This window comes from Papaver somniferum, chromosome 10, assembly GCF_003573695.1.
Source record: "Papaver somniferum cultivar HN1 chromosome 10, ASM357369v1, whole genome shotgun sequence".
Taxonomy (NCBI): Eukaryota; Viridiplantae; Streptophyta; class Magnoliopsida; order Ranunculales; family Papaveraceae; genus Papaver; species Papaver somniferum.
The window spans coordinates 37,234,307-37,306,395 of record NC_039367.1 but is presented as its reverse complement, the minus strand read 5'-3'; positions in this window follow the sequence as shown (position 1 = coordinate 37,306,395).

Here is a 72,089-nt window from a genome sequence, read left to right as displayed (position 1 = left end):
TGTGTGTCACCTATCGACTATGAAGGGGGAAGACATTCTACAACCAAAACAAAAGGACAACTTCAAAATATGTGCAAGTTTGGTTGTTATCCTTCACAAGTAGAACCAGGAAATTTTGATAAAACTCTGAACGATCCCCTTTGGGTAAATGCAATGCATGAAGAGTTAAATCAAATTCAAAGACAAGACGTGTGGGATCTTGTACCATGTCTTTCCAATATCATTATTGGTTTTAAATGGGTATTCAAGAATAAGTCTGATGAATTAGGCACGACTGTCAGAAACAAAGTTAAACTTGTCACTCAAGGATTTTCACGGGTCGAAGAATTTGAGTTTGACAAAACCCTTGTTCCTATGGGATGTCCTGAGTCCATGCAACTTTCGTTAGCCCATGCTTGTTTTCTTAAGGACAAGATGTTTCGAATGAATAATCATCGTAGATCCTATGAGACGAGTATTTCCAGATTCAAAAGGAGGTGGATTTCCGCTCACACAACAAACCTTGAAAATTCACGATGTGATCAACAAGGAGAGCTTTTGTCTCACAACTTCTCTATCTAACTCCATAGACGTTCGCATCCTCATCTTTTAACTTGAGAAAATAAGGTTTTTGCGTCTTTTTGGCTCAAATAGTATTTTCTTGATTAAAAAGTTTTTTTAAAAAAAAAAACAAAAAAAAAAAACTACATAAATAATATCTTGTTGTCCAGGGTTTTAGTCATTCGTAAACTGTTTTTTTTCTTTTCCAAAAAAATACTGTTTCATGGCTCCCGTAACTAGAGGCAGCACAAGCAGAGATGCAGTTGCAGCAGCTAACGTACGTCGGTGTATAGGAATTTCCTCCACAAGGGCGAAGAAAGTGAAGACTGCAATTAATGGTAAAGTTTCTTCATCAAACTGGTTCCTGTCTTTTTATCAAAGTGATGATAACTTCAGGAACCTGGTAAAAGAATTCGTCAGCAAAAGAAACGATTTAAAATCTCAAATCGCCTCATTTGTGGAAGAACTAATTCACTATGAACGGATGTTGTCTCTAACAACGAACATCGTACGAAAATTGAAAAGAGAACTTAGTAAGTTAACAGTTATTCCCAAAGAGTTGAAGAAATTGAACGATCCCATAATCAATGGGTTTTTCAATAATGAGAAGGAGTTTTCTGTAGATGCTCTGAGAAAGATCTACATTTCCTAGTATGTCTTCTTTTTGGTTTAGTTGGAAGAATAACCAGTGCTGGAATAGCAATGATTGTGACTACACATAGCTATTATTTTTCATCTTCTTGTTTTTTTTTAGGTTTTGGTTTAAAAAATTCTAAAAATATTTGGAGGATGATGTTTTTGCAGTATTTAATCTTTATGATTTGTTATATTGCAACTTGTTATGGGATATTGGTGTTTATGTCCGTGAACTATGTTAGTTCCATACCTTATCAAAAGTACATTCGTTTGTGATCGATATTCATGTATTGGTTAAAGAATTAATGGACTTTTGACAATTACAAAAGTTAAGCCTATATTGCCAATCTTTGATGGAAGATAGATTAAAATCTTTTGTTTGCAAGGATTATGTCTATTGAAAGATAGAATGAATCCTTGTGTATTCCACAGTATTGATATTCACTGATCCATATTTTATGTAATACTGTGAGGCTCCGTAATGTGTTTTATGTTGAGCACTAAACAACCAAGTTGATTATTTTTTATTGGCTTTGTTGTTGCTCCGTGAGGTACTATATGTCGAGCATTACAAACTAAATTAATCATCTTGTTTGGTTATTTAGTTATTACTCCATAAGTTTTCTTGTGTTGAGTATATGAACGGTTAAGCTAATCATTCCTTATGGTTAAACTTAGTCGTAGCTCCATAAGTTTACTTATGTTGAGCATAATCAATTAAATTGATCACTTTTTGTGTTTAATTTGGTTGCGTATTCCGATTAAATTATTCATGGGTTTACTTGTGATTAATTTGATTGACTTTTTGGATATAAAAATCATTCTTATGGTTTTAGTGTCCAATAAAAATCCTTCTTTTCTTTTGAAATTAAGGTCGCTCGTTGTTGTTCTCTCGGGAATGACATCAAATGGGGGAGAGTTCTTTTGAACTTGTGCTTAATGGTCATATCTTGAGGGGTGTGCGGCTGTGGAATTTTAGAGGGGTTATCTTGTATTTTTAAACTCCTTGATGAATGCATTTATCTTCGGCTTTATGATTGCATCTAAATTAGTTGGTATGTATATTTTCTTTTAGTCATGAAATGTCTCTTACGGAAATTTCATTATGATCTCGTTCTTGTACCTTTGCCAATTTTATTGACAAAAAGGGGGAGAATTAATATGTAGGTCACACTACAAATATATATGGTTTTCGGATCTTTGTGTAAGGGGGGGTGGTTTCCATGTGAGATGGAGTATTGACTAGGGGGAGTGATACATATCACCATAGTATTATTGTTGAAGTTGTGATACAATTGAACTTTGACACTGTATAACAATTGAACTCGGACTAGGATAGAAAGTGTAGTTGAGCTCAAGGACTTCATGGCGATTCATCATACAAGAAGAAAAACTACTCAAGGAACCGGTGGAACTTCTCGACAAAAAGGTATGTGGAGACTTGAACTTATCTATCACTCAAAAGTCTATCTATTCCATCTCCTACTTCTTGAGACAAAAGGTTGTATACTATATATAGACTTTGATTATACACAGTTGGTATTTCGAGCCGAGTATACCTCGCCTATCTATATCTCGAAATATGTGTTGGTAAGCTTTTCGCTTCGACCAAGTTTATCTTTACCTAGTGACGAAAGTCATGATATGTTTCAATCATTTTGAAAATTGCTTTGACGAAGAATGTTTCAATGATTGGAATGAGAGTTTAGATTACATAATCAATGTGGACATAAGCATTGTTGTGGAAACACATTTATGTATAAGTCCTATTCCTTGAACCAAAGTTTGCGAACTTTGTTGATCAAGAAAACCGGAAGAATGACGTGATCCAAGTCCGCGAACTGCCAAACTTCTCAAACCCAAGAATTTCTGCTAGAGTTGACAAACTAGTGCGTGAAGCTAAGTCCGCGAACCCAGTCCGCGAACCGGCGAATTTCTCATCCCGAGAATTTCTGCTGGAGTTTGTAAATTCTATCCGGTAACTTAAGTCCGCGAACCAAGTCTGCGAACTTAAGAAGGTTATATATCTGAAGATGATTTCTGAACTTAAACTTAAAAAGACTAAGGAATGCAGTTTGCAAACCATGGCTATAAAAGTTCATGAACCGATTCGAGTGAATCAAATCATCTATGCTTCAATTGTGTCTTGTGTAGTTACATAAGAATTCTTTGCAATTGAACAACTCTCTAACTAGTTCATTTGAGTCATGTGAACTAGTTATGGTGAAGAAGAACATGGTTGATATGAAATGATCATACGGCTAACATTTTGGTTAATTATTATTGAACCAACAAGTGCATACGTTTGGGTACGGTTAACAAACTTAGAAGCGTGCATTTTAATTGTGTGTAACAAGTTAAGTTTTCGACCTAACGGTTGAGAAATATTAGCTTGAATCTAAATCAGATTTTCATCTAACGGTGGATATTGATTGCTTTGTTACCAAGGTAACTTAATGGAAAACCCTGATTTGAAAGACTATATAAGGGGACATCTGGCATCAATGCAAAACTAATCCCCACACCTTACGTGTGATACTAGTTTGTGTGCTAGAGTCGTTTCTCCTTTAACCTTTGGTTTTCTTCTTCTAAAACCAGGTTAACGACTTAAAGACTTCATTGGGCCAGACCGATACTACTTTATTGTAGTTGTGTGATCTGATCTTGCATCTTCTATCGTACGAGTACAATCATATTGATTGGCTTGAGATTGATATCTCTGATAGGCAAGATATAAAAAGTAATCACAAACATCTTCGTCTCATCGTTTGTGATTCCGCAACATCTTGTTTCTCTACCATACGATTAAGATTGTTGTGAGGTGATTGATAACTCTAGGCTGTTCTTCAAGAATATAAGACCGGATTATTAATTGGTTCCTGTTCACCTTGATTACTATCAAAAGACGGAACAAAACCTTTTAGGGTTTATCTGTGGGGGGCAGATTAATCCTTCGATAGACTTGTCTATGTGAGACAGATTTGTTTGTCATCAAGTATTCGACTTTGGGTCATAGAAACTCTTAGTTGTGGGTGAGATCAGCTAAGGAAATCAAGTGCGCAGTATCCTGCTGGGATCAGAGGCGTAAGGAGTACACCAGTACCTTGGATCAGTGGGAGACTGATTGGGGTTCAACTACAGTCCAGTCCGAAGTTAGCTTGGGGTAGGCTAGTGTATGTAGCGGCTTAATACAGTGTGTGTTCAATCTGGACTAGGTCCCGGGGTTTTTCTGCATTTGCGGTTTCCTCGGTAACAAAATTTCTGGTGTCTGTGTTATTTCAATTTTCGCATTATATTGTTTTATCTTTATAATTGAAATAATACAGGTTGTGCATTAGATCATCAATTAGAGTAATCCAACCTTTGGTTGTTGATTGTCATTGATTGATCCTCGGATATTTGTCTTTGGTACCATCCGAGTTATACCTTGTATTTGATTAAGATTTACTGATTTCTATTAGCTTGAGTAAATCAAAACAAGAGAGAGATATTAACTCCTTGGGATACTTTTACCTTGATTGAGTCTGACTGTCTAGTTGATTCTCTAAAAAGTATTTCTTAGTTAGTCCATACAGATTGCTAAGTTAAATATTGGGTGGTGTTGTTAGAACCCCGCTTTTTCACAAATAACTTAGAATTTAAATAAATAAATCTAAAAACATTGCAAGATGAAAATCGTTGGAAATGGCTATGTGTAATCACAGTCTTTGTTATACCAAACCCTAGTTATCCTTCTTAAACATAAGAATAATTCTCATAAGAAGTTTCCTAGACAAAATTAAACCCTAAGAATAAACTGAGAAATCAGACATAGTCAGCAATTAGGGATCGAACAAGAGCAACATTATCAGTTGATTTCTTCAGTTCAGTCTTTAGAAAATCAAGGTTCTTTGTTGCAATGGCAAGTTGATCACGTACAACTGTAAAATTTCGGAGAAAATCTCCAACCAAATCAGATGACATCTGAACAGGTCTATTGTTTTCATAATCGCAAGCATAGTAACAGGTTATGATGATAGGATTCTCATGAAACTCAATAACCTTGCCATCTTCAATTTTGTCTTCCTTTTTGCTTCCATTCATTGTGCAGTTCATGATATCACAAGAAGGTTTCTTGAGGTTATGGAACGTACATATATCTAAGATATATATATATATATATATATATATATATATATATATATATATATATATATATATATATATGTGTGTGTGTGTGTGTGTTTTTCCTAGGAATAAAAACTCTAGGGTCACATATGGTTCTTTCCAAGCACGTTGGTATTGGAACCATACGTCCGATCATGGACCTAGTACATTGGTCGTTCGTGGACATGAATAAAAATATTCAGTACAAATGAGCCAAAAAAGCCTAAACCAGAAACATTTTTTTGAAAGAATTATCAATAACAAGTTTTTATCCTTAGACAGAACATCTTAGCTCAATAAATAAATTTAGATCACAAGAGTTTTGTTGATAGACACAACAGGTCAACTGTTCATAGAGAAAACTGTTCGAAGAAAGACTTATTGAAGCTTCTTATTGCACCAAAGAATATTATCTTAAAAAGTTATTGACTATTCACATAACAAATGTAAATATTAACTGGAGCAATGCTCAACAGTAAGATGATCATTTTCTTTATTAATAAACAGAAAATAACATACGTACAACGAAGACCACTTTGTCAAGAAGAAGAAAAAAAAACTTCTTGAGAGTATTGTGCATCCTCACATGGTCTCAAAAGAGGAGGCACAAACAAAAGTAGTCAGGTTGTATGTAAATGAGCAAGTTTCCCATCACTAGTGTTGACTTTCTTTCCCTTACATTCTTGAGAACCAAGAGACACATTAATAAGGTTAATCTCAAAAGAATTAATGGGAAAAAGACAAGAATTACCTGATGATGTCGTCTTCTTTGCCTTAATAATGTGTTTGAGTTTGTTGATCCTGGTCTTGAGTTCTGACACATGGTTGTTGATGTGAATGTGATTAGGAAGAATTGATTCTTTCTTTCTAAAGTTTTCTCCAGACTTAGAAGAAGACTTGGAATGACTATCTTTTTGCAGATTAGGTTTTCTTCTTTTTGGAACTTCTGAACAACTTTTTGTCCTTACAACATTATCCTTTTCACAATTGTTGCAATTGTGAAAAGGTTTTGTATTACTTTTAAGAACAAGGGTTGGCTAATCACAACACTTTCTTTGTCCAAAAATTGGACAATCATAACCAGTAGAGTGTAATACAGGATTGATCACTTCTTTAGACACCCAAACAAGGATGTTATGAAGTTTCTCATTTCGTAAACGAAAACGACATCTTCTTTCAAGGTGACCTTTGTTTCCACAATAGTAGCAATTCAATGAACGAAATTACCTGAACGAAATTACCTGTATTCATGTGAGCTGGTTTTGGAGGTTGACGAAGCTTGTTCTTTTGAACTTCAACTACTGGTGGTAGAATTTCACATATGTCATTAGTGATGAGATTCCTCTGTTGGAAATTGCCATTAGATTTAACAAAACTAATGTTACTAATGGTCGGAGCGTTTATTCCTTTACATCAAAATCCTCGCATATCACGATGATTTTTACATGCTCATTCATAGTAGATAATTTTGTGGAGCTGGTACTAAAATTTTTCAAGTTTTCTTCCAACAGTTTGACCTTATCACAAGCAGCAGTTAAGTCAGTCTCTAGTTGTTTTTATCGAACCAAAAAATTGCTTTCTATGTCTTTGAAGCAACTTCGTTGAGAGTCACATCTTGCATCAGATTCTGCAAGTTTTTCTTTTAACACAAAGAGATTTCGACGAAGATCTTCACATTCAGAATTTTTTTAACGCGCGTCTTCTTCTCGATCTTTAAGAAGATATTTTAAAAGATTACATCCACAATCATAACCCTTAAAGAGTTTTCTCATCTTCTTGTTTTCTTGACAGAGAGGAGTTAGAAAATCAATCATACATGACGTTGACTTATTTTTCTTTATAAGATAGTCAAATAGCTTGATATATTGTGAGACCTCCTCATCAACCTTTTTATCAACATCTGAATCACTTTCATATGAAAGTTCATCCAATTGTTCTTCCAGGCGTGATTCCCAGTTAATTACAGTTTCAGGCAATGGTAAAGAAGTGAGAGTTTTCTCAAGAAAATCCAAGCTATGAGACAAATTTGAATGATTCTGGACTGGTGATGTGACGTTTGAGATAACACTTATGTTCATAGAGTCATATTGCTACAAACACTGACTTATGAGGTTTTAGCGTGTTTGACTTCTCTGATATCAATTGAAAACGCGGGGGTATAACAACCACACCCAATATTTCGTTCGGCAATCTGTATGGACTAAACTCCAATATAGTTCCAAGAGCACCAACTTAAAAGTGAGACTCAATCAAGAAATATATCAATGCGCTTTATCTTTTTCTCAATACAATCAGCAAATCGAACAAATCGAAATCCGTGAGCCTGATTGTCGTGAGAATAACTTGGACGATACCAATAACCAATGCCCAAGTATCAATCAAGTTTTATCCAACAAACAATGTCGGATTTATCAACTGTGATTGAACTACGCCCAACATGTGATATTTCAATTATATAAACAAATATAATCGGAAAAGAAATTACATAGACACCATAAATTTTGTTAACGAGGAAACCGAAAATGTGGAAAAACCTCGGGACCTAGTCCATCTTTGAACACCACACTATATTAAGCCGCTACAGACTCTAGCATACTACAAGTTAACTTCAGACTGAAATGTACTTGAGCCCTGACCAAGTCTCACACAGGTTAAGGTACAGTCGTGTTCCTTACGCCTCTTGAATGCCAACAGGATTTTGCACACGTGATTCCTTAGTTGATCTCACCCATAACTCACAACTAAGAGTTGCTACGACCCAAAGTCGGAGACTTTGTTAGAGCATTGCTCGGTCGAACTCGCATGCGTTGCTATCTCAAGCATGTTTGTCAATGTTAGTGATCAAAACTATAAGTCTTGATTTCTAGTCTATTATAGCTAGGTCTCAGACTAAGATAAAAAGTGTATTTGAGCTCAAGGACTTCATGGAGATTCATCATACAAGTAGAAGAACTACTCAATGAACCGGTGGAACTTCTCGAAAAAAAGGTATGTGAAGACTTGAACTTATTTGTCACTCAAAAGTCTATCTACTCTATCTCCTACTTCTTGAGACAAAAAGTCGTATGCTATATATATAAACTTAGATTATACACATTTGGTATTTTGAGCTGAGTATACTTCGGCTATCTATATCTCGAAATATGTGTTGGTAAGCTTTTCGCTTCGACCAAGTTTATCTTTACCTAGTGACGAATGTCATGATATGTTTCAATCATCTTGAAAATTGCTTTGACGAGAAATTGTGTAACAACTATATAACGTCCTCTAAGAATGTTTCAATGATTGAAATGAGAGTTTAGATTACATAACTAATGATGGACATAAGCATTGTTGTGGAAACACATTTATGTATAAGTCCCATTCCTTGAACCAAAGTTTGCGAACTTTGTTGATCAAGAGAAACCGGAAGAATGGCTTGTTGCCAAGTCCGCGATCTCAGTCCGCGAACTGCCGAACTTCTTATCTCGAGAAATTCTACTGGAGTTGACAAACTAGTTGCATGAGTACCAGTCCGTGAACCGGCGGAAGGTCTCTTGCCGAGATTTTCTGATGGAGTTTGTAAACTCTGTCGGTTGCTTAAGTACGCGAACCTACTGTGCGAACTTAAGAAGGTTATATATCTGAAGATGATTTCTGAACTTAAACTTTAAAAAGACTAAGGAATGCAGTTTGCAAACCGTGGATATAAAAGTTCATGAACCGATTCAAGTGAATCGAATCATCTTTGCTTCAATTGTGTCTTGTGTAGTTACATAAGATTTCCTTGCAATTAAAAAACACTCTATCTAGTTCATTTGAGTCATTTGAACTAGTTATGGTGAAGAAGAACATGGTTGATATGAAATGTTCATATGCTAACCTTTTGGTTAACTATTGTTGAACCAACAATGTACACGTTTGGGTACGGTTAACAAACCTAAAGCGTGGAGTTCGTTTGTATGTAACAAGCTAAGTTTTCGATCTTACGGTTGAGAAATATTAGCTTGAATCTAAATCATATTTTCATCTAATGGTGAATATTGATTGCTTTGTTACCAAGGAAAAACCCTGATTTGAAAGACTATATAAAGGAGACATCTAGTATTGTGCAAAACTAATCCCCACACCTTACGTGTGGTACTAGTTTGCGTACTAGAGTCGATTCTCCTTTAACCTTTGGTTTTCTTCTTCTAAAACCAGGTTAACGACTTAAAGACTTCATTGGGATTGTGAAGCCGGACCGATACTAATTTTATCGTAGTTGTGTGATATGATCTTGCATCTTCTATTGTACGAGTACAATCAGATTGATTGGCTTGAGATTTGATATCTCCGATATGCAAGATATAAAAAGTAATCACAAAAATATTCGTCTAATTGTTTGTGATTCCGCAACATCTTGTTTAGCTACCATACGATTAAGATTGTTGTGAGGTGATTGATTAATCTAGGTTGTTCTTCGGGAATATAAGACCGGATTATCAATTGGTTCTTGTTCACCTTGATTATTATCAAAAGACGGAACAAAAACTTTAGGGTTTTTCTGTCGGAGACAGATTGATCCTTTGATAGACTTGTATGTGTGAGACATATTTGTTTATTGTCAAAGCCTCTGATTTTGGGTCGTAACAAATTTTAGTTGTGGGTGAGATCACCTAAGGGAATCAAGTGCGCAGTATCCTGCTGGGATCAGAGGCGTAGGGAGTACAACTGTACCTTGGATCAGTGGGAGACTGATTGGGGTTCAACTACAGTCCAGTCCGAAGTTAGCTTGGAGTAGGCTAGTGTCTGTAGCGGCTTAATACAGTGTGTGTTCAATCTGGACTAGGTCCCATGGTTTTTATGCATTTGCGGTTTCCTCGTTGACAAAATTTCTGGTGTCTGTGTTATTTCAATTTCCGCATTGTATTGTTTTATCTTTATAATTGAAATAATACAGGTTGTGCATTAGATCAATCAATTGGAGAATCCGACCTAACGGTTGTTGATTGATATTGATTGACACTTGGATATTGGTCTCTGGTACCATTCAAGTTATTCCTTATATTTGATTAGTACTCGCAGTTTCTGTTTGAGGAAATCAAATCAAGAGAGAGATATAAACTCGTTGATATACTTTTAATTTATTGAATCTTGTTGATTCTCTTAAAATTATATTCGAGTTTGTCCATACAGATTGCTAAGCGAAATATTGGGTGGTGTTGTTAGACCCCTGCTTTTTCAATTGGTATCAGAGCAGGCAAACACGTTTAAGACCTTACAAGTATGTGTTTGTAGCGATCTGACTCTATGTACAAAGGTGCTATCTCTATTAACGTACCACCAGTCTTCGATGGATCTAATTACTTATGGTGGAAAATTGCTATGCGAGCTTTTCTTCAAGCGCGTGATTTTCAATCATGGGTACGTGTTGTTGAGGGCTATGATCCTCCGGTAAATACAGAAGGAGATGTATCTCTATCTAAGGATGTTGGTTGTTACAGTCCTGAAGAATCTCTTGCTCCAATGCAAAACTCTAACGGATTGAATGCTATCAGACAAGCCATTATCCTAGATCTTCAACACTATGTGTCTACCTGCACTAAGTCTAAAGATGCCTGGGATATCTTAGAGACTGTATTTGAAGACAATAGATACGTCTCTAGGAAGCATGCCATCGATGGAGGAAATAACCTCAACACCCTCTCCAAAAATGCTTCTTCCGAAAAAGTAAAATTTCTTGATCAAATTTCTACTCAAACCATTTCCTTCAATGCCGTTTCCAACATAAGTGAAACCTCTAACTTGTCTTGGGCTGATGAATGTTGCTCAAATGGTGAATGGTTCGATAAACCATTATTAACAGAAAGGATCAATGAATTTGTAAAAAGGAGCATTAGATGTGATAAACATCCACTTTCAGTTTTTACTGCTAATGGTTCTAAGAGAGAAAAATCCTCATGTGCCAGCGTTCTGAATACGTCTAAAGGATGTGATGAACCCTCAGCTCATGCAACAGAAACATCATCATACTCAAGTTCCGATCCAGAATCTGAGTCTGACACAAAGATTTTTGAATTCTTGAATAGAGAGGTTCTTCAAGAAAATCTTCAATTAAAAACTTCATTGAAGAAACTAGAATCATTAATCCGGGTGAAAACTCTTGAGATAGACTGTCTCAATGATGAACTCACCAGAACCATTGCTCTAAAGGAAAAAGAGATTAACACTCTTAAGGATGATCTACAAAGATTATCTGGAAGCTCTGACAAAATTTCAGCAATGTTATTTGGTCAGAAGTCCTTTGGAAACACAAATGGTCTAGGATTTAAAGGCAAAACTGCTGGCCTTGTCAACCTAGGTGTCTCTATTAATCATGGAATAAAGGGTGACGGATGTGATAAACAGAAGGCATCTCGACAAGACAAAGGATCCTTGATTTTTTCGTTTTGTGGAAATGCAAATCATGATCAAAGCACGTGTTGGAGATTCAAGAGGAACAACAAAAGAATTTCCAGAATGCAAAGGAACATGCAAAAGATGAATCTGGATAGTCAACATGGGTCTCAGAAAACCAATGCTTCCAGAATCAGAAGAGGTAGGAAATCTGTTTATACAACAAACCTTGGAAAACCACTATGTGGCAAACAAGGGGAGCGGTTGGCTCACAACGTCTCTATCTAATACTAGAGACGTTCGCATCCTCATCTTTAACTTTAGAAAATGGGGTTTTGCGTCTTTATGACTCAAGTACCGTATTTATTGTTGTTAAGAAAGTCTTCCTCTAACACTATAAATAATGGATCTTTAAACCACAGAAGACTTGTTTTTCTAGGGTTTTAGTCGTTCACGAGATGTGTATTTGTTATAGTCTTTTCATTCCCTAAGAAGATACAGGGTCATGGCGCCAGTGACTAGAGGCACAACAAGCAGGGATGCAGTTGAAGCAGCTAACGTATATCGGTGTAAAGGAATTTCTACCACAAGGATGAAGAAAGTGAATGCTTCAAATAATGGTAAAGGTTCTTCCTCAACCTAGTTCTTTTCCTTTTTCAAAGAGATGATAACTTCAGAAGCCTGGTAAAAGATTTTATCAGCAAAAAAAACGAGTTAAAATCTCGAATCACTTCATCCTTGGAAAAGTTAATTTACTATGAACGAATGTTATCTCTTACAACAAACTCCATACTAGAACTAAAAAGAGAACTTAGTGAATTAACAAGTATTTCTGGAGAGTTGAAGGAACTGAACGATCCTGTTGTTAATGGGTTCTTCAACGGTAAAAAGGAATTCTCTGAAGAGGCTTTGATGAAACTAATTTTTGCCTAGTATGTTTTCTTTTTGGTTTAGTTGGAAGAATAACTAGTGCTTTGAATAGCAATGATTGTGACTACACATAGGTATTATGTTTCATCTTCTTGTGTTATTTTTTTAGGTTTATTGGTTTTAAATTCTAAAAATATTTGGAGGATGATGTTTTTGCAGTATTAATCTTTATGATTTGTCATATTGCAACTTGTTATGGGATATGTATGTTTGCTTCCGTGAACTTGAAGGTTCCATACTTTGTCAAAAGTAAATTCGTTTGTGTTCGGTATTCACGTACTGGTAAAAGGATGAATGGACTTTTTGACAAATATAAAAGTTAAGCCTATATTGTCAATTATGTTGATGAAAGATAGGTTAAAATATTTTGTTTTCAAGGATTATGTCTATTATTGTTGTTATGCAAATAATGATTGAAGATAAAATGAATCCTTGTGTATTCCGCAGTATTGATCATCCCTGATCCATATTCGTATGTATTACTGTGAGGCTTTGTAATGTGTCTTATGTTGAGCACGATACAACCAAGTTGATTATTTTTTATTAGCTTTGTTGGTTGTTCCATAAGGTACTTTATGATGAGCATTATGAACTAAATTAATCATCTTGTTTGGTTATTTAGTTATTGCTCCATAAGTTTTCTTATGTCGAGCAAAACAATTGACAATTAAATTGATTACTTTTGTAATTAGTCTGGTTGTGTATTCCAATTATATTAATTATGGGTTCTTTTGTAATTAATCTAGTTGAGTATTTTTGTGTCTCCATGAGTTTTCTTATGTTGAGCACAAAAAATTGAATTGATCACTTTTTGTGTTTAATTTGATTGCGTATACCGATCAAATTAATCACGGGTTTTACTTGTGATTAATTTGATTGAGTTTTTGGATATAAAAAATCATTCTTATGGTTTTTGGTGTCCAATAAAATCCTTCTTTTCTTTCAAAATCAAGGTCGCTCTTGTTGTTCTTTCGGGAATGACAATTAATGGGGGAGAGTTCTTTTGAACTTGTGCTTAATGGTCATATCTTGAGGGGTGTGCGTCTGTGGAATTTTAGAGGGGTTATCTTGTATCTTTAAACTCCTTGATGAATGCTATTAGCTTCGGCTATATGATTGCATCTAAATAAGATGATGTGTGTTCTTTCTTTTTAGTCATGAAATATCTCTTACGGAAATTTCATTATGATCCCGTTCTTGTACCTTTGCCAATTTTATTGACAAAAAGGGGGAGCATTAATATGTAGTTCACACTACAAATACATATGGTCTTCGGGTCATTATGCAAGGGGGAGTGTTTTCCATGTGAGATGGAGTATTGACTAAGGGGGAGTGATACATATCACCATAGTCTTATTGTTGAAGTTGTGGTACAATTGAACTTTGACGCTGTGTAATAATACTATGACACTTTATAGCAATGATCGAGACCGATGCTTTCTCATTGTTATAGCTACGGATCTTCAACAACGGTGATGCTAAACTTACAACCTTTGGGATCATTGAAGTACTTGTAAGTGACGAAGATTTTGAGGAATGTTGAAGATTAGACATGTGGAATAGGAGCTACTTAAGTTTCTTTATCTTTTTTCTATTCCATATGTATTGATAGTTTTGTCACTAAAATTGACAAAGGGGGAGATTGTTAGAGCATTGCTCAGTCGAACTCGCATGCGTTGCTATCTCAAGCATGTTTGTCAATTTTAGTGATCAAAACTATAAGTCTTTATTTCTAGTCTATTATAGCTAAGTCTCGGACTAGGATAGAAAGTGTAGTTGAGCTCAAGGACTTCATGGCGATTCATCATACAAGTAGAAGAACTACTCAAGGAACCGGTGGAACTTCTCGACAAAAAGGTATGTGAAGACTTGAACTTATTTGTCACTCAAAAGTCTATCTACTTTATCTCCTACTTCTTGAGACAAAAAGTCGTATGCTATATATATAGACTTAGATTATACACATTTGGTATTTCGAGTCGAGTATACCTCGCCTATCTATATCTCGAAATATGTGTTGGTAAGCTTTTCTCTTCGACCAAGTTTATCTTTACCTAGTGACGAAAGTCATGATATGTTTTAATCATCTTGAAAATTGCTTTGACGAGAAATGGTGTAACAACTATATAACGTCCTCTAAGAATGTTTCAATGATTGAAATGAGAGTTTAGATTACATAACCAATGATGGACATAAGCATTGTTGTGGAAACACATTTATGCATAAGTCCTATTCCTTGAACCAAAGTTTGCGAACTTTGTTAATCAAGAGAAACCGGAAGAATGGCTTGTTTCCAAGTCCGCGAACTGCCGAACTTCTTATCCCAAGAAATTTTGCTGGAGTTGACAAACTAGTTGCATGAGTACCAGTCCACGAACCGGCGGAAGGTCTCTTGCCGAGATTTTCTGCTGGAGTTTGTAAACTCTGCCGGTTGCTTAAATCCGCGAACCTAGTGTGCGAACTTAATAAGGTTATATATCTGAAGATGATTTCTGAACTTAAACTTTAAAAAGACTTAGGAATGCAGTTTGCAAACTGTGGCTATAAAAGTTCATTAACCGATTCAATTGAATCAAATCATCTTTGCTTCAATTGTATCTTGTGTAGTTACATAAGATTTCCTTTCAATTGAACAACTCTCTCACTAGTTCATTTGAGTCATTTGAACTAGTTTTGGTGAAGAAGAACATGGTTTATATGAAATGCTCATATGGCTAACCTTTTGGTTAACAATTGTTGAACCAACAAAGTACACGTTTGGGTACGGTTAACAAACCTAGAAGCGTGCAGTTCATTTGTGTATAACAAGCTAAGTTTTCGATCTAACGGTTGAGAAATATTAGCTTGAATCTAAATCAGGTTTTCATCTAACGGTGAATATTGATTGCTTTGTTACCAAGGCAAAATCCTGATTTGAAATACTATATAAAGGATACATCTAGTATTGTGCAAAAGTAATCCCCACACCTTACGTGTGATACTAGTTCGCGTACTAGAGTCGATTATCCTTCAACCTTTGGTTTTCTTCTTCTAAAACCAGGTTAACGACTTAAAGACTTCAGTGGGATTGTGAAGCCAAACCGATACTACGTTTATTGTAGTTGTGTGATCTGATCTTGCATCTTATATCGTACGAGTACAATCGGATTGATTGGCTTGAGATTTGATATCTCCGATAGGCAAGATATAAAAAGTAATCACAAACATCTTCGTCTCATTGTTTGTGATTCCACAACATCTTATTTCGCTACCATACGATTAAATTGTTGTGAGGTGATTGATTAATATAGGCTGTTCTTCGGGAATATAAGACCGGATTATCAATTGGTTCCTGTTCACCTTAATTATTATCAAAAGACGGAACAAAAACTTTAGGGTTTTCTGTGGGAGGCAGATTGATCCTTTGATAGACTTGTCTATGTGAGACAGATTTGCTTATTATCAAAGCCTGCGATTTTAGGTCGTAACAACTCTTAGTTGTGGGTGAGATCATCTAAGGGAATCAAGTACGCAGTATCCTACTGGGATCAGAGGCGTAGGGAGTACAACTGTACCTTGGATCAGTGGGAGACTGATTGGGGTTCAACTACAGTCCAGTCCGAAGTTAGCTTTGAGTAGGCTAGTGTTTGTAGCGGCTTAATACAGTGTGTGTTCAATCTGGACTAGGTCCCTGGGTTTTTCTGCATTTGCGGTTTCCTCATTAACAAAATTTCTGGTGTATGTGTTATTTCAATTTCCACATTATATTGTTTTATCTTTATAATTGAAATAATACAGGTTGTGCATTAGATCAATCAATTGGAGAATCCGACCTAACGGTTGTTGATTGATATTGATTGACACTTGGATATTGGTCTTTGGTACCAACCAAGTTATTCCTTGTGTTTGATTAGTACTCGCAGTTTCTGTTTGAGGAAATCAAATCAAGAGAGAGAGATAAACTCGTTGATATACTTTTAATTGATTGAGTCTTGTTGATTCTCTCAAAAGTATATTCGAGTTTGTCCATACAGATTTCTAAGTGAAATATTGGGTGGTGTTGTTAGACCCCCACTTTTTCAGACTTATAAACAAATATGTCTCCCACGGATAAGTCTATTCTGGTTTTGTTTCCGTCTTTAGATAAATCAAGGTGAACAGAAAACTAAACTAATAATCCGGTCTTATACTTCCAAAGAGCAGCCTAGAAATATTAGTCACCTCACACTAACCTAACTGATTAACATAAGAAGTTATTGCGGAATCACAAGAGTCTGAGACGAAGAACATGTTGTAATTACTTTTTATATCCTACCTATCGGAGATGAATCTCGAGTAAATCTTAGAGAAGCTGAAACTCAATACGATAGAACAAGTAAGATCAGAATACACAACTAAAGAGAAAATAGTTGGATCTGGCTTCACAAATCCCAAATGAAGTATTCAAGTCGTTAACCTAATAATGGTTCTGGAAAACCTAGGTTAAAGGAGAATCGACTCTAGTTTGCAACTAGGACACACAGAAGTGTCGAAATTAAGTTTCCCAGATGCTAGAGTTCTCCCTTATATAGTCTTTCAAATCAGTCTTGCTTACAATCAAAACTGAGATAGCTTAGTAACAAAGCAATTAATATTCACCGTTAGATGAACTCCTTATTTAAGATTCAAGCTAAGTCTGATTAGAAATTAACCAATCAATTTCCACCGTTAGATGGTATTAGCTTGATACACACAAGTAAAATATACTTATATTTAGATATGGATGAACCGTATCCAAACGTGTATACCTTGTTGGCTGAATAATAATTAACCGAAGTTAGCCATATTAACACTTATAACTTAGCCACATTCATCTAACACTTCTAGATCAAATATGATGATCAATCAATCATGATAGATAATCAAATGAATCTAAATGTGTTTCAAGAGAGTTGTTCAAATGTTCATCATCTCATAGAAATCTATATATAAAAACCATTTGAAACAAAATCGGTTTGGTTTGTAATTGTACAAAGTACATATACAAGAACCAATTCATGAACATAATGCCACGGTTTGCAAAACAAGTTCGCATTCCTTATTTCATTAAATTTCTAGGGGATTTAGTTCGCAAACGAACCTGAGTTCATGAGTATGAAAATCACACTTACCGATTTTGGAACCTGACCACTGTGTTCGCAAATAGGATACGCGAACAACAGTTCCGGACTTTGGCTTTGTCCAGTTGTTCGCAAATAGGACACGGGAACAGTAGCTCCGAACTTGGCCTTGTCTGGACGTTCGCAAACATGGTACGCGAACAACAACTCTGGACCTTTTCACAGGTAAACCATTTCGCAAACAATAGTTCCGGACCTGAACTAGACTTGCACAGTTAGCACACAAAGTATACAACCTGTATTATATCCAGACATAGTATTCGTTCTAAAACTCTCATTTAATCATTGAAACATCCTTGGAATACAACAATGGTAATCTTACACATACCACTAGATCCAAGTAATTTTCAGGTGATTAATGGATCAATACGAAACTTCCCAAGTTGACATCAAATGATTGTCTCACACAAATCATGTAAGATGTTCAAGGTAATTTTCACATGATCATCTTTGACTTAATATTTAGTTTCCAACAAATAAATTGTCTCCAACTAAACTCGTCAAGTATACGATGAACTTAGCTAAAGCTAAAAGCTTTCAACATGTATTTCGAGAAATATATAAACGAGATAAACTTGGCTCGAAATTTCAATTGTGTATAATGTAAAAGTCTATATAGCTATACGACTTAGTCTCATATAGAAGATAGAACATAATAGACTTCTGAGTGACATATGAGTTTTAGTCTCCACATACCTTACTCCAAGCTCTTCAATAGATCTTATTCTTCAATTGGTGAACGCCGTGAAGTCTAAATCTCAACTACACACTTCTATCCTAATCCGAGACATATCTATAAGTATAGTAGAAATCAAGTATATAGTTTTGATCAACTATGTTAGAGCATTGCTCGGTCGAACTCGCATGTGTTACTATCTCAAGCATGTTTGTTAATATTAGTGATCAAAACTATATGTCTTGATTTCTAGTATACTTATGACTAAGTCTCGGTCTAGGATAGTTAGGAATAGTTGAGCTTCAGACTCCATGGCGATTATCTTGCAAAGACGAAGAACTACTCAAGGAACCATTGGAACTTCATCCGACCAAAAGGTATGTGGAGACTTGAACTCATCTTGTCACTCAAAAGTCTAACTACTCTGTCTCCTACTCTTGAGACAAAATTCGTATAAGTCTGATAGTTTTCATACATACACATTTGCTATTTCGAGCCGAGTTTATTCGCGTATCTTTTTCTCGAAATACGTTTTGGTAAGCTTTTGCTTTAACCATCTTCATCTTTACCCGAGACGAAAGTCATGATGACGTTTCAATCTTCAAAATAGCTTTGATGACGATAGTCGATTCTTTATGTCTAACGACTGTTATAACATTATAGAAGAATATTTCAACGATTGAAATATAGAGTTGAGAATATGTAACCACCTACGGATGTAAGCATATAGTGTGTTCACACATTAGTGTATAAATACATGTGCCGGAACCAAGTGCGTACATATGTGTGCATGCAGTATTGGTGAAGGAGACAGGTTGGGTACGCGTACCCGTACGCGTATTGGCGAAAATTCACGTCCGTGAAATTCTTCTGAGTTTGGAGTTTACGAACTCAAAAACCAGTCACCTTAGGTACACGTATCGGAGGAACTTTTTCACCCGAAAAAGTCTGTTGAGTTTGGAAACTAAAACCAACTCAAAATCCGGTAGCTAAGGTACGCATACCCGTACGCGTACCCAAGCTAGTTATTTCTCAAATCGGTAGTTCATGGACTTAAAACAATAAATTATAAGGAATGTAATCTTTACAAACCATGGGTATATTGTTCATGAATTGATTCAAATGAATCAAACTGATTTTGTTTCAATTGTGTCTATGTATAAAGACCTAAGCAATTGAACAACTCTTGAACTAGTTCTTATGAGTCATTTGAACTATTTATGAGAAAGATGAATACGGTTAATATGAAAGCACTCATATCGCTAACCATTGGTCAACCATTTGTGAATCAACCAATGTACACGTTTAGGTACGGTTACTCAAACCTAAATGAATATATTTCATTTGTGTGTGAAAAGCTAAGTTTCGATCTAATGGTTGAAAGATATTAGCTTGGATAAATCAGGTTTTTCATCTTACGGTGATTATTGAATGCTTTGTTACCAAGGTAACTTAGATTGCAAACCCTGATTTGAAAACTATATAAGGAAACGTCTAGCAACTGTGCAAAACTAATCCCCACACCTCCTGTGTGATACTAGTTGGTTTCCTAGAGTCGATTCTCCTTTAATCGTAGGTTTCTTCTCGAGACCCTGTCGATTAACGACTGAAAAACTTCATTGGGATTGTGAAGCCAGACGAAACTACTTCTCTTGTAGTTGAGCGATCTGATCTTGCCATTTTCTATCGTACGAGTTCAATTGAATAATGGACTTGGGATTATATCTCCGATAGGGCAAGATAAAAAGAAATCACAAACATCTTCGTCTCATCGTTTGTGATTCCACAATATCTAGTTTCGCTACCATACGATTTAGATTATTGTGAGGTGATTGATAATACTAGGCTGTTCTTCGGGAATATAAGTCTGGTTTTTCAATTGGTTCTTGTTCACCTTGATTTTTATCAAAAGACAGAACAAAACTTTTAGGTTTATCTGTGGGAGACAGATTTATCTATCCTTGTAGACTTTTCTGTATGATACAGATTTGTTGACTAAAGTCTTCGACTTTGGGTCGTAGCAACTCTTGGTTATGGGTGAGATCAGCTAAGGGAATCAAGTGCGTAGTATCCTGCTGGGATCAGAAACGTAAGGAGCACAACTGTACCTTGAATCAGTATGAGATTGATTAGGGTTCAACTACAGTCCAGACCGAAGTTAGTTTGTAGTAGGCTAGTATCTGAAGCGTCTTAATACAGTGTGGTGTTCAATCTGGACTAGGTCCCGGGGTTTTTCTGCATTTGCGGTTTCCTCGTTAACAAAATTTCTGGTGTCTGTGTTATTTTTATTCCGCATTATATTTTGTTATATAATTGAAATATCACAGGTTGTGCGTTGTATCGATCAATAGTGAAATCCAACCTTTGGTTGTTGATTGGATATTGATTGATCCTTGGATATTGGTCTTTGGTACCATCCAAGTTTATCTCTCTTGTATTTAATCGATGCTCGCAGATTGCTTGAGTAAGATTTAAATCAAGAGATAGAGATATTAACTCCTTGATATACTTTTTATTAAGATTGAGTCTGACTTTCAATTTGATTCTCTTAAAAGTGTATTAGAGTTACTCCATACATATTGCTAATCGAAATATTGGGTGAGGTTGTTAGACCCCCACATTTTCAATTGGTATCAGAGCAGGCAAACACGTTTAAAAGACCTTACAAGTATTTGTTTGTAGCAATCAGATTCTGTGGACAAATTCGTTTCTCCGATCTACGCATAGTCTATGTCCCATACTTTTGACTATGTCAAGTGTCTTGGGTTTTCCTCAAAGGATAATTCCTTAGTTGATTCTTCCGAATCCAGAGAAAGAAACAAGATACTTGACAAGGTGACAGAGGAAGAAAGGAATATCACCAGAATGAAAGAAAATCCAACTGAGACAATTGATTTTCTTAATCATTCTCAACTCTTGGATGAATTTGAGAAGTCTCTTAGTCGAGAACGTGAACTCTATAAGATTATTGAGTCCTTTTCTAACAATATTAAAAAACTCACTCAGGAGAATATGCTACAACAAGAAAAGATTAGTATCCTTGAGAATATTGTTAGAGAGGGAACAATTAGAGAAAAACGTTTGATTGAGACACACTTCTCTGATCTGAACAAACTTCGTGTTGAAACAGAGAATATTGCTGCATCTCTTCACCTAGCCCAAAAACAGCCTGTCTCCTTAACCAAGGAAAACACTGTAATGAGAAATTCTTCTGTGTCACCTGCTGAGTTACCTGACATGAAGAAAAACTCACCAAAGGAAGTCTCTGCAAAATATAAATGGTAAACTTCCAAACGGGACATGGGTTTGAATCAGCTATCCTTCAACAATTCTCTTCCACGAAATTGTCCCTTCTGTGGGAAAAGGAATCATAGTGCTAAACATTGTTTTGCTAGGAAGAAACAGATATCCGACCTTCAAAATCTTCTTCTATTTACCGTCAACCGAGTTAATCATCTGGCGGCATCAACAATGGATCTCACTCCCACGGAAAACCAGAATTCTCATAGAAAGATTTTTAAAGATCATTCTTTCCAAAATCTTTACCGGAATCGTGTTTTTACTCATGGTGCAAACTACATCACAAAAACACAGCTTCCCAGTGTCTATGAGAATAAAACTGGTAGATCTAAGTCTAGAAGGTGGATACCTATCTCAGTTAATCCTCTAGAACCAATCTCTAGAGGTCCTAGACTTAGTCAAAAGGTTCCATTTAATGGATTCTCTCAAATGACTGTAAGAAACTCATATGGAGTTAAAAATATTCAAAGAGAGAAAAGGAATACAAAAAACAGACTGACTGATGATATCCCTATAACTCTAAACACTCATGGTGAGATTATGTCTCATCCTGTTACCTAACTATAGGTATTCACATCCTTGTGTCTAACTTGAGAGTCACAAGGATGTCTGTTTATGATATACTCAAGTCTTAAGGACGATTATCATCCATTCTGTTGATGTCTGTTTTACAAGTTGAGTTTTTCTGCTACTTTCTTTGTATCTAATGTATCTCTTTTGCTCTATCTAACTGTTCAGATATTGAGCCTTGTTCAAAAGAGACATTTTGAGAAACACCTTGTATTTCCTTTTGGGTCCTTCTTGTTTCTCATATATTCTCAAGGTCCACGAACGTCCAAGTCTTCTCTAAGGAAATCTAGGGTTTCTATCAAGAGTGTCTTCCTTGATTGACAACATATATATACCATATATGTGTTTACCCTGTTCCCAGAAAAAGTTGTCTATGGGAACCTCTGTTGAACATCAAAAAGAAGTAAACATTGAGATGGAAGAAGACTTCAAAGGATGTGATTCAACTCAAGATATGATTTTGAAAAAGATGCTTGAAAGAAAAGAGTATAACTCTTGGATAGGAGAATCTATCAAGGATTTAATCTTCGCCCAGACTGAGGTTAAGAACGAGCTTGCTAACCTTCAATTGAAGATAAACCAACTCATTGATGGACAAGCGAAAATCCTTGAGAATCAAAACATCTTGATCAGGAACCAGAAGAAGGTCATCCTCGATTGCGTCAAAGCCAGGCATGTTGCTCGCATCCTTGACCGAAAAACTAATGTTCTAACTCATGAACATGGCGTCTCTACGGTCAAGAAAATCAAGGATATTAGTGACTCCTATTTTGATGGACCTTTTCAAAGGTATGAAATAATCAAAGAAAACTGAGTTATTTGTCTAGTAAATTTTCTTTTTTTCTTGTTTTGTTTAGAATAATAACTAGAGTTTGGAATAGCCATTATTGTGAGTACACATAGCTATGTCCAATGTTTTCATCTTTATTTTTTAGGTTTATTTATTTAAAATTCTAAAAAATTGTTTGGAAGATGATTTTTGCAGTATTAATCTTTATGGTTTTATATACTGCAATATGTTATGAGATATGTGTGTTTGCGTTCGTGAACTATTATTGTCCCATATGATGTCAAAAGTTATCTCTTTTATATGTTGATATGCGAGTATTGATACAAGATCGATGAACTTTTGACAAACAAAAGTTAATCCTATTATGTCAATTATTGATGGAAGATAGGTTAAAATCTTTTGTTTACAAGGATTATGTCTATTTCATGTCATTGTGCAAATAATGATGGAAAAATAGAATGAATCCTTGTATATGCCGCAGTATTGATCATTCCCTAATTCATATTTTATGTGCATACTGCAATGCTCCATAAGTTTTTCTTGTGTTGAGTATAAGACGATTGAGTTAATCATTCTTTCATGGTGAACTTAGTCGTAGCTCCGTAAGCTCTCTTATGTCGAGCATTTCCAACTAGATTAATCATAGATTCGTTTGTGGTTATTTTGGTTGTGTATTCCGATTAAATTAATCATGGGTTCTCTTGTGGTTAGTTTAGTTGAGAATTTTGGATATAGAAAATCATTTTTATGGTTTTTGGTGTCCAATAAAATCCTTCTTTTCCTGTAAAAGTAAGGTCGCTCTTATTGTTCTCTTGGGAATGACATCAAATGGGGGAGAGTTCTTTTGAACTTGCGCTTAATTTTCATATCTTTATGGGGAGTGCGGTTGTGGAATTATTTAGGGGTTTTCTTTGGGCTTGAAACGTCTTCGTGGAAATTTCATTAGGATCCCGTTGTCGTACCTTTGCCAATTTTATTGACAAAAAGGGGGAGAATTAATGTGTAGTTCACACTACAAATGCATATGATTTACGTGCTTTACGGGTCATTATGTAAGGGGGAGTGTGAAAAAGTGGGAGTCTAACAACACCACCCAATATTTCGCTTAGCAATCTGTATGGACTAACTCCGAAATACTTTGCTACAGAATCAACTAGACAGTCAGACTCAATCTAGATAAAAGTATCTCAAGGAGTTAATATCTCTCTCTTGATTTGATTTTTACTCAAGCTAAAAACAATAGCGAGTCTTTATCAAATACAAGGAATACTTGGACGGTACCAAAGACCAATGTCCAAGGATCAATCAATATAAATCAACAACCAAAGGTTGGATTTCCAATTGATGATCACGAACGCACAACCTGTATTATTTCAATTATATAAAATATAATGCGGAAAAGAAATAACACAGACACCAGAAATTTTGTTAACGAGGAAACCGCAAATGCAGAAAAACCCCGGGACCTAGTCCAGATTGAATACACATTGTATTAAGCCGCTACAAACACTAGCCTACTGCAAACTAACTTCGGACTAGACTATAGTTGAACCCCAATCAGTCTCCCACCGATCCAAGGTACAGTTGTACTCCTACGCCTCTGATCCCAGCAGGATACTACGCACTTGATTCCCTTAGATGATCTCACCCACAACCAAGAGTTGCTGCAACCCAAAATCGCAGACTTGATAATAAACAAACCTGTCTCACACAGAAAAGTCTATCAAAGGATAAATCTGTCTCCCACAGATAAACCCTAGGTTTTGTTCCGTCTTTTGATATAAAATCAAGGTGAACATGAAACAATTGAGAATCCGGTCTTATATTCCCGAAGAACATCCTAGATTAATTAATCACCTCTCTACAATCCTTCCTGGCTACACAAGCGGATTGTCGAGGAATCACAAACAGTGAGACGAAGATGTTTGTGACTTCTTTATCTTGCCTATCGGAGAACTCTCACGATCTCAAGTCAATCAATCGATTGTACCCGTACGATAGAAGATGCAAGATCAGATCACAAAACTACGATAAAGTAATATCGATTTGGCTTCACAATCCCAATGAAGTTTTTAAGTCGTTAACCTGATTTTAGAGAAGAAAATCAAAGGTTAATGGAGATCGACTCTAGCGGGCGCACTAGTAGCACACATACGTGTGGGTATTAGTTTTGCACAATGCTAGATGTCTCCTTTATATAACCTTCAAATCAGGGTTTTTCCTTAGTTACAAAGCAATCCATATTCACCGTTAGATGAAAACCTGATTTAGATTCAAGCTAATATTTCTCAACCGTTAGATCGAGAAACCTAGCTTGTCACACACATTTTGGTAAACGTTTACTGGGTTCGTGAAAACCATGCCCAAATGTGTACGTGTATGTTGGTTCAACATAGTAACCCAAAAAGGTCAACTATATGAACATTTCATATTAACCTTGTTCTTCTTCACCATATCTAGTTCAATTGACTCAAACGAACTAGTTAAAGAGTTGTTCAATTGCTATGAGATGTTATGTAACTACACAAGACACAATTGAAACAAAGATGATTCGATTCGATTGAATCGGCTCATGAACTTTATATCCACGGTTTGCATAAAACATTCCTTAGTAATTTAAGTTTCATGTTCAGAGCACATCTTTAGATCATAACCTCTTAAGTTCACAAACAAGTTCGCGGAATTAAGTTAATCGGTTGAGTTTTCCAAACTCAGCAGAAATTCTCGGAAAGAGAACTTCCGCCAGTTCACGGACAGGGTTCGTGGATTGAGTTCGCGGACTTAGCACACAAACGAGTTTTGGAAAATCCAGCAGAAATTCTCGGTCGAGAACTTCCGTAGGTTCACGGACTGAGTCTGCGGACTGGGTTCGCGGACTTGGCAAGCCAATTCCACAATCCTTCCGATTTCTCTTGATCAACAAAGTTCGAAAACTTCGGTTCAAGGAATACATGGTTATGTAATCTAAACTCTAATTTCAATCATTGACACATTCTCAGAGGACGCTATGTAGCCGTTATTCACAGACCGATTCACGTCAGAGCAATTCTCAAAGTGATTGAAACTTTTCATGACTTTCGTAACTAGGTGAAGATAAACTTGATCAAAGCGAAACGCTTTACCAACACATGATTTTGAGATATAGATAGGCGAGATATACTCGTCTCAAAATATCAAATGTGTATGATCTAGTCTATATAGCATACGACTTTTGTCTCATAAGAAGTAGGAGATAGAAGAGATAGACTTTTGAGTGATAGATAAGTTCAAGTCTCCACATACATTTTTGTTGATGAAGTTCCTCGGTTCCTTGTATAGATCTTCGTCGTTGTATGATGAATCGCCATGAAGTCCTTGAGCTCAACTACACTTTTCTATCCTAGTCCGAGACTTAGCTATGTAGGCTACAAAATCAAGACTTATAGTTTTGATCACTAACATTGACAAACATGCTTGAGATAGCAACGCATGCGAGGTCGACCGAGCTATGCTCTAACAAATCTCCCCCTTTGTCAATTTTAGTGACAAAACTATTAATACATATGGAATACAAAAAAGATAAACTTTAGTGGCTGCTATCCCATAGTATAATCTTCAACGTTCCCTGAAATCTTCGTCCTTCCAAGTACTCCAATGATCCCAAAGGTTGTAAGTTTAGCATCACCGTTGTTGAAGATCCGTAGCTATAAGAATGAGAGAAATCGAGATTCTCGATCATTATTATACAGTGTCATAGTATTATAATGTAATATCAAAGTCCAATTGTATCACGACTTTAACAATAATACTACGGTGATATGTATCACTCCCCCTTAGTCAATACTCCATCTCGATCATGGAAACCACTCCCCCTTACACAATGATCCGAAAACCATATGTATTTGTAGTGTGAAGTACAATATTTCTCCCCCTTTTTTTCAATAAAATTGGCAAAGGTACAAGAATGGGATCATAATGAAATTTCCACAAGAGACATTTCATGACCAAAAGAAAAATACATACCAACTTAATTTAGATGCAATCTAATAGCCGAAGCTAACAACATTCATCAAGGAGTTTTAAGATACAAGATAACCCCTATAAAATTCCACAGCCGCACTCCCCGCAAGATATTACCATTAAGCACAGGTTCAAAAGAACTCTCTCCCATTTGACGTCATTCCCGAGAGAACAACAAGAGCGACCTTAATTTCGAAAGAAAAGAAGGATTTTTTATTGGACACCAAAAACCATGAGAATGATTTTCTATATCCAAAACTCAACCAAATTAACCACAAGTAAACCCATGATTAATTCAATTGGAATACACAACTAAAACAAACCACGAAAGTGATCAATTTAATTGAAAGTGCTCAACATAAGTAAACTCACGGAGCTACGACTAAGTCAATCACACGGAGATGACTAACTTAACCGTTCAAATACTCAACATAAGAAAAACCTTACGGAATATATGACTACATTAAACAAAGAACATGACAGTGTAGCCTTTCATATACTCAACACAAGAACTTGTGGAATATATGAAAACTCAACTAGATTAATTACAAGAGAACCTATAATTAATCTAATTGGAATACAAATAACCAAACTAATCACCGAATTAATCAATTTAATTATTTTGGGCTCAACATAAAAGAACTTATGGAACCCCGACTAAGTTCATCATAGAATATGACAACCTTAACCGTACATGTACTCAACATAAGAAGGAAAACTTATGGAGTACAAACTAAATAACCAAACTAGTTGATTAATTTAGTTCCTAATGCTCGACATATAGCATCTCATGGAACAACCAACAAAGCCAAGGTAATTCGACTTAGTTGTAAGGTGCTCAACATAAGACACACAATGGAGCCTTCACGGTGAAACATAATAAAATGGATCAATGAAGATCAATACCGTGGATAACATAGAAGGATCTATTCTATTTTCCATCATAACTACATAATAGACTTTATCCTTGTCGAACATAAGATTTTATCCTATTTTCCATCAAATACATGACTGCATAGGCATAACTTTTGTATATGTCAAAATTCCATTCGTCCTTTCATCAATGCGAATACCGATTCATGAACGACTTTACTTTTGACCGCAATATGGGACCTTCAAGTTCACGGGCGCAAACAATACATATCCCATAAAAATATTGCAATATCACAAACCATTAAAATACTGCAATAAACATCATCCTCCAAATATTTTTAGAATTTAATAACCAATAAACTTAAAAAATAACATAAGAAGATGAAAACAAAAATAGCTATGTGTAATCACAATCATCGCTATTCAAAGCACTAGTTATTCTTCCAACTAATCCAAAAAGAAGACATCCTAGGCATCTAAATAGACAAGCTAGAGAAAATCAGACTCCATTATTTCCCTGACAGCGAATAGGGATAAGGGCACAACAGGATCCTCACAAGACAAGGAGTCTTCCAGCTTGTGAACACAGCCTTCCCTGCATTATCAGAGAGATGATTCTCTTTACGAAGATCATAGATTTGAGATTTTATGAGACCAAGGTCAGACACAACCTTTTCCAACTCAGATTTCACTTTATCAAGACCTTTTAGAATATCAACAAGCTATTGTTTTGCTTCCCCAAAGTACTTAAGAAAGTCATGAACAACTTCAGCAGAGATCATATCATCCTTATCAACATCTTCATGAGAATAAGCAAAGAAGTATGAAGCATTGGGATGATCTTCATCTACAAGTGTTCTCTTCTTCTTGGAATCAACCTCAACACCTTTGTAAAGAGATACTTTTGCAAAACCACCATAGCAAGAAGAGGAGGAAGACATTCTTGAAAATCCAAAAACCACCAGGAGTACACGTACGTGACTTGCAACCCTAAGAAGTTAGATATATATTCTTTGGGGATAGCAATTTAGGGTTTCAAACAGAAACTGTTGACTCGGGCCATAACGAAATCCGTTCGAGTACAACAAGTACCCAAGAAATAAAGTCCTTCAACAAATTGAAAACAAGACCTGAAAACACGTTTTAAAATAGTATGCAACAACTTATTTTGACTTAACCAATACTTGATCTTAGCGGATCTGTCAACACAAGTTTAGCTATGAACGATAAGAAAATAGCTTAACTTAACAGATGCAAGCAACAAGTATACCTGTTTTTAACACAACTTACTCAACAGGATTTTATATGAGTAAGTCCTCGAACCTTGTGATTAATTAGCACTAGTACGAGCCCCAGTCTCATTACGAGGTTTATGTCTTTGGTTAAGTTTGTATTTCCTCTTAGTCTTAGAAAGGGATCCTGTTTGACATGAGAAATTATCATAAAATTTACTGTCATCAAAATAAGAGACATAGTTAGAGTTATTAAGTGTCTTGACATGAGGAAGAAGATAATCTGTTGACAAGCTCTTTGTATCTGCCAATTATCTCTATAATATCCTTTCTTATCTTATCAATTCTCCTTTCTTCTGGAATGATTTTCTCAACAGGAACAATGTTGCATTTAGAGACAAGGCGTCGAACTTCCTTAGGATGATGTTTATTAAGACGTCTATTATTCCCTTGAACATTGGAGTCAGTCACACACTGTACTGACTTTCCTGGTAGCATACACAGGATACGTACGAAAACCAATTGGCTCAATCATACGGATGTCAGTCACACCTTTGAGAATCAAATCTAGGGTGTGTTGAAGTTGAACTAAGGAGTCTTTATTCAACTTGGAGTTTCTCTTTTGTCTAACAGAGCACTTGGTCTCACAAAGAATACATACCTTTTGATCATAGGAATGATTAGAGAATGTTATCTCAATATCATCGTCAGAAGAGTTGTCTCTTTTACAGAATGTCCCAAGTTCAAGATTGGAGGAACCATTAGGAACATCTGTATTTACTTCTAAATGTAAAGCATCAGAAGTTCTTGGTACATTAGATTGCTTTGAACATCCTTGAATGGAGAGTTTATTCAAGCGGCGTTCAATATCCAAGGCATCCTTTTCGAAGCTGGACTCAAGAGTCAAGAATGAAGACTGATCTTCAGCGTTTCCATGGACTTTGCACTCTCTAGCAATACCAATAAGAACATTGGCATGGTGTTTCATCCTAACAGCTTAGATTCTAATCAATTTACTCTCTTCAGCTGTATCTCATTCATTAGAAGAGAAGATCTCTTTCGAAGGGTAATCATGAACACTCCATTGTTTGTCTGCCTCGTCGAATCACAAGGTTTCTCTATATTCGAGATTGAACTTTTCTCTTTAATAGATTTAGACGAGAGAGAATCTTTATTAGTGGTGACGCGTTTATTAGAGATAGTACTCTTGTCCATAGAGTCAGATCGCTACAAACACAGACTGATGAGGTCTTAGCGTGTTTGCCTGCTCTGATACCAATTGAAAAAGCGGGGGTCTAACAACACTACCCAATATTTTGCTTAGCAATCTATATGGACTAACTCCGAAATACTTTGCTAGAGAATCAACTAGACAATCAGAGTCAGTCTAGATAAAAGTATCTCAAGAAGTTAATATATCTCTCTTTATTTGATTTTTACTCAAGCTAAAAACAATAGCGAGTCTTTATCAAATACAAGGAATACTTGGATGGTACCAAAGACCAATGTCCAAGGATCAATCAATATCAATCAACAACCAAAGGTTGGATTTCCAATTGATGATCACGAACACACAACCTGTATTATTTCAAATATATAAAATATAATGCGGAAAAGAAATAACACAGACACCAGAAATTTTGTTAACGAGGAAACCGCAAATGCAGAAAAACCCCGGGACCTAGTCCAGATTGAATACACACTGTATTAAGCCGCTACAGATACTAGCCTACTGCAAACTAACTTCGGACTGGACTATAGTTGAACCCCAATCAGTCTCCCACCGATCCAAGGTACAGTTGTACTCCTACGCCTCTAATCCCAGCAGGATACTACGCACTTGATTACCTTAGTTGATCTCACCCACAACCAAGAGTTGTTGCAACCCAAAATTGCAGACTTGATAATAAACAAATCTGTCTCACACAGAAAAGTCTATCAAAGGATAAATCTGTCTCCCACAGATAAACCCTAGGTTTTGTTCCGTCTTTTGATATAAAATCAAGGTGAACAGGAACCAATTGATAATCCGGTCTTATATTCCCGAAGAACAACCTAGATTAATCAATCACCTCTCTACAATCCTTCCTGAATACACAAGCGGATTGTGGAGGAATTACAAACAGTGAGACGAAGATGTTTGTGACTTCTTTATCTTGCCTATCGGAGGACTCTCACGATCTCAAGTCAATCAATCGATTGTACTCGTACGATAGAAGATGCAAGATCAGATCACACAACTACGATAAAGTAGTATCGGTCTGGATTCACAATCCCAACGAAGTCTTTAAGTCGTTAACCTGATTTTAGAAAAGAAAATCAAAGGTAGATGGAGATCGACTCTAGCGGGCGCACTAGTATCACACAGACGTGTGGGGATTATTTTTGCGCAATGGTAGATGTCTCCTTTATATAGCCTTCAAATCAGGGTTTTGCCTTAGTTACAAAGCAATCCATATTCACCGTTAGATGAAAACCTGATTTAGATTCAAGCTAATATTTCTCAACCGTTAGATCGAAAAACCTAGCTTGTCACATACATTTTGGTAAATGTTTACTGGGTTCGTGAAAACCATGCCCAAACGTGTACGTGTGTGTTGGTTCAACATAGTAACCCAAAAAGGTCAACCATATGAGCATTTCATATTAACCTTGTTCTTCTTCACCATAACTAGTTCAATTTACTCAAATGAACTAGTTAAAGAGTTGTTCAATTTCTATGAGATCTTATGTAACTACACAAGACACAATTGAAACAAAGATGATTCGATTCGATTGAATCGGCTCATGAACTTTATAGCCACGGTTTGCATAAAGCATTCCTTAGTAATTTAAGTTTCATGTTCAGAGCACATCTTTAGATCATAACCTCTTAAGTTCACAAACAAGTTTGCGGACTTAAGTTAATTGGTTGAGTTTTCCAAACTCAACAGAAATTTTCGGAAAGAGAACTTCCGCCAGTTCGTGGACTTAGCACACAAACGATTTTTGGAAAATCCAGCAGAAATTCTCGGTCGAGAACTTCCGTCAGTTCGCGGACCCAGTCTGTGGACTGGGTTCGCGGACTTGGCAAGCCAATTCCACAATCCTTCTGATTTCTCTTGATCGACAAAGTTCGAAAACTTCGGTTCAAGGAATACATGGTTATGTAATCTAAACTCTAATTTCAATCATTGAGACATTCTCAGAGGACGCTATGTAGCCGTTATTCACAGACCGATTCACGTCAGAGCAATTCTCAAAGTGATTGAAACTTTTCATGACTTTCTTCACTAGGTGAAGATAAACTTGATCAAAGCGAAATGCTTTACTAACACATGATTTCGAGATATACTCGGCTCGAAATATCAAATGTGTATGATCTAGTCTATATAGCATACGACTTTTGTCTCATAAGAAGTAGGAGATAGAAGAGATAGACTTTTGAGTGATAGATATTCAAGTCTCCACATACCTTTTTGTTGATGAAGTTCCTCGGTTCCTTGTATAGATCTTCGTCGTTGTATGATGAATCACCATGAAGTCCTTGAGCTCAACTACACTTTTCTATCCTAGTCTGAGACTTAGCTATGTAGGCTAGAAATCAAGACTTATAGTTTTGATCACTAACATTGACAAACATGCTTGAGATATCAACGCATGCGAGGTCGACCGAGCTATGCTCTAACAGAGTGGTTTTCATGTTGAGACGAAAGTATTGACTAAGGAGGAGTGATACATATCACCATAGTATTTTCGTCGAAGTTGTGATATGAGAACTTTGATGCTGTGTAATAATACTATGACACTGTATAACAATGATCGAGAGCTTTTGTTTTCTCATTGTTATGGCTATAGAACTTCAACAACTATGATGCTGAATTGAACATCTATGGAATCATGGGAGTACTTGGAAAATACGAAGTTTTCAAGTAACGTTGAAGCACCAAGGAGATCAAGCATGTGGACGAGAAGCTACAAAGTTTTATTTATTTTGTAATCTATATGTATTGATAGTTTTGTCACTAAAATTGACAAAGGGGGAGATTGTTAGAGCATTTCTCGGTCGAACTTGCATGCGTTGATATCTCAAGCATGTTTGTCAATATTAGTGATCAAAACTATATGTCTTGATTTCTAGTATACTTATGACTAAGTCGCGGTCTAGGATAGTTAGGAACAGTTGAGCTCCAGATTCCATGGCGATCATCTTGCAAAGACGAAGAACTACTCAAGGAAGCAGTGGAACTTCATCCGACCAAAATGTATGTGGATACTTGAACTCATCTTGTCACTCAAAATTCTATCTACTCTATTTCCTACTCTCGAGACAAAAGTCGTATAAGTATGATAGTTTTCATACATACACATTTGCTATTTCGAGCCGAGTTTACTCACCTATCTTTTTCTCGAAATATGTGTTGGTAAGCTTTTGCTTTAACCATCTTCATCTTTACCCGTGATGAAAGTCATGATGACGTTTCAGTCTTGAAAATAGCTTTGATGACGATAGTCGATTCTTTATGTCTAACGACTGTTATAACATTATAGAAGAATGTTTCAACGATTGAAATGTAGAGTTGAGAATATGTAACCACATATGGATGTAATCATATCGTGTGTTCGCACATTAGTGTATAAATCCATGTGCCGAAAACCAAGTGCGTGCATATGTGTGCATGCGGTATTGGTGAAGGAGACAGGTTGGGTACGCGTACCCGTATGCGTACTGGCACAAATTCACGTCCGTGAAATTCTGCTGAGTTTGAAGTTTAAGAACTCAAAATACAGTCACCTTAGGTATGCGTACCCTTACGCGTACTGGCGGAACTTTTTCACCCGAAAAAGTCTGTTGAGTTTGGAAACTAAAACCAACTCAAAATCTAATAGCTAAGGTACGCATACTCGTACGCGTACCCAAGCTAGTTATTTCTCAAATCGGTAGTTCATGGACTTAAAACAATAAATTATAAGGAATGCAATCTTTGCAAACTGTGGGTATATTGTTCATGAATTGATTCAAATGAATGAAACCGATTTTGTTTCAATTGTGTCCATGTATAACGACCTAAGAAATTGAACAACTCTTGAACTAGTTCTTATGAGTCATTTGAACTAGTTATGAGAAAGACGAATACGGTTAATATGAAAGCAATCATATGGCCAACCATTGGTCAACCATTTGTGAATCAACCAATGTACACCTTTAGGTACGGTTACTCAAATCTAAATGAATACATTTCATTTGTGTGTGACAAGCTAAGTTTCGATCTAACGGTTGAAAGATATTATCTTGGATAAATCAGGTTTTTCATCTAACGGTGATTATTGAATGCTTTGTTACCAAGGTAACTTAGATTGCAAACCCTGATTTGAAAACTATATAAGGAGACGTCTAGCAACTGTGCAAAACTAATCCCCACACCTCATGTGTGATACTAGTTGGTTTGATTGAGTCTTTTCTCCTTTAATCGTAGGTTTCTTCTCGAGACCCTATCGATTAACGACTGAAAGACTTCATTGGGATTGTGAAGCCAGACGAAACTACTTCTCTTGTAGTTGAGCGATCAGATCTTGCCATTTTCTATCATACGAGTTCAATTGAATAATTGACTTGAGATTATATCTCCGATAGGGCAAGATAAAAATAAATCACAAACATTTAGTCTCATCGTTTGTGATTCCATAATATCTAGTTTCACTACCATACGATTTAGATTATTGTGAGGTGATTGATAATACTAGGTTGTTCTTCAGGAATATAAGTCCGGTTTATCAATTGGTTCCTGTTCACCTTGATTTTTATCAAAAGACAGAACAAAACATTTAGGTTTATCTGTGGGAGACAGATTTATCTATCCTTGTAGACTTTTCTGTGTGATACAGATTTGTTTAGTAAAGTCTTCGACTTTGGGTCGTAGCAACTCTTGGTTGTGGGTGAGATCAGTGAAGGGAATCAAGTGCGTAGTATCCCGCTGGGATCAGAGACGTAAGGAGCACGACTGTACCTTGAATCAGTGTGATATTGATTAGGGTTCAACTACAGTCCAGACCGAAGTTAGTTTGTAGTAGGTTAGTATCTGTAGCGGCTTAATACAGTGTGGTGTTCAATCTGGACTAGGTCCCGTGGTTTTTCTGCATTTGCGGTTTCCTCGTTAACAAAATTTCTGGTGTCTGTGTTATTTTTATTCCGCATTATATTTTGTTATATAATTGAAATATCACAGATTGTGCGTTGTATCGATCAATAGTGAAATCCAACCTTTGGTTGTTGATTGGATATTGATTGATCCTTGGATATTGGTCTTTGGTACCATCCAAGTTTATCTCTCTTGTATTTAATCGAGACTCGCAGATTGCTTGAGTAAGATTTAAATCAAGAGATAGAGATATTAACTCCTTGATATACTTTTTATTAAGATTGAGTCTGACTGTCTAGTTGATTCTCTTAAAAGTATATTAGAGTTAGTCCATACAGATTGCTAATCGAAATATTGGGTGAGGTTGTTAGACCTCCGCATTTTCAAACTAAACTTGACAAACAAGCTTGATATAACAACGCTTGCGAGTTCGACCGAGCAGTGGCTGCAGTGCTCTAACACATACTGATCCATCTATCAGTATTTTATTTTATTGGTCCATCAACCAACATTTGGTTCGTCAGTCGACCATTATTTTAATCTCTCCTCGTCATTCGATTGACTCATGACACATGGATTGAGAACAACCTTTTGTGATCATTCAGTAATTATCATTTTCATAAGTTCTCAGCGCACCAACATAATGGTTCATGATTGATTCAGCAATCTTATAAAGTCATATACAACTCATTCGATTATCATTACTGCTTCAATTAGTATAATGATGTGTCACGGTAATCAGTGACCTAATTCAACGTCTATGGTCTGCAGAGCATATTGTTGCTTCAAAATTCCATGCTTCATCCATCATAACCTTGAACTTCGTCTGTTCAGTTAAGACTCACAGTTTTAGGTCAAAGGTTGACCACATAAAATACGTCCGCAAAGCAGACTTTCACATGAGATATAAATTCATGTTACATGGGGGATATCCCTTAGGTTTTTGGTCTGTAGGCCTATATCATGTGTGTTGTGAGGCACATCCATGATGAAAGTTATGGTAAGTCATGATGACAGTTGTTTATGGGTAAAAACTGTTTCTGCCCGTTTTGGTAAATTTGGGTGTGTTGTTGAGAAACGAATTTAGACCTAAAAAAATGCACTGCACGGGAGTACTTTAGATTCGAGAGATCAATCTGTACAATCCTGTCCTAAACCAAGAAATGGTCGTTCCAGTCTTGCTTCGGTCACAAATTGAAGGAGAAGAGTTGGTCTTAAGGAGGGAAGCGAAGAAGGTGTTGAGACCAGAATGGTTAATTCTGAAGGTGTGGCTATTTTATGACTTGTATCAGAATAAGGAACTGGCTTGCGGAATGTAAACTATCAGTTCTTTGGTGTTTTTCTGAATACTTGTGTTGTTGTTAACCAAATCTCTTGTTGTTTGGTTGAAATAGGTAGAAACCTATTTATACAAGTCATAATTGAACGCACCCTGATCTCGTATGAAGTGGGAGTAGTTGAGTGATGGAGAAGTGGGGTAATGTGTAAATGCTTGAAACCACGTCCCACTTTGAAGGAAACAGGTTAGTTTACACCCACAACATCTTGCCGCAACTAACTGCCTGCTTTCCTGACACTTTCTTATAATGAGCGTGTTGCACGCCACGTTGTAAACCGCCAGACCAATACCCTGATGAGCATCCCCCAGTTTGTGACATGTTTGATGTCTCGAGTATTTTCGTGGAAAATGTGCAGCAGATCGCTGAGTGGGTCTTGTATGCAAGACCTAATTGTTCTATCAACCGTGCGCCAGCTGGGTGGCGGATGATCATGTTGTGGAAAGTCAAGTCATGGGACTTGTCGTAGGAAAATGGCGTGTGAACCTGAAACTTTCCATAGGACAGTCAATTCTGTGGCGAATTTGGACGGATGAGATTGTAATTCATGAGAAAGGGTGGCCATTTATTATGGCCACATCCCATTGGCATCTGATAATAGCAAAGTGGCGTCATTGGCACATGCCAGTGGCATAAAGCCATATTTAGCGAATGACAGCGATGCAACGGTATGGTTGGCATAAATAGCGCATGCCAGTGGCACAACGTCATGGTTGGCATATGACAGTGGCATGGTGGCGCTAATAGCGCCTGAGAGTAGCCGTGGCAGCTATATTTTGACATATTGGTGTTAGACCCAAATATGGCTCGACTACATTAGTTCATGTTTCCATATCAATCTTAATGCCCTCGGTAGCATTACTTAGCTTGGTTGGCGTAGCAACCTTAGCTAAATTAGGGTTTGGCATATCGAAACCCTAATTAGCGTGTGTGGCATGTGGTCGCGGCACGGTGACGTTCTTTATGCAAATGGTGCCATGGCCGCATTAAAGGAATTATGGCGGGGCCATAATATGGGAATAACCATAGGCGCAAGGATGGCCACGGGTGATCATGGCATGCCACCATTTTTATGGTTTGTTGGGTTCCACATGGATTGTGGCAGTTGTGGGGCCGAAGTGGCGTAATTTGTGCCACGACTAAAGTTAGGGTTTCAACTAATGCCACTAAAGGAAAACCGTGTTCTAGTTGGGATAATTTAACCGGACTCTGTTCATGGAGTTGGCCACGAACAGAAGGTGGATTAGCAAGTAGGCGCGTTATTTATGGAATGTTGACACGTTTGGAATGTTGTTGCGGCAAAGTGGAATTTTTGGCATGTTCGGCATGACGATTAGCACATTGGCGTGGCAAAGCACATTTGGCGTGCCGATTAGCACGCTGGAGAGGAATGGCATGTTTGCATGCCATTAGCACACTGGCGCGGTTTTTGGAAAGCCAATTGGCATTGTGACCATTTGGCGCAATTTTCCTCTTTTAATACTGTGGCGGGTTTAGAGCGACCCGAGTGGTCGATGGGGAAGAGGGTTGGCAAGTAAGGGCCCAACCACAACTCATGTGCATGTGGCGGAAAGAGGAGGACCGGTCGAGCAGCATGGGGGTGTGGCCATCTGCAAGTGGCGTCGGCTGGCCTATGGCACGACCACACCTCCCTTTGTTGTTGCTCCTATTTTCTGCGGATCCTCTTTTATCCCTTGTTTTCTGATTTTGGGTAGGATTTTGCGCCTGCTAATCCATGGCGGATCAATTGCCTAGTTTTCCAAAGCTTAGTTTCGACCAGCAGGGTCTAATATACTGCGCAGGGCGCAAAATCCTAATTTTTGCAAATTAATTAGGTTGGTATTAGAATCTTGTGAATTATCACAAAATTGATTGAATTTTGTGTGTCGACACAGAGTTCTTTAGATTTATTGCCAGAGAGCAGTATGCTTTCCGATTGAGTACTTTTATGCAAGGACCCTAACCTTGATACTTTGGGAAATTCATGCTACTCTGCTGCGAGTGAACACAAATTGTCATGTCATATCAATATTAAGGGTTCAGCCGGGGAACATAGCACAAAAAGCATTCAAAGAAGCTTATATCAATTGGATAATACAGGCAAGATGCCGAAATTTACAAAATATCTGGGATCGTTGCTACATGCACCATTCTGGATAAATTTCATGTGAAGATATTGAATTGCTCAATAAATGCGCCAGTGAAGAGGTTGGACACTCATCACTTTTACATGGCTCTGTTTCTTTGCAGAGTGACGGCACATTAAATGCAAGGTTTTACAAATTTAGCCCTGAACTAAAAACCACCATCAGCATTAAGTCCCCTGCTTAGCATGTAACAGTGACATTATTGCGGGGTAAGCATGAGATGGTGACATACAAGCGATAAAGAGGCCAAGCCAGAGTAAGCAAACATTACTAGGAAAGTGTCCGCCTTATATCTTCAAGATGTGTCTAGCTGGGAAACGTATCCTTCCTTTGACTATCTGTCCATTTCCTCCGGTCTTCATTAGGGTTTCAATGAGAAGCATTACTCGGTCAAAGTTGAATCCTTGGCTATGGGATAAGTCCCATTGTGGTTGTTTAGCATCTGTTTCTTCTTAGGGTTTCCGCCATATATATGCGGGTGAAACCAGACTGTCTTTTCTTAGTTCAGAAAAAGACTCTTCTTGTTGAATTCATATCGCTTCATCATGTCAAACAGAAGTGAATCGTCTTCGAGCCAGCCCGACTCTTTGGCCAAACGAAGGCGGCTCGTATCCATAGTATGACTCCAATTACCTTCTGATCTGAAGTGATAATTTTTCTTTTCTTCATTACACTGCTATTTTTTTTAGTGCGGGCAAATACCTGGATCTTGTGATAATTCTCCTATGCGGATCATACGAGTCAAGAAAATCATACCGGTATGCTTTTTTCGATGAATGGATATTTGCTTATCGCCATAAGTAGATAACAAAGAGAGACTTTCTCTTGTGTAGAGGTACCCAACTGGAACATGCGTGACCGTGGTTGACGACGACGATCTGGCCACTCCTCTTCCTTCAAACTCAAGTACGCCAACTTTTGTAGACCTGGAAAATGCCGATTTGGGTATTTCTTGCTACGAATACCCCAACGCAGGTTTTTCATTCGATGTTTACATGAAATGTTTATCTTCTAGCTACCGAAGCGTAGGTTAATTCCTGGTGCGGAAGGAGTTCGTAGATTTGTACACAAAAATATGGAGAAGATATGGCCACATTGCAACTAGGAACGTGGTGCGGAATTGCTCATCTGCTTTGGTTACCACAGTGAACTGCATTCTTCCTATGTTTGTCGAGATGGAAGGCACATCCATCCGCGATGTCTCAGAATCGGCCATTGAAAAGTGGGAGAACAAGGTATCTACCCGCGAATCCCTGTAGTTTAACGTAAGATGGCTGTGGCACCGTCTTGACATTATCAAACTTGATCGATCCGTCGTCCTTGCAAACGTTGTTCCTGCTACAAATGCCATTTTGGAAGAGGAAAAGGCTTTGACTGCTGAATCCCAAAAGGTGGAACAAGCAATCAAGGACTTGAAGAGTAGGACTAAAAGATATCAAGACAGGATGAAGATGATTCTTTCAAGGAATTATAACTTATTGGATGGACTTTCCTGAGTTATTGTTCTGAACATGCAGCCATGAGAACGCCTGATTTTCTTTTGGGTTTTGATTTATTTATTTTTTGAATTGTACTGGTTTTGGAGAAAACTAAACAGATTTTTCATTAATACGTCTTGACTAAATGAAATTTTAATAACTCAAATATGAGGGAGGCGAACAAAAAATGCCTGGCTGGCCATGTTGAAAACGGCGAGCGGTGGAGCAATGGTCAGGCGTAGTATGCTTTGAGCCATTTTCCATTGATGACCGCTTCCAACTTGCCTCCATCTTCTTTGATAATCTTATAGTACCCACTGTTGTATGCTTTGGTGACCATATAAGGTCCTTCCCATTTTGGAGAGAATTTTGGTGCGGACATGTCTTGCTGAATGTTCTTAGCAGTCTTCAACACCAGATATCCTACTTGAAAAATTCGAGGTTTTACGGCTTTATCATATGCTCTGGAGACCCTATTTATGTATGCCTGGGCATGTTCTTCCGCCTTAGTTCTCTTGGAGTCCAGAGTATCTAGCTCCGCTATTCTAGCACTCGATGCTTCAGCCTCATTCCATTGGACTCCACTTGTAGCCGTAATCCTAGCCGATGGAATTTTAATCTCTGCTGAAAGAATTGCATATGCGCCATAGACGAGCGAATACGGACAAACGCGAGTAGAGCTTCTAGGTGCCGCCCGATATGCCCATAGCGTCATGGGTAGTTGCTCGTGCCATGTCCGAGGATTATCATGTATTGTTCGGCTGAGAATCCGAATTAAAGTCTTGTTGGTGCTCTCGGCTTTCCCATTCCCTTGGGGATAGTAAGGAGTAGAGAAGACTTGCTCAATTTTGTATTCTTCGAGTAACTCTTGTACTTGCTTGTTGGCGAAGGGAGTGTCGTTATTAGTAATGATGTGCTTAGGCACGCCAAAACGACAAATGATGTATTCCTTAATAAATGTTGCAATTGTTGCTCTAGTAGTCCCTCGTTGAGGAATGGATTCAACCCATTTAGTAAAGTACTCCGTTGCGGTTATGATATACTCATGCTGCTTTGACGATGGCGGGTTAATCTTCCCAATGATGTCAAGTCCCCAGCTGTAAAATGGCCAAGGACTACTCACCGATTGCAGGGGAGTAGAAGGCGCGTGGATGAGGCCCCCGTGAATTTGGAATTCGTGGAACCTTTGAACAAACGTTGTTGCATCGTCTTCCATAGTCAGCCAATAGTATTTCTCGTGTATCTGGAGGAATAGTTTCTTCTTCCCTTGGTGTTCACCTTCATGCGTCTTCTTCAGCATAATTGGGATTTCTGCCTTTTCCATGCATCGTAGCAGATCACCTCCAAAGCTTTTATGGTACAAGGTTCCTTCATGAAATGCAAATCTTTTGACTCTTTGCTTCATCTTGGCTGCGTCCTTCTTATTGGCAGGGAGCATACCGTCGCGGAAGTAACTGACGTATGGATCTCGCCAGTCCCCAGTGTGGCCAATGTTAAAGACCTCCAATTGATGTGGTGGTGCTTGATAGTTGGAGCAAGACCCTTGGATCGATCGAGATTGAGTCTCCATATTTGGCCAGTAGTAGCCAAGGCGTTGAAGACGACGTTAAAGAGTTACCACCAACGTTTGTCCACAAATTTCTCCATGAACATGGTTAAGTTATAGTTGTGCTTCTTCATCTCTGAGACATATCGACAGGGAGTCATCTGGGTTTCGATGATATAACACTCTGTGAAACATGAAGAAGTTTTGTAGAGTTTTGAGACTAACCTTTCCTTGGGAAAGCAAAATGTTAAGCTCTTGGATAATCGGTGTCCTCCAATCATTTGCCTCAGTATCCTTAGACTGTAAGAGCCATGTCGATGCTGCAGTCCGTCTCCTTACTGTCAAAGTCTCTTCTACACCTTCGAATTGCAGCTTCGAGGCCAACGTGGATAGGCAATAAGTGTGTTTGTTGTTGCTTCGACCAACATGAGTTATGGTTGCATCAGCGAAGTAATTCAATAACTTTTGCGCCTCAGATCTATATGGAGCCAGTGTTATTTCTTTTAGTGCGTACCCTCCATTCATCTGGTTAACCAGTAATTTAGAGTCGCCTCTCAGTTCCAGGTGCGTGGCGCATGCTCGTTTGGCCAGCGACAACCCTATGATAAAAGCTTCATATTCCGCTGAATTATTGGTGCACTGAAAGTTCAGCTTGAAGGAATGCAAAAAGACTTCACCAGTTGGAGACACCAGAACTACACCCTCTCCTCCAGTATTATTGATAGGGGTGGCGGAGCCATCGAAATATAGTAGCCACGCTTCTTCTTTGACAAAAGAGATTTCCGGAAATTCTCCAGGAAGGTTTTCATGCAGTGCAGCGGTTCCTTCTCCCGAGAAAGCTGCTAATAAATCCACGACTTCTTGTCCTTTGATATCACTTGGGGAAGCGCATGTTATATCCATATCTGACATTTGGAGGAGCTATTTGGATGGCCTTCCTATCAAGGCCGGTTTTGAAAGCAAAAATTTGACAGGATCAGCCTTAGATATCAGCACCACTTTGTTTGACAGCAGATAATGCCTAAACTTTTGAATGGAGTGAATTAGGGCTAAGCACGCTTTTTCTGACTTAAGATATCTGAGTTCAACATCCCTCAAAGTTCGACTGAAGTAGTGTATATGATGTTCAATTCCTTCATCATCTTCTTGGGCGAGGAGCTCAACTATCTCACTAAGGCCTTAGAAGCCCTTTCCTTCTCATCTGCCCGGGAGGGGGTCGGTAGCATCACTGAAAGCAGTGTAGAGACACAATGGTCTTTCTTGTACAGGAAATTTCATGACGGCTGGGAATGACAATATTTGTTGGATCTTCCGAAACGCCTCTTGTTGTGGCGCGGTCCAAACGAAACTTGCTCCCTTCTTTAGCAAGGGGGTGAATGAAGCAATAAGATGGGCTAAACCAGGTATAAAACGCCTAATGTAGTTTACCTTGCCCATGAAGCTCTGGAGTTCTTTCACAGTTCGTGAAGGCGGCATCATGAGGATGGCTTGGGTCTTGGCTGGGTCAACCTTAACTCCCTCAGCAGTCACATGGTATACCATAAAATTTTCCTGAAGAGACGCCAAAAGCACAATTCAAAGGGTTTATTTTCAGTTTGTACTCGCGAAACCTTTCAAACACTTGACGCAAAACTTCTGTGTGGGCCGCTCGGGTTTTTGATTTGACCACTATGTGATCTACGTAATCTTTAACTTGCGTGTGCATCATGTTATGGAAAATTGCATTTATGGCGCGTTGGTAGGTAGCGCCAGCATTTTTCAAAGCGAATGGCATCACAGTATAACAAAAATTTCCGAGAGGAGTTCGAAAAGCTATCTTACTTGCGTCATGCTCATACATCTTTAACTGATTGTAGCCGTTGTATCCGTCCATGAAGGAGAGCATGCCATGTCCACTAGTAGCGTCTACAAGCATATCAATGTTGGAAAGAGGAAAATCGTCCCTGGGGCAGGATTTGTTCAGATCCCTAAAATCAACACAACAACTAATTTTACCGCTCTTCTTCTTTACAGGAACCACATTGGCCAACCAGGTAGGATGGTGAATGGGTTTGATAAAACCGGCGGCTAGCAACCTCTGAATCTCAGTCTTTATTTGTTCCTCCACATCGTGTCTAAAATTCCTTGGAGATTGCTTGACTGGTTTGGATCCAGGTATTATATGTAGATGATGAGTGACCAGTTTTTCATCCAAGCCAGGCATTTCCTCGTATGTCCACGCGAATACATCTTGATATTCCTTAAGAAGGTCCACAAGTTTTGCGCGTTCATCTGTACATAGAGCCGAGCTAATGGAGACGGGCCGCGGAGATTCCTCGCTTCCGATGTTGACAATTTCGAGTTCATCTGTGGTGGAGTTGTCGCCGTCTTGTAGATGTCGTGGGGCGTCGGATAATTCTTCTTGTGACTTGCTGTTGTGATTGCATTCCATTGGGCGGAGAGACTGGGTGGTAGTCTCCCCTGCTAATTGCTAACAGCGGCGCCGATATATGGTTTTCCCCTTTTCATCACGACTTGCAACAAAAGCCCGCTCCCTCTTGGTATGAGGATGAGCCAAATTTCCATTTGATGAGGGGAAATTGGCGTGCCATGTCATTGGAGGTGTGGCACGAGATTGGGTCCCTTCGTTTAGTGACGCGAGTCTTTCCTCCTCTTCAATTGACGTCCACGTAGGGAGTGGGGTGTAGTAAACCCTGCCTGATGAGTCTCGTGAATTTTCCTTTGGTTCGAATATCTCCACGCCACAAATTAGTGCATAAGGAGACAATGACGCGGGAATGCGGACAAATTCTTCGTTCAACATAGTTTTCAGGCATTAGTGATACGTTGAAGGGACGATCCTATTATCATGGACCCACTTCCTTCCCAGTATCATGTGGTAGTCTGGCTCCTTCTCTATTACTTCGAATTTCACCTTTGACTAGACTGGTCCCACTGACAGATTCAGACTGATGTATCCATACGTGCTGGTTTGGTTTCCTTCAAAATCCGTCATCATAGTGGGATGTCGTACGAATTTACTTGGCCACACCTTGGTTGTCCTGAGCGTTCTAAGGGTAATAACATTTGAGGATGCTCCTGTATCAATGAGATCCCTTTTGAATTCTGAATCCTTGATACGTGCAGTGACATGTAGAGCTCTGTTATGACCTTCTTCTGCCATCATGTTGTCTTCAGTAAATGTAACATTGTTGACGGACATCTCTGATATCCTTGAAGTCTATGGATGTGAAGGAGCCAAACGCGCATCTCGGGCTATTTGATTGATTGCAGAAAATGTCTCTGCTCGTTGATCCTTTAAAATATGCAGAAGTTCACATAAACTTTCTACCAAAGAGGTTGCTTCCTGGTCCACTGGCCTCTAGTTGGTAGTGAAACTGTTGATCTGAGGACGATCATCCGGGGTGTTAGTCCCCAGCGTTGGAATTTCTGGGACAGGTGAGCCGCTCCAATATGATATCAAATTGACAAGAAAATCGAGTATTTTGTTTATCGTCTCGTTCATCAGGTCCATGTTCCTTGTGTGGATCCCCTGAACACGTGCCAACTCGCTCAATCTTGGAATTTCTTCATTGGCTGCACCATCGGGTATAACGTTGGGAAGAAAGATGCCGTCATTCGCCAGATTATGAGCAGAATTTGGATTTGTGGAATCAGTTCTAAGACCGACCATTCTTTTGAAAATTGGAGTTGCAACCGAGAGATTAATCTCCCACCGTGGTCGTCAATTGTTTATAGGAAAAAATTGTTTCTGCCGATTTTGGTAAATTTGGGTGTGTTGTTGAGAAACAAATTTAGACCTAAACAAATGCATTGCACGGGAGTACTTTAGATTCGAGAAATCAATCTGTATAATCCTAGCTTAAACCAAGAAATAATCGTTCCAGTCTTGCTTCGGTCACAAATTGAAGGAGAAGGGTTGGTCTTAGGGAGGGAAGAGAAGAAGGTGTTGAGAACAGAATGGTTACTTCTGAAGGTGTAGCTATTTTATGACTTGTATCAGAATAAGGAACTGGCTTGCGGAATGTAAGCTATTAGTTCTTTGGTATTTTTCTGAATACTTATGTTGTTGTTAACCAAATCTCTCGTTGTTTGGTTTAAATAGGTAGAAACCTATTTATACAAGTCATAATTGAATGCACCATTCTCTCGTAGGAAGTGGGAGTAGTTGAGTTATGGAGAAGTGGGGTAATGTGTAAATGCTAGAAACCACGTCCCCACTTTGAAAGAAACGGGTTAGTTTACACCCACTACTTCTTGCCGCCACTAATTGCCCGCTTTCCTGACATTTTCTTATAATGAGCATGTTGCACGCCACGTTGTAAACCGCCAGACCAATACCCTGATGAGCATCCCCCAGTTTGTGACATGTTTGATGTCTCGAGTATTTTCGTGGAAAATGTACAGCAGATCGCTGAGTGGGTCTTGTATGCAAGACCTAATTGTTCTATCAACCGTGCGCCAGCTGGGTGGCGGATGATCATGTTGTGGCAAGTCAAGTCATGGGACTTATCGTAGGAAAATGGCATGTGAACCTGAGACTTTCCATAGGCCAATCAATTCTGTGGCGAATTTGGACGGCTGAGATTGTAATTCATGAGAAAGTGCATTGATTATGGCCACATCCCATTGGCATCTGATAATAGCAAAGGCGTCATTGGCACATGCCAGTGGCATAATGGCATATTTAGCGCATTCCAGCCGCGCAACGACATGGTTGGCATAACTAGCGCATGCCAGTGGCACAACGACATGGTAAGCATATGCCAGCGGCATGGTGGCGCGAATAGCGCCTGGCGTAGCCGTGGCAGCTATATTTTGGCATATTGGTGTTAGACCCAAATATGGCTTGGCAACATTAGTTCCTGTTGCCATATCAATCTTAATTCCCTAGGTAGAGTTACTTAGCTTGGTTGGCGTAGCAACCTTATCTAAATTAGAGTTTGGCATATCGAAACCCTAATTAGCGCGTGTGGCATGTGGCTGCGGCACAATGATGTTCTTTATGCAAATGGTGCCATGGACGCATTAAAAGAATTATGGCGGGGTCATAATATGGGAATAACCACGGGCACAAGGATGGCCACGAGTGATCATGGCATGGCAAAAAAACAGGAAATCTGGTATATAGCTTCTTACAACATTATGGTTGACATATGGTTTACAAGGAACAAAGCTTATTTTGAGAATATTACTCCTAATAGTACAGCTGCACAGAAAAGAATATTCTCAATGATCCAAGATTGTGAAATCAGACTCAAAGGTTGTATGTTTAATTCCTCTTATGACTTGCAGATCCTTAAACACTTTAGTATGAAATGCGGGAAGGTCAAAAACTTCAAAGCCATTGAATGTACATTCTCTTTGCCTGATCCTGGCACCACTTTAATCTGCTGTGATGGTGCTTCAAGAGGGAATCCAGGAAATGTTGGTTATGGCTTCATTGCCAGAAACAGTGGAAGGAAATTCTTATTAACTGAAAGTGGTGGAATTGGTGTTTCAACTAATTTTGTTGCTGAAGTTATGGGGATTATATGTGCTTTAGAATGGGCAGTATCTGAACTCAAGAATAAGGTAATAATCAACTCTGATTCTACAACAACAATTTCAGCCTTTACTAAAAATAAAATACCATGGTTCATCTAGAGTAGATGGAGATATATTTGCAGCAAATTGACTTCAATACATTTCAATCATGTGTTCAGAGAAGTTAACTTTTCAACAGACTTCTTTGCAAAAAAATGTATTCTTTTGGCTAAAGGTCAAGTTATGAAATTCACTGAAAGACCCCAAAATATGCATAAAATGGAATTTTCTGACACTACTTATTACAGATTTGATTGATGGGCTGGTAGAGTCTTTTGTGCTTACTTATTTCAGTGGTTGTTTTGTTGGGCTGGGTTGTAGGTTGTTTTCTTTCTTCCTTTTTGTCAGGACTTGTTGTCCTCTTTGAGTCTTTCTTTTATTGATTCTTTGTTTCTGTAACTATTTATTCTTTGATCAATAAAAGTTTGGTTTTTTTAAAATAAAATGGCGCCATTTTTAGGGTTTGTTGGGTCCCACATGCCTTGTGGCATGTTGTGGCGCCAAAGTGGCGTAATTTGTGCCACGACCAAAGTTAGGGTTTCAACTAATGCCACTAAAGGAAATCATGTTCTAGTTGGGATACTTTGACCAGACTCTGTTTATGGCGTTGGCCACGAACAGAAGGTGGATTAGCAAATAGGTGCGCTATTTATGGCATGTTGACACGTGTGGTATGCTGTTGCGGCAAAGTGGCACGTTTGGCATGATGATTAGCACATTGGCGTGGCATGGCACGTTTGGCATGCACGTTTGGAATGCCATTAATATGTTGGCGCGGAATGACACGTTTGGCATGCCATTAGCGCACTGGCGCAGTTTTTGGAAAGCCAATTGGCATTGTGACCATCTGGCGTAATTTGCCTCTTTTAATACTGCTGCAGGCTTAGAGCGACCTGATTGGTCGATGGGGAAGAGGGCCGGAAAGTATGGGCCCAACCACAACTCATGTGCATGTGGCGGATTTAAAGCGACCTGATTGGTCGATGGGAAAGAGGAGGGTCGGTCGAGCAACATGGGGGTGTGGCCATCTGCAAGTGGCGCCGGCTGGCCTATGGCACGACCACACCTCCCTTTGCTGCTGCTCCTATTTTCCGCGGCTCCTCTTTTATCCCTTGTTTTCTGATTTTGGGTAGGATTTTGCTCCTACTAATCCATGGCGGATCAATTGCCTAGTTTGCCTAAGCTTAGTTTCGACCAGCAGGGTCTAATATACTGCGTAGGGCGCAAAACCCTAATTTTTGCAAATTAATCAGGTTGATATTTGAATCTTGTGAATTATCACAAAATTGATTGAATTATGTGTGTCGACACAGAGTTATTTAGATTTATTGCCAGAGAGCAGTGTGCTTTTCGATTGAGTACTTTTATGCAAGGACCTTAACCTTGATACTTTGGGAAATTCATGCTACTCTGCTGCGAGTGAACACACATTGTCATGTCATATCAATATTAAGGGTTCAGACGGGGAACATAGCACAGAAAGGATTCAAAGAAGCTTATATCAATTGGGTAATACAGGCAGAGTGCCGAAAGTTACAAAATATCTGGGATTGTTGCTACATGCACCATTCTAGATAGATTTCATGTGAAGATATTGAAATTCTCAATAAATGCGCCAGTAAATAGGTTGGACACTCATCACTTTTACATGGCTCTGTTTCTTTGCAAAGTGACGGCACATTAAATGCAAGGTTTTACAAATTTAGCCCTGAACTAAAAACCACCATCAACCATAGTTAAGGAGTAAATAGAATAGTGGATGATCGATCAACCAGTCTTTCATGCAAAGTGGAAGTGGTTTTTGCACGATCTCCCACTTCCCATTCTCCCACTTCCTTAAACTGTCACCACTTACAGGAGATTGATGTGTTGCAATAAGTAGGTTTCTGAACTTATGATTTGATAAGAACGATTAACCAAACTTAATCACGACACACGACTCAAACTCACTATTGTCAATTATCAAACACTTTCAGAAGATTTCTCTCGTCTTCACAGAGAATCATCTTCTGAACAGTTCAACACATCACGTCACCAACATATCAATATCCATTGATCACCACACAATCTCAGCTTCCCTCCCTACAGACTGGCCTTTTTCCTCCTCTTGTGATCGAATTGAACCTGGAACGGCCATGGTCATGGTTTAGGCCAAGTTCCTACAGATTAGTCTCTCGGACTCAAAGTACTTCCGTGCAGTATATTTGTTTAAAGGTTAGGTAATTTTCTACTTAGAACATTTTCTTCATCGATCACTTGCCTTCACCACCACTTTTTACCTGGAAACCAGCAGGTCATTTTTATCCGCAAACACCCTTCTCTCAGAATTCTTCCTCATAATCTTCAAACTGAAAAAATAAAACACAAAACATAATCAAAATGATCTAGAAAAAAAACAGATTAACATGTGAACAACAATGTACATATTAAGAAAATGCATATGTTCAATTATGTACACATAGTTGCAGAACTATGTGCAGCTTCAAATCAACTATGTACGCAAAAGAAAAACAGCCTCACAAATAAAACAGAATAAAAAATGAATAAAAAAGTAAAAATTGTACTCACCGTATCTCATCTAGAAGGTCATAAGTAGGCAACTTTTTGTCATTAGTAATCCAGGTGTTAAATGACTCAGCAAGACTTGAAGAGTGAGCACCATGTCTACTTATAGGAAAAAAATACATTTTCCCATTTATCCTTTGGAATAGTCCTGCGATAATTGGCAACACATCCACATCCAAGTACATGCATACCCCGCAAAGCAGCTTCATAGTTAGCAGTTGTATAAGAGTAAACAGCTTTATATAACAAATCCATAACATCATTGGAATTCGGGTCACCTGATCCAACGGGAAGATTACCCTTGATGTGATAAAATTAATAGCTGTGAAATGAATTAGGAAATACTTCTGAAATGCCATGTATAAGGCGTTCTCCACAATCGCTAAGAAAAATAATAGGACGAGCATCCACCACTTCCAATTTTCTTTATTTTCAGCGGAAGCAATAGCAAAATCGTATGGTTAAAAAACGTTGTTGCCACTAACATAGATTATAACCACTAAAGCACCCCTGAATCTACCAGTAAGGAAAGTAACATCCAAGTAAATCATGTGCCTAAGATACCTATGGATCTGCTTGCAAGCACCAAAACATATATAAGGTGCAAATCTATGTATACCACTATGAACACCGTAAAAAAAAATAGTAATGTGGACTAATAACACCACACACATGTGAAGAATATTAACATCTTTCAGAATGAACCGAGAATGTCACCATTCACAGGCACAAAGTGAATCCTCCGTGAACAGACAACTTCTTTACACTCTGCAGCGCAACGAGTCTTATCATTTTTCAGAATCCTAATTTTGTAACCAGTAGCTAGCTTGTATTTATCAATAGCGATTATAACTGCTTCAACACCACCGATAAACTCTCTACCTATGTTGTTGAAAATATACAACCATTCATCAGAAACAAGAGGCTTTCCGTTGTCTGCATCGTGATCTACCACCCTGACAAGCTTAGGACTTTCAATTACACAAGAATTTGCGGTACTAGAACCAGAACTAGCACTAAAACCAGATTTAGAACGAGAACTAATTTTTTAAATCACGTCAACATTCAAATAAAAATCTTCATCGTTAATCAAAGTCATAAGAGAAACTAGACCTTGCAGACATATATCACCAAGTAAAATAACTATGTGATCATTGCTCATATAACACAAAACTATAGTCTCCAAAGAAAAAGACCTCTACCTGATTACTTGCAAAAAGCTTCAACTCATCTAAGGTGCTCCGCGTACTTACACGAAAAGGCGCTGAATGCTCACCATCATTTAAAATAGCATAAAAAACATTCTCGGACATGGTTGATACCCCTGCATATTACCAAAAAAAAAACATATATAAAAAACATAGACGGTTTACATTAAAGTGCACATGCTCTATGAACTGGAAAATATAAAGTGTACAAGATAATACACATGCTATAAAAAAATATTAGTTACTCTATCAATTAATCACCATAAGCAAATTCAGAGCGTCGTAGAAACACAAATATGTTTCTATACATGAAGACATCAAAAAATCTAAATCACATATAAAAATATCTAAAATCACTAACACGGAGATCTCAAAAAAAAAATCTGAACCTATAAAATAACATTTAAGACGTGAGAGATAATAACATTTTAACGTTTGAAGCTTCAAAACACATTCTAAGATTTGAATAAACTGAAATGTATACAATGTACACAATATAATCAAAAAATTAAAAGAAATCAATTACTTGATCAATTAATCAAAGATCAAAGATTCAGAGTCTTATTAGAACATTGATATGAATAATCAATAGGTTTGATTTCATATCATGCATCAAAAAAAAATCAAAATCAAAAACATTAATCAAAAGCTTTTCACGTAAATAAATCATGCATTCAAAAACTCAAAATCAGAAATAAATCCAAGGACTAAACAAAAGCAAACAAGCGACTAAAGATCAAAAATTAACCTGAGATAGAAATCTATTGAAGAAATGAGTTAATCCTCCAAAATCTCTCTCTATTTGTTTAATCACCTCCAAAATTTCTCTCTGTCCCGCTCTCTCTCTCTCTCAATCTTTTCTGATTTCAAATCTCAGATCTAAAATAAACTCAATTCAAAAGCGTATGTTTATATATGGAACCGATAAAAGGTTAGTTCTGGTATTTTCAAAATATGGGAATCACTGAACCTTTTGGACTTTGGACTAACTCATCCAAAACTTGGATCAGAACGTAAAAGCGGGGATTATTTGGACTGTAAAGTTCTAGGATTTGGAGGTGTGGAGTAGAGCATCCAAAGCCCAACTAAAAGGGGATTAAGTGTTATTTTCTACAATTTGCATAGAAACTAGTTAGAATTAGTTCTGAGTTAAGTTTAACAAGGATGTATTGGATCAAAATTTATATGGATAAAAATAGATAGCCGTTTACCTCAATATAATGGATTTATAATGTTTTTTAAATGAATCTTATAGATTCTTATAAATATATAATTTTGAATTATAAATGATTGAATTAGGATTAATTTAGATTTATAAAAATTAAAGTGGACTACTAAATCGTAATATAGTTGAAAAAACCAAGTGAAAAAGCGGGGATACAACAACCACACCCAATATTTCGATTAGCAATCTGTATGGACTACCTCCAATATACTTTCAAGAGAATCAACTAGACTGAATCTTAACAAAGTATATCAAAGATTTATATCTCTCTTTCTCGATTAAATTCTTACTCAAGCAAATAGAAATCTGCGAGTCTAATTGAATACAAGAGAAATCACTTGAACGGTACCAAAGACCAATGTTCAAGTATCAATCAATTTCAATCAACAACCAAAGTTCGGATTTCCTAATTGATTGATTCAAACGCACAACCTGTGATATTTCAATTATAAAGATAAACAATATAATGCGGAAGACACCAGAAGTTTTGTTAACGAGGAAATCGCAAATGCAGAAAAACCCCGGGACCTAGTCCAGATTGAACACACACTGTATTAAGCCACTACAGACACTAGCCTACTACAAACTAACTTCGGTCTGGACTGTAGTTGAACCCCAATCAATCTCACACTGATCCAAGGTACATTATGCTCCTACGTCTCTGATACCAGCAGGATACTATGCACTTGATTCCCTTAACTGATCTCACCCACAACTAAGAGTTGTTACGACCCAAAGTCGAAGACTTTAATAAACAAACATGTATCACACAGAAAAGTCTACATTAATAGATAAATTTGTCTCCCACAGAAATACCTACGAGTTTTATTCCATCTTTTGATAAATCAAGGTGAACATGAACCAATTGATAATCCGGACTTATATTCCCGAAGAACATCCTAGTATTATCAATCACCTCACAATAATCTTAATCGACGCGGCGAAAGAAGATATTGTGGAATCACAAACGATGAGACGAAGATGTTTGTGATTACTTTTATATCTTGCCTATTGGAGATATCAATATCAAGCCAATCGTTATGATTGTACTCAATACGATAAAAACAGCAAGATCAGATCACACAACTACAAGAAAGTAGTATCGGTCTGGCTTCGCAATCCCAATGAAGTCTTCAAGTCGTTAACCTACAGGGTCTCGGTAGAAACCTAGTATCATACAGTAGGTGTGGGGATTAGGTTTCCCAGTTGCTAGAGTTCTCCTTTATATAGTCTTTCAAATCAGGATTTGCAACCAATGTTAGCTTAGTAACAAAGCATTCAATATTCACCGTTAGATGAAAACCTGATTAGATTCAAGCTAATATATTTCAACCGTTAGATTGTTACACACAAATGAAATGCACGTTTTAGGTTTGTGTAACCGTACCCAAACATGTACATTCGTTGGTTCAACAGTAGTTAACCAAATGGTTAGCCATATGATCACTTTCATATCAACCATATTCTTCTTTACCATAACTAGTTCAAATGACTCAAATAAACTAGTTAGAGAGTTGTTTAATTGCTTAGATCTTATAGAAGTATACAAGACACAGTCGAAGCAAAAACGATTTGATTCACTTGAATCGATTCATGAACTTTATAGCCACGGTTTGCAAACTTGCATTCCTTAGTTAATATAAGTATAAGTTCACATATAATCGTTTTTAAAAAATAACCAACCTAAGTTAGCGGACTTAAGTACCCGGAATAAGTTTGTAAATAGTTCACAAACTCCATCAGATTTTCTCGGGAAGAGAACCTCCTGAGCAGCAAAGTACGCATACTTTGGTTCAAGGAATAAGAACTTATACATGTATGTGTTTCCACACAATGCTTATATCCAACAATGGTTATGTAATCTAAAATCTCATTTCAATCATTGAAACATTCTTAGAGGACGTTATATAGTTGTTATTCACAAACCATTTTTCGTCAAAGCCATTTTCAAGTTATTGAAACATAACATGAATTTCGTCACTAGGTAAAGATGAACTTGGCAAAACCGAAAGCTTACCAACACATATTTCTAGAAATAGATAAGCGAGATAAACTCAGCTCGAAATAGCAAATGTGCATAATCAAAGTCTATATAGAAAAATGACTTTTGTATCAAGATAGAAGATAGATTAGATAGACTTTTGATTGATAGATAAGTTCAAGTCTCCATATACCTTTTAGTCGATGAAGTTCCACCAGTTCCTTGAGTAGTTCTTCGTCTTGTATGATGATCGTCATGGAGTTCTTGAGCTCAACTACACTTTCTATCCTAGTCTGAGACTTAGCTATAGTAGACTAGAAATCAAGACTTATAGTTTTGATCACTAACATTGACAAACATGATTGAGATAACAACGCATGCGAGTTCGATCGAGCAGTGCTCTAACACCAAGGTCCTTTCATAAAAACATATTCATAAGTTGAGGTGATGGTGATGGTTGGTGTATGTGGTGGTGATGGTGGTTGGTGTTGGTGGTGGTGGTGGAGGCGGTGGTATAAGAACATAGCATTTTGTGATAAATAAAAACAAAAAAGAAATCATAAGAATCCATGAAACTCGTTTCGTCAAAGTTTAGATTTTTTAAGACACGTATTTTAACTACAAATATCGATAGAAATCCTTATATATTTTGTACCACAACTATCTTAAAAAATCTTAAATGAATTGAATACCTAGGATACTTGTGGAATCTAAATAATTTCAGTTTGAATACCATGGATATTAATAATCCTCACATATCCTAATTGAATACCTATGAGTTTTTTGGATTGTTAAATATCCATGTAACTCCTAATAAAATACACCCTTGTAAATGAAGGGTTAGATCCCTCCTTCAGTATCAGATAAGATGGAACTTTTTTATTACAAACCGTCGTTCACATATATTTCTCGGCAGGTCATGTGATTTTGGGCTTGGGCCTGTATATATACATACGTATGAAAAAGCCAAGTTTAGAAACCTTGGTCTTATGTGATTGGCCTATAAAATTTGAGAACAAAATCCTTGCAGAAGTGGGAAATATATGGAGGGTTGGGATGTTGATTTGAAAGGATACAAACTTGTTGGAATGATTTATCTTTACATTTTGAGACCTTTTTTTTATCAAACCCAAATTTTAAGCTAATCTTTTGAAAAACAAAAAGTATTTTTAAACATGTTTCTCTTATAAAGCTCTACAACAAAAATGAGCATATTTCGAGATACAAAACCCCTTCATCCGTAAATTTAATTTCGACGGTTAATTTTCAAAAGGAGGTTGATGGTGGCCTCTGAATATGCTCATTTTTGATAAGAATATAAATTTTTATAAGAAGAACATGTCATGAAAAAATAGCTTCAATTTCGTTGCCATTTAGGTTTATAATAAAAATGGTGCCGCAATATGAAAGTAATATCATTCTAACCATGTTATTAGATCCTTCCCCAACTTAATTTAATACAAATTAAAGTATAATCAAATAATATTTTTTTCGAGAAGAAGTATAATCAAATAATAAATAAGGAAATTTATTTATTATTCGATACCTTGTAAGTAGTATAACATTGTGTATGATGCTTAAAAAGTAGAACAAATTGAATGAATCAGATTTTGTTACATCTTTGATGAGTATTAGAGCACTGCTCGGTCAAACTCACAAATGTTGTTATCTCTAACTTGTTGTCAAATAAGATGATCAAAACTATATCTTAATTTCTAGTCTACATTTAATCAAGTCTCGGATTATGATAGAAGTGTGCAGTTGAGTACCAGACATCACTGCGCTCTACCGTTTGAAGGCGAAGATCAACCGAAGCTTATGGAGAACTTCATCAATCAAAGGTAAGTGAAGACTGAACCACCTATTACTCAAATTTTCACCTTTCTATCTATGGGAGTATGTCGCATGACTAAATTGGATTTTACATTCACAACAAAATTTTCGAGTCAAGTTTATCTTGATTAATTATTCTCGAAATATGTTGACTAAGCTTAAGAACATTTGTTCATACTTGATGAATTTGGTTAAGAACAATCTATTGTTTATGACCTAAATTATGATTCATGATTATCATTTGAAAATAGCCTGGAACAGTGATATGTGTCATTGATGTTATTCTAGAATGTTTCAAATTGATTATTAGAGAGACATAAAACTACTGTAAATCTAGATACATGACAGTACGCATACCAACTTATATACTGGAGCAACTGTTATAGGTCCGGAGCCGCAGTACATGTACCCAATACACGTACCGGCGTAGCTATAGTTTGGCAACAATTTTTGGTACACATACCAAGTATGCAAACCCAAAAAGTTTTGTTTCTCGTGAACTCAAGATGGTATGCGTACCCAGTATGAAAACCAATAAAAAATCTGTTAACTCCTGAACGAGCTTGGTACGCATACCCAGTATGCAAACCGGAAAAAGTATGTTGACTCCTGAACCAAGTTGGTACGTATACCTAGTATGAAAATCGGAAAAGATCTGTTGACTCCTGAACTCGTTTTGTCTTAGGGTATACAAACCCGATACACGTACCATGACAAAATAACTCACGAACTGGAAGTAAGTACACGTACCCATTACACATACTTACCATGTCGAATACTTTCAGATGCATCAGAATTATTTCTTTGAGATAATTAGCATTTGAACAACTCTCTAAAAACACATCTAAGACATATTTGATCACATTATAACCTATGGTTGTGACTCAAGACTAAAGTCTTAAGTGTTTATGAAAATGATTAAGTTTATAGTTCGTCTGGCTAGTTTCGGCTAACCTTTCATGAACAAGTCATTGTACACTGTTCGATTACAATTCATCCTAACCATAGTGTATATTTTGTTGTGTTAATCTCAAGTTAAGTTATTCATCCAACGGTGGATATTGATTGTTTGATTCCAAAGCTACCTTACCCTAAATCTAAAGAAACCTTGATTTTGAAAATCTATATAAGGGGAACCTCAAACAAATGGGATCTTTGAATCCCCGACACTCTTCTTGTGTGTCCTAGTTGTAAACTAGAGTTGTCATTTCCTTTAAACCTTTTTAATTTTAGCGACTAAAAAGACTTCGCTTAGGGATTCGTGAATCCAGGTCCAACTATCTTTATTTTGATAGTTCGTGTATCCTGATCTTGCGAATGTTTGTTGAGCCATTTGCTCCAACATGCGAGATAGATAGAAATCGTAAAGTTTCTTCGTCTCAGACTTTGTGATTCCACATGTATATTCCTCCATAACAATTATTTATTGAAATCGGAGTAGGAATTACTTGTGAGGTGAATAATAATCTAGGTTGTTCTTCGGGAGTCGTAAGTACCGGATTTTGAGGTTTACTAGACTTTGTCTATTGCAAACAATTTCCTATCTCACCTTGATCTTTGATCAAAATGGAAATCACATATAGGCTTATATGTGGGAGGCAGATTGGTTTAAAGTCTTAAATTGAGTTGAAGCAACTCTTAGGATGTAAAGGACGTCAGCTAGGGGAATCAATTGTGCCGAGTCTTTCGAGATTTAAGAGGCGTAAGGAGTGCGACTGTTACTGAATCACTGTGATGGTAGATTTGGTCTCAACTACATTCCAGTCCGAAGTTTTGATAGTAGGCTAGAGTCTGTAGCGGCTTAATACAGTTTGGTGTTCAATCTGGACTAGGTCCCTGAGTTTTTCTGCATTTGCGGTTTTCTCGTTAACAAAATTTCTGGTGTCTGTGTTATTTCTTTTTCCGTATTATATTGTTTATCTTAATAATTGAAAGATCACAGGTTGTACGTAAATCAATCAAAGTAGATACGTCCATCGTAATTGTTGGATATAACTTGATTGATCTTGAATATTGATCTTTGGAATCGTCCATGTACTCTCAAGGTATGATCTGATTCACGAACTTGTCTTTGTTTACATATTGATTGTGAGAGAAAGAGATATAAACTCTTCATATAATTCCTGATTGAGATTCATTAAGTTGTAACTCTCGGAATTGTATTTGGGTTTAGTCCATACAAGTTGCCTAAGAAAAAGTTGGTGGTGTATTTTGGTACTCCGCATTTTCAATGTATATATATATATATATATTCAAACGATGTTGGTTCATAAATATTAAGCATCTCAACTGTTGTAAAGATGAAAATCATAAGCGAAAGAACTAAGCAACAAAGCAAAAAAGAAAACAAAGCAAAATCCAGTGGACGAGATGCTTCTCTATACTACCTTCACCATCAAGAAACTCTAATTACCCGCTAATTCCATATAATTTGTCATCTAGTCCACCCGGTCATCAATGCATTTAGTCGAGCAAGTCCAATACATTTAGTACACCAAGTTAGCCCACTATGGGGGAATTTACCACAAATATTTTTGAGTTTCGAAATTCTCTATATAATAACAGAGTTTTTTGGAGCGTTCTCATTCACCGGAGCTCCACGTTAATTCTGAATTCTCGCTTCTGGTTGATTCTGACCCCACTATTTATTTTTTTTTAGTAATAGAATATTGAATTTTAACTAATAGAATAATATTTTTTTTAAAAATAAAATAACTAAATCTTGAAAAATATTTTTCTTGCCTCGCATAACAAAATCTTGAAAATCTCCTAATATGCCAATAATATATCAAATCACGATTCCATCATGATAATCAAAAAATTAAATCGAATGATCATCACGTGACGAGAAAAAATAAATTGAATGATCATCATGTGATTAAAAAGTGGATCAAATGATCATCTTGTGTCCAGTGTCCATTGTCCGTTTACATACACAAAAAATATTATTTTCCTAATACATCCCCAAACTATCAATTAAATCGAGAAAAAATAAAATTTCAAAAAAAAACCTGATTAGTCCGGTCATAAATCTCTATTCTGCAAAATTTGATTGGCCCGGTCATGAATCTCTTTTCCGCAAATCTTTGTTGGTGGTCCTGCACATCAGTTAGATTTTTTTAGTAATCTGTATGAATGATTTGAAACAAAAATTATGATTTGAATAAAGCTAATATAAAACAAAAAATTGCGCTAATAAAAAACAAACAAGCACTTAAGAAACTATGATTTCCAAAAATTATTTTTCTTAATTTGTTTTTTTCTATAATTAAAACAAAACTAGTCATAAAAACCCAAGGCGACCAAACTTGTGGTACAAAAACCCCACTCAAATGTTGGGATCCATTAAAACTCCATCGTAAACAAAATTGATACAAAAACCCCAAATTTTTAAAAATTGATACAAAAACCCCAAATTTAAATGTTGGTTTCATCAAATTTTATTTTGGTTTCATTATAAAATTTGATGAAACCAAAATAAAATTTGATGAAACCAACATTTAAATTTGGGTTTTTTGTGTTACTTTTGTTTTGATGGGCTTTTCGTGTTACTTTTGTTTTGATGGGTTTTTTGTGGAAGGATGGTGACACCTCTGGGGTTATAACTCGCGGACCGTAAAAAACATAAAAAATGTAAACAAAATCCTTACAGATTATTTTCCTTATTAAAAAAATATTATTTCATGGTTAGTAATTGATAATTAATTAAAAAACAAAGAAAATGTAAATAAAATCTTGAAAATATTATTTTCCTTATTTAAAATTTTTATTTAATAATTAATACACCATTTCTGTAATCTTTATTTCATGATAACTAATTAATTGCGACTATTTTGTATGAGATTTTGTTAACATTAACCGGTTTTTTGAGAGTAATGGCTATCAATGCAATTCAATGTACGTACCGGAACCAGAACAATTCTAGGAAAGTATAATTATTATGTCCATTCAAAATTAATCTATTGTTTATTATTATATACGATTACCAAAAACACCTCCATCACCTCCATCAATACATTACATAAACACCACATTAGGAATACACCTCTATCCGTTTGTACCATCGTCACCAACTACACCTTCAATCGAAAAATAGAGTAATCAAGAAGAAAAAAGAAAACGTAACAAAGTCTTAAAGGAAAATCAAACCAAATCAAGATTCACCTTCAAAGTTAAACTTTTCCAGATTTAATTCAAGTTGTATCCAAGAAAAATATGGAAACGATTTTCTCTTTCTTTTTGTCAGAAGGAAAATGGGGAAAAAATCCCACGAGAACAGAGATCCATAGAAAAGATTTCTTTTTCTTCTAAAATGATAAGAGTTTTAGGGAATTAATTTGGTATTTACAGCTGTAGGTGAGAGATGGTATAAGCTAATAATCTAACGGGTAAGAGTTCGCTATCTTATAAACCCGTCCTGCAGTGTCGCGGGGGATAGCACTTCCCTTTGTAAAATGCATATTTATACTGTCTATTCTCTACGTAAACAACCAAAATATTTGTGAACTTGGACGTACCAGAAATTTAGGCAATGCAAAAAAGGTAATTATGTTATTTATACATGCCAGAAGTTTTGTTGTATGATCTTTGTAGGTATCGTGTTTTGATGAGAAGTTAATAATATTTTTTAATTATTAGACGCAGATACTACTTGCCAATATTTTTATCAATATTGAAGGAAGACAACAGAAACCAATAAAAGAGGTACTAGATTAAGTTTGCGGGAAGGCCTGATGTCGTTTAATATACAATGATTATTTTTTCTGTCACAAATAAATTTTACTTACGAAAAATTAATTACAATGATTAAGAAAAATAAACTCGAGTTAATTGTGTCAAATCTTTGGTCACGCTCTTTTCTTGATAACATCTGTTGTCTGCGTCAAATTTTACTTTGTATATGTTTAAATGAGTATGAAATGAAACTCCCATCACCGGGATGCAACTAATTTTTATGTTTATTCCTATTTAAATAAAAACAAATATTTATGTTTATTCCTATTTTGGAACACCACTCCGCATGCTCTTTGTTAATCTTTAGTCAGTGTTCTGATTAAGGACATCATTATATATGATATACTTGGTCTGATGTATATTAGCATTTCAAATATATCGTATAGACCATCAAAACTAAATTACTATCATCGAGAATAAAAACTGACCTACCAGATGGGTATATACCAAAACCATTGTGTGTCAACGCATTTCTAAGAATTCCATGTTTATAGACCGTATTATTCGGCGGCCCATTGGTGGCCGGGGTACAACACATATTTAGCGGTTTTCTTTTATTCTTTGGCCGCGCATAGGTTGTTTTTTCTTATGGGTAAATTTGTTTGGTTTTTCAGGAACTACAATTATTTGGTGAAGTTAAATTTAGAACACCAAGAGTCCATAAGTAAGAACCCGTGCATAGCACGGGTGACAAAGTAGTTGTTCTCAAAAACAAACATTCGTAGTAGAGTTTCGAAGTTGTTCTCAAACACACTTGCAGCAGAGTTAGTGGAGTTGAAACCAACTGAGATCCTGGATTCTTTGAACGACCAATAAGTATACACTTTAAACAATGCATTTTTTTTTACGGCGTACATATTAGTGTTAAATGTATTGTTACTTAAATAAAGCTTATGGACTCAAGGTGATGTTTAGGTTATACTTACAATGTCAACTACTAGGTTTACTTGCATAACATGCAAAGTGATATAATTGCTGAGACACGAATGATTATTATTCCTGTGCGAACAACTTATTTTTTTGCTAACAACATCATAACACCGTATAGGTTGAGGTTCACTACTACGGATGTTCGCTTATTAAAAAAAAAAAAAACCCTTATTCGAAATCCTAGTTTCACCATTGTCCACCCTACCATGGAGGCAACAAAAAATGTTAGAGGAAAATTTTGGACAACATGAAGAACAAGCTAGAGCATTATATGCCAAAATTGTAGCAGAAAATTTACAGCAGGGTAATCAAATCAACATCTCCAAAACTGATTCAATGGAGGAGATTGTCCCAATTGAAGAGTCTATTAAAGTAAAAGTGGTAGACAATGAAATATTTGAAGATGCGGTAAACTTGGAACATATGGTCTTAATGGATATTAAAGTTCCAGTATGGAACATGAGAGATTTAACGCCTACATACAAACTGGATGGATTTAAAGATCTCATAAGAAATGTAAAATCCAATATATGTCTAATACAAGAAACACACATGATGAAAATGAATGACTGGTGGGTCAAAAACATTTGGGGCAGTGAGCATCATTAATGGAGAGACATACCATCTCAAGGTTTGTCATGTGATTTGTGAACACAGAAATAACGAGGGTATCCAGGTGTTCACAAACAATATTCGCATTTACTCATGCACATATAAAGGAGAGTAAATCATAAGTAAAACTATATTGAAACGATGACTCATCGACTCAGAGCCTTCGGGCTCGTCCTTGTCTAGTCATGGGGAATTAATTTAGTTATTCACACGTTCGAGGTGTGTAATGAATCAAAGCGTAATAATAAAGACAGAAAATAAAGTGTTGAATGTAAATCAGACGATGATTTACGTGGTTCAGCACTAAGGCCTACGTCCACGGGGGTTGGTGTTTAACTATGTGTTTTAGGTGTTACAATGATAGTCAAATGACTCTGTGTAAATAACGAAGCTGAGGGGAAATAAGACTCATACTTACTCTTCCTATTTTCTCTCCTATGATCTTCTCCTATCTCACTAAAAATTGGTCGAACCTTCTCCCTCGATGGAGAGGGATATTTATAGGGGTAATACATGGGGTCCACTATCAGAAACAATTGCAACCTTATCTTATTGATCTTTGCGCTGATCCCGCTGGTATCTTCGCTCTCGACCGATGGCTCCAACGGTCATGTATGGTTATGATGGGTCACCTCTTTCTCCTCCACAGACTGATCGACACGTACCCTATAATTAGGGTGTTTAATGCGGGTGGTTGGGGCGGTCCGCATACGTCAGACAGATGTCTGATGCCCCTGTCACATCCTTGTCAATGAGACCAATCCTCACCATTGATCTTGGATTTTCCTCGATATGGAATAAAGCATATCTTTGGGTGTTCTTCAGTACTTCGTGGTGGCTCGTTCCTTCAGTGCTCCTTGATTCTTGGCCATCGGATCAGTTCGATGACGAACATATGTAGATGACAGATGTCTCTTGGGTGTTTAGACGTGGCATCATGCCTTGATGTCTCAAGCTGTGTGTCCTCCACGTGTAACTCTTCCGACACGTGGCGAGTGATGAATTATGTGTATACAATTTGCCCCTTTTTTTCTGATTTGGACGTTAGTCAAAATTAGAAGAAAACTGTCTTCTCATCTTCTTCATCTCTCCACAATAACTTCCCCTAGATTTTAGGGAACGTTTCCCATTCCTTGCAATAACTTCTTCTTGAATCATGGGACGGGTTTATCATCTTTGGTGCTATAAATATGAGAGAGGGTGTTATTGAAATAAATTTTATTGTTTCTTCATTCTCTTGTCAGTTCATAACTCTTCATTCTCTGAACCTCCTCCTTTTTCTTCTTCTCTTTCTTGTTCTTTAGTCATTAATTTTTGCTGGAGCTGCTCAGAACCAGGGACTTCAGAAGTTTTCTGCTGTCGCTATTCTTCAGGTGCTCGTATATCATCTTTGTTCTCATCATAACACTTCTGATTCAGGTATGGAGTTCTTCTAATTTATACTTGCTTTTGATTGATTTTTTTCCCTGCTATTGTACCTAGGTTTCGTGATGAAGAACATATATACGAAAAAGTATATATACTTGCCCCTGTTCGTTATCACGAAACCTATATATGGGTTCCTCGTTGATCATTAGAGCCTGTCTTTGATTGTCATGACTGAATTAGGGTTCCTCATTTTTGTGGATTTTAGGGTTTCTGGATTTTATTGAGTTACTCATCTCTGAGTTTCTGATGAACTGTAGAAGTCTAAAAGATTTTGTTTCATGTACTTCATCATTTTATTTATCTGATCTTCGCAATACCTCAACGCCTTTTACAGTAATGTCTGACCGTCATCGGGTTTCTTACCAAACTCCTCCATCGAGTCCTTATAGGTCTACTCAATCTAGAAGCCCTGATAGATCTCCGCCGAAGGGTGGCCCACCTAAGCCATCGCATCCTGACCGTCATGTTTACAAAACTTCATCATCATCAGGTCCGAGGCCTTCTTCTCAGAAAAAGGGGGATTTACCTAAAGGTTCTCGCTATGCTGTCAATCGCCCTTCTCAACATTCTGAACCAACGGATGTGCTGTCTTCCCCTCCTCATCGTGCTGAACCACTAAATGCACATCCTCTTTGTTCCGATGCCCCTACTACGACGCAGCCTTAGAGATCTAAAGCTTCTCAGCCCACGACTTCGATGAAGAAATTTTCTGCTAAAGCTGCTACGCCGATGGCGGATCCACCGAGGAATCTATCGACCAAGATAAAGGATTCAGATATGAGTCATCCAAAGACGAAGAAACCATCGTTGAGTAAGCCCACTAGCTTTGACGTTGACCCAGTCATACGAAACGTTCCAGTTGCCAAGAAGAAGGTTACTTTTAAGCACGTGGACCTCGGGGAGTTTAAGGTGAAACATGAACTCGAAGCTTTTGAAGTTAGGTTTTACACACCGGATGATGATATTTCTTATGATATGATCACAAACTATAAGTATGATGAATTTCGTTTGCTCACTACGGTGGGGGCCTTCGGAGCTGGTTTGATGCTTCCTCTGTATAAGTCGGGAGACTCTTTTTATTACGATTCTCTTTCCAGTCGCGAAGGTTCTACTCATAATACCCACTGTCGCTCGGTGGTTCAGTTGAGTGGAAACTATCTTCGAACGCTGAGAGAATGTTATCTTCGGAGTAAGGGTGAGACAATGATGACGTGCTACGTTCTCAATCCCGCTGAAAAAGCTTTGTATACTCCTGCAAATTTTAATGCCTCTTTAGGAGATTATGTCAATAGTCGAAATCGTAAGTCGTTGAGTGTAGGTCTTCGTACAATTGCTGCTCCTCATGGTGAAGTTCGTCTTTTAAGCGAAGTAAGTGACTCGAAGCTTCGCTACGTTCCTGGTACAGAGGGGACTTCCAAGCAAAAACTTTTTCCAAATCGTGAGAAGCTCAAGCGTGATCATGATTATGAGTGGCATGCCACCATTATTGAAGTCATCGGTCCTTGGGCTTATGGTTGGGTACCTGGTCAGCATGGATGGCGCCCTGTTGCTGGTAGCCATCCTCGTGAGAGTGCTCCCGCTCGTTACGGTGACTTCTGCCCCTGGCGATTGAATTTTGCTAGAATGAGATTTGATTACGCTGTTGATGTTGTTGACGTCGATGGGGAAGAAAGTTCTGATGTCGTTCCTCCTCCGAAAAACACTGCCAATGTCAAGGTATGATTTCTTATAATAGTTTATTGTCTAGTGTGTATTTTCCACTGGAATCATAAGTTGATCATGTGTTCATTTCAGGCTTCGAAAAAGAGTAAGATTAGTCCCCTTCAGTCTTCAACTGTCGGTGAGGAGGAGATAAAAATTCCTGAAGTCAACAGTCCAGTTGTTAATGTGGAGAATTTCGATGACGGTCACCGATGATGAGGAGCGTATTGATACTTCCCCTCCTGGTCACGAAGGTGGTGGTAATGATGGAGCTGAGCACGGCGAAGGGAACATCCCCTCTGAGGGTCATGGGGATGATGGTCTTCTAGCTAAGAAACCCAACCCAGAGTTGTCTTTTGGTAAGATCTATTCCGCTGAAGGTCAGACCGATATGGACCCTGCTTTGGGGTTGGCTTCTGATTTCTATCTGGTTTCTCCAAATGATGAATGAGATGTGCTTGGTGGGGGCAAAGAAGATGATACCGAGAATCGTGCTGCTAAAGCGGCCGAAGCCGGGAAAACCTCTGCTGGTTAAAAATCCGCTGCTGATGGAGGTATCGATGCTGGTGACCAAGGGTTCAAAGTTGAAGAAGGACTTGTCGCTGGTGGCCAAAGGTTCGTAGCTGAAGAAGGCCTTACTTCTGGTGGTCAATGGATCGCTGCTGATGTAGGGGATGCCCCTAGTGGGAAGAAGACCGCTAGTAGTACCTCCTCTGGGAGTTTCGAGAAGGTGGTGATGCACAGTGGGGATGATGCAACCTTCGATTGGTTGATGAAGAAATGCTTGATTTGTGTTCCTAACCCTTCCCCTACAGTTCCTGGTGAGAAAAATTCTGACGCTTTTACTAGTCAGAAAATGCAGCTGGCATCATATGATGATGTTGCAGAGAGCTGGGAGAAGGACTTGGGTGCTACCTCAACTAGTCTGTTGGTCGACCCTCCTTCTTCCATAACTGATATGATGGTCATAGCTGATGGTTACCAGTACGGTTTCCCTCAGCAGCGCGTTCTTGAGGTAAATCATCGTGATTCCTTAGTTTAGTGTTTTTGATGTTCTTATTTTGATTATCTTCTACTTGTCTGTTATTAACACAACTGATGAGGAGTGAGCATTGTAATCATACTCTGTACCAGTTCTTTAAGGCGAAGTCCCTCAAGATGGAGGCAAAGCTTCGTCATATAGAGGAAGAGTTAACTTATGCTGAAGGAAGCCTTGATGCCAAGGAAAAGGAGATACATGAGTTGAAGGAGAAGTTGAAAGAGAAGCAACAACTTGGTGCTACAGAAGCATAGCTTCGTCAAAAGGTGGCTTCTCTTTAGGATGCCTTGGAGAAGGCCCAAACTGAAGTTGCGTCGTCAAAAGGTTTGTATCTTCGATTTTTCTTCCTTCTTCGTCTTTTATGGTTCGTTATGAATTAGACGGCCCTACCTCCAGCGGTCGGAGACAAAGAATTATCATGGCTTCATGGCGAGAGGCTTCATCAGGCTTCTCGGATCAAAGAGTTGGTGGAGAAAATTAAGGATGAGGCTGAAAAATGGAATGCACGGGCCGATGAGCATAATGTCCAGGTGGCTGAGTGGCGAGATAGGCGGATCCAAATGATTGATATGCAGAATAAGTATAATGTGGATTGTCGCCAGTTCAACGGTGCTCTCTTGTGGACTCGTGAGGATCGTGAGGATATTTCTCGTTTAGAGACCAAGGTAATAAACTTGGAAGAAGAGTTGCGCCAAGGTCGTTCGTATCATGACCCTGACGTCAAGGATTATATACAACGACTTGTTCAAGAAAGGGATGACGCCAGAGCTGAGGCCCATGCTCTTAGTAATGCCTTAAGTGCTTCTCGGACCGATGTGGCTCGTTTAGTTGGATCTGAGAAGGATCTTGAAGTCGATATATATAGTCTTACTAAGGGGATAGAAGAAATGAGCAACGAAGTTAACCGCCTCCATCATCTAGACTCCATGAAGCAGGTAGAGTTGGATGAGTGTCAATTTTCTCTCACAAATCTTCAATCGGATTATAAGAAAATTTCGGACGAGTATGATTTTCTTGACGAAGCACGGGACGCTGTAGTTAATGAATATGAAATTGCTTCGGCTAGAGTCGAAGGTATATATTTGTTTGATCGTGAATGGCTTCGTAACTTTATTTTTCTAACTTAATTACTTCTTCTTTTTCAGAGATCGAGGGACAGCTTAACCTTGCAAATGAAAAGCTTGAAAAGGCTTAATCTTCCTTAGTGGAGCAGCAGGGTAAGACTAAGTATTATGAGGGTTTGGCTGGGTCTCGGGACGTAGCAGTAAAGGAGGCAGCTAAGGATATAGCCCGACTGCAGTCTTTGTTATCGCAATCTGAACTTAGGGCCACCGTTATTGCACACAAGGCTCGTTGTCAACTGTCCGAAGAAATTAACAAGACCTTGACCAGGATCAAACAGAGTCTTCTGAAAGATCATAACATCGTGAAGAACTACCCTCGTCATCCTACGCCCGAGCCTTTGGCTTACTCTTCTGGTCCTTCTTCCGGCGGAAGTGTCCCTTCGTCTCATAAGAAGGATCCCGCTGATAACGTCCATTCTTCCAAGAGGAGGTAGATTGCCATATTTGTAAAATAAAGTTGATCTTTGTTGATTACTTGGATTCAAACCCTTTTTTAGTGTGTTTTCAGTGTTTCTTGTTTAATTTCCCGAACTTGTAATCAACTTTTATGGAATGGATCAACGTTTGTTTGTTATATATGACTAGGATTTATCTGCATGGTTACTTCAATTACTTTTTTATACGATGAGAAAATCTAGTTGAAAGAATAAATAAATTTAGTAGAAAGTGTTTGATGGAAATAACGAAGATAAGCACCTTCGTTACTGACTTTGGACATGTCACCCCGCTGGCTAACTCTTGGCCAGAGGATTACCAAACGGCGGGGGTTAATGCAGCATTCCCGGATATGTAATGCGTTATTGAAGTATTTACATGCACTCATTCCACTGAACTGATTCCTTTTTGATTGGTTGGGTATCTCTTTCTGCTGGAAACCTTCCCCATGGTCCTACACTCATAGACGCTGTTAGGGGAGTCCCGAGAGATTTTACTTTCCCCAATAGAACTTTTACAAAAGGCTTGTTTGATTGATCAGGTGAGGTCTGCGATTCCTCGTCCAGAGATAGAAACATGTCAAGCGGGTACGCTGTCTTCTTCTTCTGGTGCTCTTCACGCAGATGCAGAACTGCGTTGCTTTTATGGATAGTATGGCTTGAGGTATTTCGCATTTCACGGGTGTCTGAGGACTTCTCCTTTCAGGTTACGCAAGTAGTAGGATCCATTTCCTGCGATATCATGTATAACAAAAGGTCCTCCCCATGTTGGTGCTAACTTGCCCCACTTTTTCTCTCGCTGGTATTGGGGTATATTTCTCAGCACATACTGTCCTTCTACAAAGTTTCTAAGCTTAACCTTCTTATTGTATTCCCTTGCTAATCTTCGTTGGTAATTCTCCATACTCTGTAACGCTGCCCCTCTCCTTTCTTCCAGATCATCGAGCCTTTCCAACATCATGTCCGTTGTGAGGTTCTTTTCCCATGCTTCGGTCTTTGTGGTTGGAATGATGATTTATGTTGGGATGACTGCTTTGGCCCCATAAGTGAGGAGTAACGGTGATTCACCTGTAGCATACCTTCGTGTTGTTCGGTATTCCTATAACATGTTGTGTAGTTGTTCACACCACCGTCCCTTGTGTTCGTCCAGTTATTTCTTGAGGATGAGAGCGAGGGTCTTGTTGGTATCTTCAGCCTGGCCGTTACTCTGGGGATAGATAGGGATCGATTTGTTCTTTTTGATCTTGAAAGTATCGAAGATCATGTCTATGTTCTTCCCCTATAATTGCTTGCCATTGTCGGAGACAATTTCCGCGGGGATGCCAAATCTACAAATGATGTTTTGAAAGATGAATGTGAATACATACACATCTCGGATTCTAGATAGGGCTTGGCCTCTAACAACTTGCTGAAGTAGTCTGTGGCTACAATCAAGAATCGTCTTTTCCCTGACCCTTCGATCAGGGGTCCAACAATATCTATGCCCCATTTTGAGAAGGGCCAAGGGCTATCTACAGAATTCAGCTTCGTCGCAGGAGCATGAATCTTCTCAGCGAACCGCTGGCATTCCTTTCATCTCCTGGACATCTTAGCAGCATCTCATATCATTTGTGGCCAATAGTATCCCTCCATTTTTTCTTTATACGCCAGTGATCTCATTCCGCTATGGTTACCTGCGTCCCCATAATGGATATCATTCAAAATACGATGTCCCTTTATCTCTTGATAGGCATCGTAGTAGTGGTCCGAGGAAGGATTTCTTGTACAAGACTCCATCACGAAGATCGTATATCCCCGCCTTCGATTGTATCTTTCTGGCTTGCTTCAAGTCCGTAGGCAGCGAACCTTCTTCAAGGTAGAGGTGAACCTCGGTTTTCCAATCTTCCTCGTTGCTGAAGACCTCATCTTCGTTTCCCTTGTCATAATGTCATCTTCGTGGAAGTCGTCGGCGTCCTCCCCTACATCTTCGTCAGCGATATCCTCCCCTACATCGTCTTCACGATTTGTAGCGAAGGATTTCTGTGGAGTAATCGAAGGCTCGTAACTCTCGTTATCTTGATTTCCTTGACGCTCTCATCCTTCAACATGGAGGATATGTATGCTAAAGCATCAGCATGCCTGAGGTCTCTTCTGGATAAGTGCCGGAACTTGATGCTAGGTATTTAGGATGTGAAAGTCTGGACCAGGGCCATGTACGCTGAAAGGGTCTTGTCGCAAACATTGTATTCTAGTCCTATTTGTCGTATGACTAGTTTTGAATCGCTTGTCAGGCGTACATCGGTTATTCCCGTTTATATTATTAAATGAAGAGCATGTACCACAACTTCGTATTCTACGATGTTGTTGGTATGCCCCTTGAATTCCAACCTCAGCGCATGTACGATCCTTTCTCCAGTGGGGGTGGTGATTACGATGAATATGCCCGCACCTTTCTTATTCCTTGATCCGTCAATGAAGACCTCCTATCGTCTTTGGCTTGTGGGTTCGAGAACATCGACTGGATCTTTCCCGTCCTCTGCTTCTGGTATGCCCCTCACTTCCTCATCATTGTCCAGGGGTAAATCTGCTAGAAAATCCGCCAGGACCTGCGATTCTTGGGAATGTTGGATATCATGGATGATGTTGAACTGATCGAGATGAGTATTCCATTTTGTTATCCTTCCTACTTTCCCAGCGCTCTTGAGAACGGCCTCCAACGGTGCTTTGCACGGAACACGAATGTAGTGAGTCAAAAAATAGGTTCTTAGCTTTTGGGTTTCCCATACTAGTGCCAAGATGAGCTTCTCGATCTTCGTATAATTTCTTTCTGCCGTGTTGAGAGTCTTGCTGACATAATAAATTGGCTGCTCTATCTTCGTGTTCGTCTTGACCAATACTGCGCTGACTGCGTCCTCCTTTGCTGCTATATAGAGAGCCAATACCTCATCGGGATCGGGCTTTTGTAGGATCGGGATCGTGGCTAGATATTCTTTGATCTTCTGGAAAGCTTCTTCTCATTCTGCGGTCCATTCAAACTTGCTCCCTTTTTTGAGGATGTTGAAGAAATGTTTGCATTTTTCCGATGACCTGGCAATGAATCTACCCAAAGCCTCCAAGGATCCGTTGAGTTTTTGGACTTCTTTCAGGTTCTTGGGAGATGGCATCTATATGATGGCCTGGATCTTTGCGGGATCTACTTCGATGCCCCTCTTTGTTACTAGGTATCCGAGGAACTTCCCTGAGGTGACGCCGAATGTGCATTTTTTCGGATTTACTTTCATGCTGTGCTTCCTCATTGCTTCGAAAATATCCTTCAGGTCTTGATGGTGGTCCTTCCGCAACTTACTTTTGACAAGCATATCGTCAACATAGACTTTTAGGGTGTTCCCGATCCAAGGATTGAAGATAGCATCAACCATCCTCTGGTATGTTTCCCCTGCATTTCTAAGTCCGAAGGGCGTCCTTGTGTAACAATAGAGGTCGTGCGGGGTGTAAAATGTTGTATGTTGTTGATCTTCTTCTGCAAGGGATACTTGGTTGTACCCTGAATATCCATCCATTAATGATAGTTCTTCGTATCCTTCGATGGCTTCCACCAGTTGATCGATGCTTGGGAGCGGGTAACTGTCATTCGGACATGCCTTGTTGAAGTTGGTGAAATCGAAGCATATTCTTACTCCTCCGTTCTTCTTTGGCACTATGACCATGTTCGATATCCACGTTGGATATTTGACTTCCTTGATGAATCCTGCTTCTAACAATTTGCGTAGCTCCTTCTCAATTGCTTGGTGGTACTCCGGTGCTACCTTTCGTACTTTCTGCCTGAAGGGGGGCGTCCCCGGCTTTTTACGAAGTTCGTGTTGAATTATCTTCGGATTAATTCCTGGCATGTCTCC